Source organism: Falco peregrinus, chromosome 5 (assembly GCF_023634155.1).
Source record: "Falco peregrinus isolate bFalPer1 chromosome 5, bFalPer1.pri, whole genome shotgun sequence".
Classification (NCBI taxonomy): Eukaryota; Metazoa; Chordata; class Aves; order Falconiformes; family Falconidae; genus Falco; species Falco peregrinus.
In genome coordinates, this window is record NC_073725.1 from 102,776,022 (window position 1) to 102,847,640 (window position 71,619).

Genomic DNA, 71,619 nt, shown 5'->3' on the forward strand with positions numbered 1-71,619 from the left:
AGAGATGCGCACACCCACACCGGTGCTGAGTGCTCTGCTATTGCAGTTCAGGAGAAGGCACTGTGCCTCTATCAGCCCAGACCTGCTGCAGACCTGCTCCTCTCTCCCTCTCTTCAGAGCATTTTGCATGTCAGCTGAAAGCATGTGGAAGGAGAGGAACAAAAAAAACCCTCCGGGCTTTGTCAGGGAGAAATATGTGGTCACAGTAACGCACCACAGCCTTCCCCAGCAATGGGGGACGGTGTGGGAAGCTGGGGGAGGATGGAGGAGAACAGGGCAAAAAGAAAAAGTGGGAGCGATTTTAAATGAAAGGAAAAACTTACATTAAATTATTGCTTTATTTCTGGTTCTATGCAAGTCTCTGACATGCTCCACCCTGCCCCCCCAAGATGCCATGTCCACCCTCGAACAGCCCAGTAAGGAGGAGAAAGACCTGAAGGGATCCTGCCCGAAAAAGGAGCCTTCCCAAGACTTGGATCTACAGAGGAGCCTCTTAGTTAAAGTCCCCAGCCAAGGTAAGCCCTCCTTCCAGTGTCTGGTCCCACCACCATCCCCTGTAGGTGTTGAAGGGTGAGAGGGAAAGGGAAGGAAAAGCTCCAGCCCCAGTGTTTTGAGAGATGTCCTCCCTCCAGACCACGCCCGAACAAGGCATCAGGATGTAGAGCAGACTGTAATGGCGAGAGCACGGGACAGAAGTCAACCAAGAGATGAGCACAGGGTGGGAGGAGAGGAACTGTGGCAAGGTGAGAGTTACCCAGCTCTCCCTCACCTCTCCCCCCAGCCCCTACCTCATCGGATGCGGAGGTACGAGGGGATGGAGTAATTGAAGAGCAAGTAGTCCATTTTGTATAAATTAAAGAGTCTCCTTTGGTAGAAAGGGCTAATGTCGTGGAAGAACTGGGCCGTCATGTCATCTGTCGTCCTGGTGGTCTTGGATGAAGATGGGAACTTGATGCTCGTGTCGGCCCCAACCAGCTGAAGGATGTAGTTGGCATCTTCAGCCAAGGTCTCATACTTGCCCACCACATCGTAGTGGACGATGCAGGGATGGCAGAGGGAGTGCACCCGCTCCCAGTGCTCATTGAAGGGCTCCTCCCGCTGCGTCCGTGGATCCAGCAGGTAGTAGACAAACTCCTCAAAGCGCACATCGTCCCCGCGCTCCAGGGCCTTGTCGCTGGGCTCCTGCCGGTGCCGTCGGATGATCTTGGTCCCGTAGCGCTTGTGGAAAGCTGTGTTGTAGCTGCGGGTAAACTTATTGCGGTACGCCGAGACCAGGCGCTCAAAGGGCTCCCGCACGAAGATGAACTTGAGGTAGCTGCGCAGGCGGTGGTTGATCTCAGGGACGCTGTACTCGGAGAGGGTGCGCAGGTTGGACGAGACGTGGGCCTCATTGGCAGGGATTTCCAGTGGGTCCCGGTATTTGCCTTGCCCCGTCAAGACCATCATCACCCGCTTCCAGTTAGTGCAGGCCACTTTGGGCACGTAGCAGTAGAGCAGCCCATGCGTGTCATCCACCACCAAGTGCCGCAAGTCATCCGGCCGCAGGAGACGCCGCTTGCGGGTGTAACGGTTGCAGATGTTGCTCAACAGCTCCCGTCTCTGCTGGTGAACTGCCTGCAGCGATGACTGCTCAAACTGGGGAGGAAAAAAAGGAGATGGTCACCAGCTTGCCCAAGCTGATTGTGGCCAACACACAGCAATTGGCCCACAACTGTCCTCATTCCCTCCCCTTTCCCGGGTTCGGCAGTCACCCATATGGGATTTTTGAGGACAGTGTTGACTTTGAGCACAACTTGATTTGGTGCATTTAATCCTTGGACCTGCTGGGGGAAAAAAAAGAACAAAATGTGATGAGGGGACAAGTCAAAGGGGGTGAGGGAAGAGCAGGCGGTGCAGAGAGGGTCAATAATGGAGTACTTGGTACAGCACCCCCACACACACTGAGCTAAGGTGCTCTTCTTTGCACCGGTCTAGGGGGGCAGGCATGGTCTGACCCCTCCAGTGCCAAACAGTGCAGCCCCTTTGCTGGTGCAGGGCCTCGCACACCTCCCAGCTGTGACGGGCATCGCTGCATCGTGCTGATGCCTACAGCCATGGGCTTGCTGCAAACACTGCAGCCAAGAGGCGGAAATGTGGCACACAAGCATGGGCATGCTCGATGAAAACGGCATGGCTGTGCTGCCAAGGAAAGGCAAAGGGAGATGGGTGGAGGAAAACGGTCTCTAGCAATGATGGTTGGACCCTGGGGAGCAGCTGGGGAGCTGGAGGTGAGGTGGGGTGGCAGGGGCATGGTGGAGAGGAGCGAGGTGCTGCTGGAGGTGGTGGTGAGGCCCTTCCTGCGGGCTTTAGGTTCCTTGTCCTGAGGGACTTCTTCCACACGCGCCAGTCCAATGCCTCACCTCTGGTCACGGTCTCCTTTGTCCACAGGGATGAGGAGTCCGCACACATTCCTTCTTCTTTATCCCTTTTGACCCTTGCACCAACGCCTGCTGCATTGGCTTCCCAGGAGCTCAGGGCCCACCGCAACCCCTGCCCCAGCTGAACCCCCCTCCTCCAGATTTGGGGATGTGACCTTTCCTGTCACAGTTTTCACTGGAAATCCCAAAGTGTCATTAAAATGTCTGGGGAAGGAAACCATTTCCAGGAACTCAGAAGAGGAAGGTCCCTTCTTCCTCCTGCCCACTCCCTCCCTGCTTTGCTCACAGGGGTTGGAGGTTTTGCGTTCAGCCCCAGTGTCGTTGCTGGGAACCTCCAACAGCCTCATCCGGGCCGCGACCACTAACGGCTTCACTGCCTGTCTGCTGGCGCGGGCAGCTCTGGCCCCACGGAGCTGCTGCTCTAATGCAATGCAGGACTGCCATGTCGCAAGGCAGTGGTGGCTTCCCCTTTGGGGTTGTGAAGCCAGTCCTGCCGGCATCGCAGGGCTCCACAGCAAACATCTCTGCAGCCTGCAGCGACGTGGCAACCTCAAGATGAAGGACAAGGGCAGGACACCTCCTTGGTCCCTACCTCCTTGCTGCTGACAGCTGTCAGTGCTCAGGCATGCCGAAGGACACCCTTTGCCAAGCTTCAGATGCACCCTCACCCCTCCCCAGGGGGCCATAAGGGGTTTTGGGGGGCACCAGAGCCTGGGAGAGGCAATGTTGTGGAGATGAGGGTTTGTGAAGCTCCTGCCAGGAGCTGGGATACTGAGACAAACTGCCCATCCCATGGGTGATCCAGCAGACTCATCACCTTCAGAGAGGTGTTAACATCTGGACAAAAAGCTCCTCCTGCAAGGGATGAACCACACTCAGACCCTTTTGGATCTCATTTCCACAAAATGAAATAACCTTGTCTAGGTCACGTTAGTCACCACTTTCTCCAGGAACCTAAATGGGCAGTAACCTGAGACAAGGGCAGGAGAAAGCATCCCATCCTTGCTCCTTCCAAGAGGGAGATGAGAAGGGAAAATGTTCAAATGGAGGAAATGCAGGTCAACAGGCTCCTAACTGCCACCCAGATATGACTTTGATGTTGTTGGCTACTTGGATATGAAGACAACATAGCACCTAGGCAGGCGATAATCCCAGCTGAAGAGGCATTCTCATGGTACACCTCCCTGCGACACAGCCAAACCTTTCAGCAGAAATTTCTTTAGTTCAGAGGCTCCCCATCACCTTTTAAAACGGGAAACCCTTTTTGCAAGTGCTTAAAAAACCAAAAGAGGCATTTTAATAATGTGATTTTTTTTCAGGTGTTTTTCATTGCACTTGCATAATTCAAAACTATTGGACCAGAAAGACAGACAGACAGACACTGTCTGCAGGCATGGCAACAAATAAATGTGACTACTTTTCAACAGCCGCCCACTGGAATAAGTGCAGTTATTTCAGAGCAAAATTGCTCCCTTAATTTCCTTCTCTTTAAAAGCTAGAGAAATTAAGTAGCTCCTTTAAGGAAATAACACCATGACATTCCAGCAGCATTAGGGTTTGCCGGCATCGTGGCCAAGGAAGTCCACATTTGCAATTTTTCCCAGAGCAAATGTAATTTGGCTGCTTATAGACATAAAAGCATCAACCTAGACAGTAAAAAAAGAGCGTTGTGTGTGGAAAGGAGATGTGGCTCTGGCTGCAGTGGGTGCTGCCGACAGGCCGTGGGGAGGCAGCGGGGCTGGCAGCCAGCTGCAGAGACCACCAGCATTGCCCTCTGCTTCTTGGGGGCTGCAGAAGATGACTGCCTTATGGACATGGGGAGATGCAAGGCACATTTGGTGGCTGGGGCATGTGGCTGTGGCCCAGTCCATTGCACCAGTTGGAGGGTGGCTTCCTGCAGGGAAATTGTGGGCGAGGATCCCTCTGCAAAGACACGTCTGTCTGCACAGGTCCCACCCAGGGGGGAAACGCAGTAGAAGGAAACAAAACACACCTTTGGCAGCTTCAACTGCAAACCCTTAAGCTCCCATTCAGCTGCTAAGAGCAAGTGGGACACCTTCCCTGATGCCAGGTCACTGATGCTGGCGGGGCTCAAAGCCCTGGGGGCTGGTGAGGGCGAGAGCTCCCTGCCTCAAGCAGTGACTGTGGCTTGTCCTCCAGCAGACCCCTGCATGGGTCATGAACCCACCAAGCCCACCTGGAGGCAAGCGTTTCCTTGCCCGGACTGTGCCTGGCTGCCCCTTTTTCAGCAGGTGTAGCTGGCACAGCCCAGGGTGATGGAGAGGACTGAGATGTCCCAGGATTATAAACTCCTCGTGGCTGGGTCCAGCTTTATATATGCATATATATATATATATATGCACATACATATGTGTGTGTGCGTAGCACCCAGCATAGAAGCATCTATCAATTATTAGCTCAGAAAGTGCAGCAATGATGCTCTTGCCCTGCTATGATGGCCCAAGCTGGCTTGGAAATCCTCAGAGAGTGAAATCTCCTGGGTTTCCCAGCTATGGCTCAGCCCCCCAGCAATGAAACCATTTGTCCAAGTACCAGCAAGGGCCATAAGCAGTTTTTTTATCAGCAATTGCTCCCCAAAGCAGCGTGGTCTCTTCTTTTGGACATGGCCAGAAGTTCAGGCACAGAGACCTTGGGGGTGGTTGGAGACAGCATGGAGCCCCACACGCTGGAGGTGTGGAAAGTCAGCCCCCAGCGCCCCGCTCCCTCTTCACCCCCTCCATCTCCCTCTCCCTGTCCCCTTACCTGGTCACTCTCATACAAGGCCTGGAGCGGGCTGCGACCGGCCTTCCCCTGCCAGGTGGATCTCATAACCCCATCTTCTGTGGCTGGAAAAGGAGCAAGAAAGATCAGAGGGGCTGGGAGGGGCTGCTTCCCTCACCCTCTCTGGAGATGCTCAAGTTGGGATGAGGCAACATTCCCCCAAGAAGAGACAAATCTGTTTGGCTCTGGGAGAAGATGCTCACGCAATGTGTGTCCCTCTCTCTCATTTTTTACCAAAACCTGCAGTTAGAGTTTGAAAGGTCCAGAATTAACCTTTAAACAAATAAAAGACCATAAACAAAGATAACAGCTTGTTGCAATTTCAAGAGCAACTGGAAACAGTTTGATCCATGTGCATTTGGGAAATGCCACTGTGTGCAGGCTGCATTGGTGGGGTAATGACCCAGGAGGCAACAGGACCCTGACCAGCATCGCTGCAGCCCCGTGAGGGGTGAGACAGCATCTGTGCTTGGCAGAGATAAGGGGCAGATCCAGCACGGGCAGCTCTGTGCTGAGCCCCCGCAGGCTCAGAGTTCGCATTTCCAGGCTCAGAGACACATAATAGACAAATTGGTCAGATGCTTCGTCTGACTGGTAAGTTGGTTAAGTTCTTATCTTCTATTTACTTTTCCCCTTCCCTTTTATACCAGCAACATGTCCTCAAGTGTTTGAAGCTGAAGACACCCACCCAAGTGGTCCATGCAGATCAGCTGGTTTGCTTTCAGAAGTCTATTTGCAGCAGCAGCATCAGACCTGAGGCTGGATCTGGCCAGCCACAAACGTGATGCCAGATAACCAGTCAGTGACAGATGCTCAAGTTCTCATGCTCCTAAATTATGTAGGGATGCAACCACCGTGCAGGCTATGAAGCGTCTGCTTCGGCTGCCATCCCCCAGCCCCAGGGACCTGTCTGCAGCACTGCATGGGCAGAGCCATGCAGCCTGGATATCCCAAACCTAGCGCATGGAGCAACCACGACAGGGGCGCGGGCTCTCGTCTGCAGTAACAGCTCCAAGCAGCTGTCCCACCTCTCACCCACCCTTCACTGCTTGTATCTGACCCTCTCTGTTGGTAGAGGATGCCACAACAGTTTTCATATGAGAAGAAGATTTCTAACCATGGGAGTTGTGCAGCCCTGCAGATGATTCCACAGGAGAAATTACACTGAGTTTTAAAATGGAAGATGAAGCTTTTTTCTGAAGGGCATGGTGGGACACCTTGTTGGGGAGATCATGGCTTGGGAGGGTCTTCCAGTCCTCCAAGTTCCTGCTACTACAGGGACCTTCTCAAATCTCAGAGGGATGTATGCGGTGGAGGGAAAACATCTCTCACAAACCTTTTCTGGCAACACGAAGGTTTCCAACATAAAGGCTTTTCACATGACAGTCTGGGGGTCTGAATCTTTTCATTTACTGACCATCACCAAACAGAACCGTATTTTGTTACACAAGCACTGGATGGCATCTTTTTAACCAAAATAACCAGAATGAAAAATCCAAATCCTACCTTCATTTCCATGTGCCTATGTTTTGCTTAAATGAAAAGTGCTCCAAAGCACAGTCACCAGAGTCTAAGCTAAACATTCTTCATTCCTGGAGCTGTAATTAGGGGGAAATGACTGCCTGACCTCACCAGATTTCATCAGCAGTGCATGTACGCTTGCGCGTTCGTGGGAAATGACACTTCCTGGAGCACTGGAGTGATCGAGATGTGACTCTGAGGGAAGGCAGTTCCTTCCTTAATCCCATTTCAGTTACCCCACAGGAGGGTGAAACTTCATCTGTGCTAATGACAGAGAAGCAGAAGATCCAACCTACACAGTGCTGGGCTGAGATGCTCGTCCCAGAGGAGCCCCATTTCATATCTCCAGGCTCAGCCCTCTGCAAGTGAGAGGAAAAGTGATTGACCTTGAAAACTCAACACACAGCAGCTCAAATCTGTAAGCAAAAAGCATTAAACCCAAGTCCCTTTCCTGGCCGGGGCTGATAAACTCCTGTTCAATGTGAGAGCGTGACCTGTCGTGGGCTGCCTGCAAGCGCCCTGCACCGCAGCAGACACTTGTCCTATATTTAGTAAAAGCAATGTGGAGGCGTTTGTTTTCGAGATTAACATGTGCATCCACCAGAACCTTTCTTACGAGGGACATAAGCAAACCCTGGGTGGTTCAGGCTGACCTGAAGCTGCTAAAAATGCAAATTGCTGGTGCCAGCGCTGTGCCAGGGCACATGGAAACGCCACCCCAGGGAAAGGCTTCAGTGCCTGGTGCAGGTCAGGTCATGGCCCAGGAGGAGTGGGCTGGCTCGGCAGGAGGCTCTTCAGGGTGAGCAAAAAACAAATCTGCAGTAAAGTGGGGAGCAAGCAGAGGTCAGGCAGGTCAGATCCGTGCTCTGACTGCCCAGGGCTGTGCCTTTCAAGAACAAGCCTGGCCAAGGACTGATGCACCTCGCATGACTCTTGCCGGCAGCCCCAGCAGAACCATTGCAAAATGGATTTCCTCCAGCCTTCCCCCAGCACAAGATCTGGCAGAGAACAAGGAGCCTTCTCTGGACAGCAGCAACCCCCCTGGGATCTCCACTATGCTCATGCTGTACAGGATTCCAGAAGAAAAAGGGAAAGAGAAAAAAAGAAAGAAAAAAAAGCTGCCAGGCTGCTCCCGTACAGCTGGAGGAGCCTGGGAGCGCTGAGCTGGCAGGGGGAAGACGCCAGCGCTCCACACTTGATGCATCTTGACACTTTTGCTCTCCAAAGCGATGACACCATCCCCTGCCTGGGGCGCTCGCCAAACCCTTCAGAGCGAACGTCTGGCCCAGTGGCAGGTTTTTACAAAGCTCCAAGTGCAGGGAGGCTCCCTCCTCGGAAACCGTCTGCTCACGCTACACGCGGCGTCCCAAAGAGAAAAGCAAACAGGCTGCCGGCTGGGCCACCAGGATGACTCCTGACGACAGCCTCAAACCCTGCGGCAGAGGGGGAGATGCTGCAGTTGCAGCCGTGTGCGGCTCAGCACAGCACCGCACAGGCACCGGTGCTTGCGGAGGGCAGCAGCCACTCAGCGTGTCCCGTGGGACCACAGCATCCATCCTCGGCAGCGCTGGGGTCAGGGCAGCTGCAAATGCCTGCGGCTGGCAGGGTGCGGTCCAGGCTGCCTGTGCCCAAAGCATCCCCAGAACATCTGGGATCGCCTGGCAGAGCAACGTTGGCCATCACAGCACTAGGCAGGCCAGGGCTGCTGCAACCTGCCTCACCCAGCAGAAGGCTGTAGACAGTGATTTAACAGAGTCGAGCCCCCTTAAGACCAGGCTTCGCCACCTAACACAGCTCTGCCTCATGACCCCAAGCGTGGCCATCCCCTGTTCACCATCCCTCAGCCCCAGCACCTGCAATATCTCTGCTGACACATTCCTCTCCCATCCCTCCTGCCACTGCCAGACTCTGAGTCCTCATCATGCATCTCTATGGACACAGCTCAGCCCCAGTTTGAACACAAAACCGCTCTTCCCCAGCTACTCCATCCTAACCACCTCATCATGCAATCCCACAGTGTGCTCCCATCCTGAGATCTCCCCCCATCCTGTCCCTTGCTTTCACCGCCTACCCAAGCAGGCAATCGCCCACCTTGGAAAGGCTGAGCTCAAGAGGCTCCACAGCTGGCTGAACCACACAGCTGGAGAGGAAATCAAGACATGGGGGGGGGGGGGCGGGGAGCTGGGGAAAGGCTCGATGCTTGATCTGTGCCTGTTTCTTAGATCAGATCTGGGATACAGCCTGGACTGCAAGGAGGAGGTGGGAGGAAGGGGGCAGATAGGCAACGGCATTTACACACCCTTCTTCTGCCAGTTGTTCATGCTGAAAGCAAGACAATAACCCCATCCCCTGTACTGTTGGTTTACTCATCCCTGAGATGCTCCTGGGACTCCAAGAAGTCTGGGAAATCCAGGGAATACTGAAATATATGACAGTGTTGAGGAGAGAGTGTCATCTGAGTAAATTAATGGTTTGTGCTGCATTTTGGAACCATGGCCCTGAGTACAGCAGGATCTTCCATCACGGGAAGCTGCCAAGATCTTCACATCCTGGCTTTCCTCCTGACTTTATAACTTGTTACTGAGGTTCCTGGATTCCACTACATGCAGTGGTAATCCTCAGAAATTTAGCATTGCCACAATTGCATCTGAAAGCAGGGATGACACTTAGCCAAGGTGTATAGAGTTTCTAAAACACCAGCCCTTGGCAACTGCTGGATCACCATTTGGATAACATGTATCAAGATGGTGCACATCCCTGATCAAAATCCAAAATGTTTTTCACTGAGATGGGCAGAAGGAAATAGCACGTTTCTCCTTTTGCATCTTCAAAGGATGAGGCAAGGAGTGATGCAGAGCAAGAGACCGAAAGCCCCACCTAAGGCAGTAACATTGACACAAAATCACTGAACGAGATGAGCCTGAAAGGATGCTCAGGCACATTTTGAAGTCTCCTGTGCTCCAAGCACTTTCAGCTTTTCCTTCAGAGCTTAAAAAGGCAACGCGTTCCCTCCCTCCTTTCCCCCTACAGCCCAGATTTTAGTGCTGTCCCATCAAACCCAAAGTTACTCTCTTGCAGCGGGTTGACATCAATACCGCAGCAGGATCTGGGGTTTCAATGTCTTGCCAGCTCTCTTTGGAAAAGGGAATAGATTTTAAAGCTGTGAATATTTAGGTGTACTAGCTGATTGCAAAGACAGCCAGACACGTGTGAGGTGAGGGTAAGGCTGGATCATGCCCATCCTGGACTTCAGGAAGCACCAGTGAAAAGAATTTGCTGTTTTGGCTGCAGAGTCTTAATTACGGAGGGAGGTTCTCTGCAACCACAACAGCAAATCCAGTGCCTCAGTTGAAGAGTTTGGCTAGGAGACAGGATTCAGGCAGCGACAAGCCTGCTAGGCTGACATCAGCATTACCAAGGCTTTAGAAAACAGTCTGGAGGAAAGAAAACAATGAAAAGACATGGGTGCAACTCATTAGGGAAATCAAATCAACATGCCATTTACTAAGCGCAGCTTATACCCATGCAACTTCATCTGTGAATAAAATAAGCCACTTCTGTAGATCAAGCATATGTGGTAGATCTTTACCCAGATATATGTAAACATGAGATATAACACAGGAAATAAGCACTTCAGTCAGAGAAGATGAAGTTTAAAAGGTGAACTGTAAAGGACACAAGAAACTGGAAAAGCAGACGGTGTTTAAATGAGAAGTGCTGGGCAGAAGGCAGATTTCTAGTAAAATATCTCCAAGATTGGCTTTGGGTTAGATACTTTGTGAATGAGTTGGCATAAAAATAGAAAGATACTGATGATGGACAAAGCATTGAGAAAGGCTGCCATGGCAGGGAGAGACTGAAACTCCAAACAGGGAAACGAAAGCTTCTTCCTGGACCAGGAGAGTGGAAATTCAACAGAATTTAATTTCACAGTGTTGGAATTCAGCAGTTTCTGCTACTTTGCCACTGGAAGTGGCAGGAGGTCCCAGGTGCATTAGTTCTGGGCTATCAGCAGCCAGTGGGACAGTCATAAAAAAAGGCAAATGATGTCCTGAAACATACCAGGTGAGGTATTTGCCATAGCAGCAAAAAAAGCGTGAATACTATTATCCATAGCATTGGTGACCCTCTCATAAAGCACTGACAGTTCTGCTCTCCTGGGACCAAGGCAGACCCAGAGCTGCTGAGAAGGGCTGCGAGGTGACCAGGCAATCCCAGGATTTGCTGCCCCATGGAAGGCTGCAAGGGCTGGATGTGTGTATGAGCTGAGCTGGGACATGATTGCTCCCTGGAACGGGCCAGCAGAGAGGGACAGGAGGTGTTTCACACGCAGGGCATCTTCATGCCCATTTGGTCAGGTACCAGACAGGAAGAGGTTTGGAAACCCCAGATCAGTGGAGTCTGGGCTGAGGGTCAGCAGGAGGAATCCCAACACCTTTTGGGCTGGAGGACGGAGCTTTCAGGCATTTTCCAGGCTGGACCTGGGGGCCACGAGGAGCCAAACGGTCCACTAGTGGTCTCCAAGATGAAACACTGGAGAGGATTAAAAACTGGCGATTCAGTGGTCTCCAGCCAAGGGAAGCGATGAGGCAGCACGCATGCTTGGACATGCATAGGCACCCCAGACGCCCCAGGGAGCTGAACCTGACCCCACCGCTGTCTCCTGCTGCTGTCTCACAGCCCCAGCTTTGCTTCCTGTTGTGTCTGCACAAAACCTAAAAAAAGAGGAAAAATAATTGTGGTGCCTGGCCACCCGACATGATCAGTCTGGGTGTTAATTACAGCGTGCAGCTCCCCGCGGGTGAGTGGGATAGGTGCTTGTTTGTACTGTGGGAAGACTCAGATCTCAGGGCAGCCCCTCCTGGGAAGGGGTGCTTGCTCTCGGACCAAAACCAAAGCTCTGAACTTGCGGGAGGTGGGGTGTGAATCCGTCACATTTGTGGTGCATTTGTGATGGTTTCACATTTGTGATGGATTCTGGATCTGAATACAGGAAAAGGTGTTGGTGGCACAAACTGACCACCTGGCACACATGGCACGTGTGCGGCTGACCTGTGTTCACAGGAGAAAGAAGTTTACAGTGGGAAACAGCTCAGAACAATACGATGCCTTTTTATCAAAAGGGGAAGCAACACCCAGAGCTCTGTAGCGTAAAGGGATCAGCACTTGCTTTAAGACAGTCACTGGAAGAGCCAGAAATTAGGGCCCAGATCTCTTTGTGGGCACAATCTCTGGCACCTGTCGTGGGTGATGAGTGAGTGCTTCACTCACAGCAGTGATGGCTCACACATCCCTGACTGCAGAAACGCAGCCTCACTTCGTGAAGACAGGCTCCTTGCTATTAAAATAACTGCACCCAAGAGACATGGAGAAGGATCCTGCTATCTAACTGAAGGGAGGATATTGAGACTGCATTATTCCAAGCCAGACCCTAGCTGCAGCCCCTGGCTGCTGCATCTGTCCAATTTTTGATTTTAACATCCAAGACAAAAAAAAGAGAAAGAGAGAGAGAGAAAGAAAACAGAGCTTGAAAGTGAAAGAGAACAGCAGCAGTGATAGATCCAGACAGTTCCTGCAGTCTGAGCTCAGTTTTCCCTCCTGGTTTGATAGCAAAGCCTGGGACGCGCCGCCTGCTTGGCGGCTGCACGCTTTGACTGTGTGAGGATGCTCCAGGGCACGGAGGCCAAGAAATGACACGTGGAAGCAGCAGTCGAACCCCTGGGCAGTGGCCAGTGGTCTATGTGAGGAGCAGCCCTGCTTGGAAGGATCTGAGCTATTGGGTCTAACAGTGCTGGTCTCAAGGAAGCAGTTTAATTCTAGGAAGCTCTGGCTTTTATGCTTGAGCTCGTACTGGTGGAGAACACATTTACTTCATTTCCACCTAAGCACAAGGGCTGATTGTTTTTAAAGATAGATACTTTTCAAAACAAGGGTGATATGGGAATGCAAACACCAAAATCCCACAGCAAACCCCAGACCCCACTGACTTAATGCTGATGACCGCATTAAGTGACTGTTTGCTTTCTTGCATGCTGCATTCGGCTACGAAAACGTGTAGCAATTCTGGCATTCATGCATCTTTAGAGCTAAAGGAGCACCTCTGGGAATTAAAACCAAAACCCATTCCTATTTTTATTCTTACTGGAAGGTTTTTATTTGGGAACACACATTTTTGGCTTCAGTGAAGAGGCAATCCAATCTACTTATATTCATGTGACTGCTCATTTTTACTGCATCTAAAAAGCCGGGGATATCGACAACAGAAGTTGAATTAAAATGCTAGAGAAGAAGGAAATCTAACAGAGCCACATGCCTGATTTGCTTAAATGCATCCATCAGCTTTGTGAATACAGACACAACCACCTCCACTGGGGAGCTGCAAGTGAAACAAGAAGCAGGAGGTGTAATCATCTGGGCTTCATCCAGGAGTCTGCACCCAAACCAGCTCAGTGGCTCACCCCAAAAACGCAAGTCTGCTTGGGCATCTTCTCTGCTAAGGCTGAAGATCCTCCACCTGAACGGTGAGGTGGGGAGGGGAGCGGATGACACGGCTGCTGTGTGAGGCCACAGGCTGAGGGCCGACCGCAACACCAGAGCGCAGTGAGATGTGTCCTCTAGCACAGCCCCGCAGCGTCTCGCAGTCTGCTCAGCTGGCAGCACTGCCTGATTTGCTGTTCTTAAATACGGTAAACAGCAGCCCTCATCCCCCCCCCCCCCCCCCCCCCCCTCCCCGTCACACTGCTGTGTCACAGCAGCAGCCACCTCCCGCAGGTTAGGTGGGACCCTGCCTCTCACCACCTGGCAGCACCACTGGGAAAACATGTATCCCCATGGCTCACAAGGGAAAAGGGAACATCCCAAATACCTTGGATGCGGGGTACCAGGACTTGAGGCCATAGGGTGGGAAATCTGAGGTGGGTGGCAAACGCCAGAGACATGGCTTAGGATGCCAGGAGAGCGGCAGTATGAACACGGGAGCTGTACCTTTCGCTGGGGGAGAGCCAAGAGCATCAGTCACAGCTAAGAACATTGATCCCTGAATCTGCAGGACATGATAGGCCCCGTTCTGCCCCCAAAAGTGAAACAATAACACGATGACTGCATACAAAGACCTCAAGCAAGTCCTTGTTCTCTGGTGCAGCCTCAGCCGTTGCCTCTCTGGGCATGCAGGGGGTGGGCAAGAGAACCAGGGTATGCACAAGGCGTTGCAGACTTGCCTGGCAGCTTGGGACCTCTGCTGAGGGCCTGCGGGAGCCACCGGGGCTGGGAGGGAGAATTCGGAAGGAGCTCTCTCAGGTAGCAGACCAAGCTTTATCCTACATCTACAGAGCTGAGGTTTGTCCCCCCGAGAGCTGATGGGCACCTCCGCACCCCGGCGGTAGGAGACTGTGTCCCTTGGGCACGCTCAGAGGTAGCGGGCAGCATCTGTGCCCCATCCCACCAGGCACACCTGGCAGCAGAGCACACACGGGACTGAGCATTCGGGGGAGACTGAGCATTTCAAGGTGAACAGCAATGTTCAGATGGGCACAAGCAAGGGTAAAAAGTCCAGCCCTGTGCAGAACAACCAGAGGAGATGTTTTCTGATCTTTTCCCCAGGCCTCCCCCATGCACAGCACTACTCCCCAAGCAGCTGCGTTACAGAGAAGGGAAGAGCCCAGATACCGACCTGCGATAGCCCCCACCTTGCACAGCTTCCACAGAGCAGCTAACGGATCCCTTTGGAGCAAACGCTGTATTTGATCTCTTTTGTTCATCCTGGGGCTATGCCAGTGAGTGGTGAGCAGGAGGATTGATGGAGGGGGGCTGGCATCAACTCACAAAACTCTGTAACTCTAATATTTACAACACAAACATACGTTTCTTGTTCCAGACCAACACCCTCCATAGCCCAGGAAATGCTCCTGTGGCCCTTTCCATCTTTGCTTCTCGTTGTGTGGTGTTTTTCTCCCCGTTACGGCTTGTTCAGCTTGTTCTGCTTCACGACAATGTCCTCTTGCAGAGGCTCAGAACAGACACAGGTGAACATTCATCCCCACCAGCAGGCAAGCAGCCAGTGCCTCTCCTGTACCAGGGGTCAGGTGGACATGGGCAACAGGTTGCTACCTAGACAGCCCACGCAGCGTGGTCACAGCTGGAGCCACCACCACCCGACTCTGATATTTCCCCTGCTGATGAACAAGCTGGCAATACATAACCCGGCCATTCCTGACAGCCTGCCCTCTGCGCTGCGGGCCAAGCTGCAGCGAAGGCTGGCTGGCTCTGCATTTCTTTCTGCTGAGGTAGAGTCGGCTTAGAGTCTGTTGGAGTTGTCCGTCCCAGCTCACTTGTTAGGGAAAGGGAATAATCCTCCGTTCTCCGTCAGACCTCCCCCCCCATGGCCCGCAGCAGTGACAACCCAGAGCACCCTGGGGAGCAGAAGGCCCCTCGTTTGCTTCAGAGCATTTTCAGACATCACGGCAGAGCCATGGGGCAGGATGCTGCTGAGCTGACTCGCTAGGGATGACTGAAAGAACTGCACAGGGTGCACACACGTCTGCACCAGGACCCAACTAACGCCCCAGTTCTATAGATCTCTCCCTGGCAGGATGGGCAATAGGAGTATTAAGAACAGGACATCCGAGCAGAGCCCAAGCTCACTGTACCCCAGCAAGGGTCCTGGAGCAAGTCCTTCCCGGGTAACCCACCCAAGTTAATGTAGCATATCAGAAGGGCAGGATCAGAGTCACCGTTGTGTTCCTGCTTCCTTGAGCAGGTCAATAGGCAGGCACACACCTGTCCCCGGCAACACCATCACGTAGTCACGTGTCATCCCTCCATGTCATCTGCTGAGCACAATGCTCAAGCATGGGACCTGGAAGCTCAGCTGTCCCTCTGAAACTGCTGGGTAAGTGTCTTCTCTCACCAGCACTGCATCCTAACTCTCAGGCTCAGAAACTGCCTCCAGGTAGGCTGGTTTGGAGCCACACAACACTAGTTTCAAGCACAGCCACCACCTGGATGTTGTCAGCCCAGTCATCCCCCATGGCAAAGCCCCATCTCCAGCCAGGCACCATCCCTCACAAGAAGCATCACAGCAGCTTGGCAGCTGTTACTAATGTCACACCCCTCCAGAAGCACGAACAACCAAAATATGTCTATTCTTACAGGGATGGGCAGTAAAACACAGACATGAGTCTGAAGCCCAGCTGCTTGTCCGTCAGAGGGCTTAATGAAGGATATTTAATTTCTCTCACCATTACAAGACTGCTGCTATGGGTTTGTGTAAGGCACTTCCCCAATGGCACCCACACAACACGGTGGGCTGGAAAACATGTACCTGCTCACTTTGGGGCTGAGCAACAGATCACTGGAAGTTTTGGCTCAGGTGGTGCAACACACCCTTGTTTAGAGGTGCTGCTGAATCAGCCAAGTACAGGATCGTGCCCAGAGACACCCCGGTACCAGCAGCCCAGCCTGCCAGGACTGCTCCCCACGGGAAAGGTGAATGCTCCAGTCGGCAGTTCACGTGGTCCTGACTTAACACTGTTTCATTCAGCAGACATTAAACCAACCAAGTGACTTGAACTTGGCTGGATCAGACAGAACCAAGTCCCAGCAGCACAGGGATGCTTGAAAGCTTAGCTCAGGCTTTTTTTTCCACCGGTAGACATTTTCTACACCACCCCCACCCCCAGCTCTTTTCAAACAGCCAAACCAAATAATTAACCCCCCTGCCTGCCCTCACCTCCCAGCACTTAGAAACTGCGGAGGGCTGAACAGAGATGCGTTGCAAGAAGGTTGCCCACAAAGCTAAGGGAAAAACCACAAATAAAAGCAGCTTGGAAGCAAACCTGCGTGGGGCAAGGCAGGACATGCAGAGGAGGTTTACACTGAGAACTGCCCACATACAACAGGCACAATCAGCTGCAGCAGCAGAAGACAAATTTCTCCCATCAGCTCCAAGGGAGGAACCCCCACATATTTGCATATGAAAGAAGGTGGTGTGCAGCACCGCAGGCACCAGGGTCACCCACCTAGAAGTGATGTTTTCACTGCCACGATAAAGTACCATTTCAGGGCAAGTTGAGGGATGAAGGCTGCACAATGGTCCACCCTCTTCTCCAGTACCTGGCTAAAACATGTCCCATTTCTGTGGAGCTGACGGAGGGGTCCTACTAGTTCCTATCATGCAGACCGCCCTCCCCTGGAAGTCTCTCCCTTTTTCCCAAATGACTCTTCTGGTTTTCTGGGAAGCTACTTTGGGCCAACTCCAAGGAGCTACAGATGGCTCTTGAAGGCTGTTGGGGCACCCCATCCCCAGCAGCCATTTTCAGCCCACATTTCTGCTGCTGAAGCACCCCCAGTACCTCCTTCCCAGCCACATTCCTCAGAAGATCCACCATGAGCAGTGACCTGAGGTGACACTTCTCACTTCTGAGGAGGCCCAGCTGTACAAACCTCTTAGACAAGTTGGAAAGGAGTGTTTTCCAACCTCCTTCTATCAAATGCACACACGCCACAGCTACTACTGCCTGGGACAAACCCTTCTGCAGAATTTCCAGCCCCAAAGCACACAGTTCCTACACACAGAGATCTGAAGGTGTTGGGGATCCCCTGAGCACGCCATTACAAGGTGTTCATGGGCAAGATGTCCAAGATGACTTCCTCTGGGAAAGGGATGAAAGGAGGTGTCACCCTCTAAAAATAATACCCTCGTTTGCAGCAATCACCACCTTGCAGCTTCTCCAGAGTCCCAGGGCTGTGTGGTACAACTGGGTGGTAACAGCAACCAGGCTCCCTGGCACTGACGACAGTCTCCCTCTAGCCAAGAGACACACTCGAAAGAGGGTACAATGAGTCAGTGTTCTATATGGGATAATTCGACGGACCGCACCACCTTTAACAGGAAAAATCATTCATTCGTCTCGGGATGTGCCCTGCTGGCTGGAAGGCAGCTGTCCATGGGTGAGAGAGAGGGACAAGGGGGTGTGATGCCTTCAGGAAATGTTAATTCAGGGTGTGGACGAAGGTCCTGTTCTCTATGGAAAGTGATGGATGGGAAGAGCTACGCAGGAGGATGAGTACGCAGGAGGATGAGTACGCAGGAGGATGAGTACGCAGGAGGATGAGTACGCAGGAGGATGAGTACACATCGTGCTCTTGTTCCAGCCAGACAGGGAACAGCCAAGCCTGCCAGAGCCAGCAGCGGTTGTGGTGAATATCTGGGGGTGGAAATGCATGGCCTCAGGGAACTGAAGTGGGACCAAAAATCCAAGCACACCTGCTTCCACCTGGGCTTGAGATCCCTGATGCCTGTACACAATTTGCTGTCTGGGACCCCGTGCCCAGGGCTCAGGGGACAGCAGTGTCACTGGCATGCTGCGCTGGGGGACGGAGTGGCAGCAGAGCTGCATCACCTCTCTGATACTGGGCCACTTACACCACCCACAAAATGCAAATGACTCACAGCACAGGCCCCCCCAGAACCCTGGGGACAGACAGGTGCACGGGGAGCCCAGGTGCATTAAACGCACACACACGGTTTCCCACCTGCTGGCAGACGGATGCTCCCTGCTTCCTCGGTGCGGGGTTGCAATGCCCCTTGTTCATGACATGTCACCTACCCATAAACACTTCCATGCTCAACGGCTCATGACAGATGCAGTAAATCTGCAGACAGCAAACGTGTGCCACTGGCACCAAGTGCCACCAGACTTCGGGTTTCTCCATCCGGATCTAGCTCAACACAGACACATTGACTTTCATAGGAAAATGCCTCAGCCCAGCCTCTCAAATGCTGTGGCAACCTTTGTAGGACAGGCAATGCCACTGTGCCAAGGAACAACACAGGCACCTCCTGAACGGCTGGCGAGATGGAGGCAGCAGCCTTGCAGCTGACCTGACCCCCTTCCCAACCGCAGGCTCCTGCTGACCGTCCCCCTCGTCACCGACTCCTCAGTGTCTTCTCTTCATATCCTGACCAAGATCCTAACCAAGAGTCGCACCTGAAGAGGGCCTTCTGACAGGTCACACGTGGGGCTGGCACTGCCACTGCTACAGAAATGTGACGACAGTAAGACCAATGTCACATCACCATCCCGTCCCTCCACTGAAAGGATGCAGAAAATACCTCTCCAACGGGCAGGCAGCTCCTTCATTCTCACTGCTCAGGTTCTGCTGTGCCTTTGGCACAGGCCACGGCTCAAAACAGGATGCTGGGCGACATCAGCCACTGCCACACCACGGCTCACGTGCTTCGTTCAACACCATGCGGGACGTGGGGCGGGAGGGGGGCAGCAGTCCAATATTCAGAGCTATCTGGACTGGATTTTTCTCCAAACCACTAAAAAAGAGGAATCTCTGCTGAAAGTGCTCCAAAGAAACGTGGCAAGCACTGCTGACAACGTAATCTCTGTTGTCCATTTCTGCTAATCCTCTTACAGATTTAGCAGGAACTGGAAGGCACGGTGCTGACTTTTCACCCTCCCAAGCGTGCAAGTGCTCCCCGACACTGCAAAACCAGCGCAGCCCCCCCGTGCCTGGCGGCAGGCGCTTCCCGTCAGGCTGCTGGAGCACTTGTGTCAAGAGAGACAATGGACTTGTGTGTGCATTTTGCTTCTCGTGCCTGGATGACAAACCCAGCCCACAGAGCGTCGTGTTTGCAGTGCCAGCTCAGCATTCTGCAGTTAACACTGGAGCTGCGAGACGATTTAGCATTGATGGGTTTGCGGCCAACTCTGTCTTCCGTATGCTGTACACAACCGCTCAGAGAGCAGCCACAAAGGCGGCTGGGAGGTTTGAGGGGGTGTCGTCAGACATATGTATTTTTTTAAGCTTCTACAAACTGAACATTAAACTCCTGATGTGAGACTGGGTCTGAACATCCTGCACTAGTTTAGATTTCTACTGCATGTCACACGCACTGGGCAGGAGAATAAATAATTATCTTTCTGTCTTTAGTTTTTTGCCCCTTTCCCCCCCTAACAGGAGACTACCCAGCCTTTAACAGCTGCCTGCAGGAGACTCCTGAAGCCTGAAATCCCTGGTCTGTCCAGGCTTCAGCCAGATGACTCCTGTTTGGGGAGTGCTGGCCATACCCAAGCCAGCGCAGGGACTGGCAGTTGCTCTTTCCAGAAATGACTGTGATTCAGAGATCTGGCTGCTGGACACGCTGTAAAACCACTTAGGCATTACTCTTGATGCTCAAGATGCTGGGAGGTTTACTTAGGAAGAAGTTATTGCCATTAGGAAGACATTAAAATTACATAAGGAAGCTCCTTGTTTTCTAGAAAGCCTCATGAAAGCTCTTTTCTCTTTTGACTCCTGCTTTCTCACACAGCTTACTTTATGTTTCTGAAGGTAATTTCTCTTCATTACTCACTAATGGCACTTGTTGGACCATCACAGTCTCACCAGCCATACCCAGGCACAGGGGCTGGCACAGCTGTTGGCTGCGTGGCTCCCTCCTCACCAGAGACAGGGATCGCTTGGGCTCTGTTTTTGAAAGAAGGCTTTCTTACTCCAATTTAGTCAACCTGAGTCAAAGATCAGCCAGGAGAACTCTAATCAAGTGATGGAAAAGGGTGACTGCTATAGGATTAGCTCACAATAAATCATCCAGAAAAGGAAAGAAAGAATCCAGCTGCTTCAAGTCACCTGCCAAATGCCACAGCATCATCTGTGGGGATCAGAGCAGGAACAGAGCCAACAGCAGCTGGTCTGGACACTCTGTCCCATTCAGTGGTTCTCATGTCTGCTCGGTGGCAGGAGGCTCTGGTCACCTGGTACCAGCCTGAGACAGATGTCAGGAAGGTTTAACAGAAGGATCACAGGCATTTGAGGTAGGGGGATGTAGTTCTCTGTGGCAATGTGCCTAACTCTCTGCTGACACAAGGATTGTGACGAAGATCTTTATAGGAGACAGAAAATTAACAGTATCCAGCAGGAATACAGCCTCTGTGAGCAAATAAAATATCTGTGCATAAGCACCATGCACCCTTCTGTTTTCAAATGGTTAATTCCTCCTACAAAGCAAGTTAGAAGCTTTCCAAGAGCAATTTCTCTTCCCCATTACGCCTGTCGCTCTCCTGGCCCCAGCTGGCTGGTTGCATATATAACGCAAGCCTGAACTGCCAGCATTTCCATTCCTTGTCAATAAACTCCTCTTTTCCAGTCTGCTGCTCGACAGGAATTGCAGCAGAAGGGCTTGCGCTGGCAGTGCCAAGGCAGAGATCCCTGCCGGGATGCACAGGGGCTGATTTTCCACTGGCGAGGCTGCCCCAGAGACCCACCCGCCCCCTGCCCACCGCACAGTGCCAGGGTGTCCGCACCCCCGCAGGCTCCCATCACGGGCAGGCTCAGGCAAGCTGCAGCTGCAGAAGGCTCTTGGGCTCAGACAGCAGCCTGGGTCTAACCAAGCCAAGAGCCCATCTGCAGCAGCCTGCCACCTTCTGCTCAGCTGCTGAGGCCACGGCATGCCAGGGTGCCAGGGGATCAGGCTGGACTTGCTCAAAACCTGCCCACACACAGGTCTGGTTCAGGCAGATGCTGTTTGTGCCCTCTGCACATATGCCACGTGCACACATACAAGAAAAAGATGTCTCTCACAACGTATGGCTCAACAACTTGCCTGCTGAATACGTTTCAAGCCATCTTGTCAGCTCTGCGCATCTGGAATTGATGAAAGCCTCAACAAGCAGATCTTGGAAAAAATGCACACTCAGCAAACCCTTCCCGTGCACCACCTTGCACACAGCTGCTCCCTCCCCGGCTTTGCTTCAGGGCTCTTGCCCCTCTGCTCTCAGTGGAGACAGCTGAGGGTCTGTGTCCTGCCTTTCTAAATGACAGCAGGTCATAAACCTGTGAGACTCACTGCCACGAGACACAGAGCAAAGGGCTTTACAATGCTTTGAAGAGATGCATGAGCTCACAGAGGAGGACAGGAGCTAATTACACCCTGCTGGAGACTAGGAAGAACCATCTCCAGCACATCTCATCACACAGCTGCTTGTGCCTGCTTCTGCTGCTTTAGTAGTGGGCATTGCCTGAGGCCACCAAAGAGCCCTATCTCCCCAGCCAGCACGTTTAAGATGCAAACATCTTCAGTGTTGTTGCAGCACTGAGACACAACCGATCCAACGTCATTGGTAGCAACGTGTCTGAGTGGTTTTGGATTTGCCTCCCTGTTGCTGCTCAAACCCCGAGAATGGCTGTTAGCAGCAGGTACTCTGAAAACATCTCTTTCCTTTTCACAGGGAATGCGTAAGGTCTAATGGAAACTTGGGAAGAAGGGAACTGGGAATCTTGCACCTACACCCGCCCAGCGGCGGCCGTTTGTGGACAACTAAAGCAAAACACCAGTGTCAAGCCAGCCTTGTTTGAGTCTCGGCGCCTGCATCTGCTGATCCTATTAAGCTAAAGGGAAATCAACCTCTCTGATACTGCCAGGAGTAAACTTGGAAAAGACCCAGCTGTGAATATGCTAGCTCTGCACCCTGGCCAAAAGGAACAGCCTGGCTCTGCAGATGCGTGCAGGAGCGAACTCACCACCTTCTCGTGCCATAGAGAAACACGATGGCGCAGATGCCCCAGGGGAGCAGATCTGCACGTTTGCATGGCATCAACAACAAGAACGGGGAATTTCTGAGGAGCTTCTGACCTCCAAGTAATTTGTGCTAATTTCCCAGGTCCCTGGCCTTGAAGAAAGCCCTCTGGAGCCGGGGAGCCAGCCGCAGAGACACCCACAGCCGGCGGCTCCAAACAAACATCACCTTTGAACCTCATGTCAACATTGCCCACCTTCCTGCAAGGTCAGTGAAGCAACATCTGGCCAGAACGCAGGCTTGGGTCAGGTTTCAGGTTAGTGGTGAGGCTGCAAATCCACAGGGAGAGCAGTGCTCCCAGAGAGACCACTCCGAGGGACGGCTCAAACCCGCTGGCTGCTGCTGCTTCCTCCCCGAAAGGCTGGGAGAGCGGCCAGGAGATGGAGGGCCATTAATCAAGTGACATTTACATGGAGAAGAATAAGCTGTGAGCACTGTTATGACAAGAGGCCACAAATCGTGACCTCAGCGTCCCTCCACACCACAGGTGACACGGCGATGGGAAGGGACCCATGGGCCATGCCATGAGTGAAGGTCCAAAACATTCAGTGGCACACCTCCACGCACATGTACCATGGGCTGAGTTGCCAGCACCTGCCCATCTGCTGTGCCCAGGCCAGAGGCTTGCCAATCTGCCACCTAAGCTGCTGCAGAGACAGTGCCGCCTTCAGAAAAGACTTTTGGGGGAGAAAGCAGCTTCAGGTCCAGCTGGATAATGCTCTGAGGGAGTCTGTGAAAATTCAGTCCCATTATGAAAAACCTGGGTCTCGCCAGCATTGGGTGCTTCTGCAGCACAGCAGGTCTCAGCACCCCCACTCAGCCGCGGTTTGCTTCCACGGCCACGTAACAGACTCATCCCAGCACGACAGCAGATTTGGATCCAGGGCAGTGTGATCTGCAGCATCTCCCAGCTGTGGAAACAGCTTTGCAATGTGACAGACCACCACGACGGTTCAGTGACAGCCACGAGGCAGAGCAGCACCGCTGGGAACACTGAATGCATTTGCCTTTCATTGCTCCAGTGCATTAGGGAGGATCATTGATAAGGCAGAAGGAAACCAGGACATGCCACCAGAGAGGGAGGCAAACGCAGCTTGCAGGAGCCAGGCTGGACTTTCCTCAGGGCTGGGGATGGCTGGGGCTTGGGGAGCCTGGCTGGAGGTCAGGAAGCTCTCACCGCGGCATGGGGAAGGACCGGAGAGACTGCACGAGGCGGTGTGTGCAACGGAGGCAGCCAAAGTAGGCAGACACTGAATCCACATGCACCCACAGCCTCAAAACGCAGTTCTCAACCATTCTTAATAGCAAATAGTGATTTTCAACTCGGCATAGAGCTGCCAAAGGATGTGGGTTATGTGGCCAGGCCTTCCTGCACAGGTAGAAGGTGATGAACCACCTTGGCTACAGACGCAGCTGCCAAACCCAAGGGTGACAGAGCTGCTGCAGTACTAACCAGCTTTCTTCTCCCAGGAAAGACCAACTCCCAGCTCTTCCTAGCCAAATTCCCATCAGTCTGCCTGCCATAAATTTACACCTGTTTATCTAATCAAAGCTCATCCAAATATTAAGAGCTACGGGGCACTATGGGGAAAACAGGAGCAGGCAGGCCAGCGCGCCTGTTCCTCTGCCAGGCTGCAGGAACTCCCCACTGGCTGGCTCAGGGCTGGACCTGAGCTAAACCTGCTCAGGACCACCCCAGCAAGCTAACAGGTTGCACAGATTTTGAATTCCTTCTCCGAGGCAAGGATCTGGTCTGCCTAGAAACAAAATTCAGGCAGACCTTCACCTCTGAGCCTGCAAAAGGTGGGAGCTGGAAAGGGTTACAATGCAAGGATCTTCAGAAAGCATATTCACCCCAGCCACCCCAGTAAGGGCTGCCACAAAGGGCCTGGGAAAAATGAAACCTGCTTGATGGCATTCAAAAGAAATGCTGGGGGAGATTTTAGCTTCCCTCACATTAACCTGTCCACTACAAGCCAGCAGAGATGTCCCCACATCCACCAGTCCTGCTGGGCTGGGTGGGTCAGCAGGACAGCACCAGGTTCAAGGTAGATCTCCGACGGCATGGCTGGGGTCCAGATCCCACACAGTGCTCTTGCACAGCCGTTCACCCGCTCTTCATACAGAAAGGACGTTTTTTAGGCAGCTGCCTGAGGCGAGCCACAGCGATGCCTGGGGCTGACAGAGACATTTGCCAGCGGCAGGGGAGCGTGTGTGCATGGGACAGTGCATAGTGTGTTTGCTTTTTTGCAACTGCTGTCCTGTCTCCAGGTTCAGCCTAGAAGCACACTTCAGGGCAATGCTGTACTCTGCCAGATTCAGCCCAGGGAGAAGGCAACAGAAATTTCAGGACTGTTACATGGTAGGATTACAGCTGAGGCTATTAGCCACAGCAGGTTCCTCCAGCTACTAGGTTTCCTTGGCTTGCTTGGCTCCATGCAGAGGGGAACAGGCACTGGTGGCTGCTGAAATGAACCGTGCTGCCTCCTACGAAGTCTGTAGATGTCCCAGAGCCTTACTGGTGCTGCTGCAGCCCCCGTTTGCTACCCAGCCAGTACACTGCATCTCCTGACAGTAGAGTATAGCTTCTTGCACAGGACCCAAGTCACACAGAGCCACTTTTACACTGTGTCCTTTGGCTCCCCTTCCCTTCCCTGTTCTCATGCATGCTGCGTGCTCCCTCGAAGCATCACGTTCTCCTTCCAACACGACAAACAAAGCCTTTGCTCCCCGGCTCATTAAAACTATATGAGAAACAAACTCAAACCACACGTCCCGGTGCTACCTCCTACACTGGGTGATCTCCTGTGAAGGATATGCAGAAAGAGTTTATCTGAGCAGCAGCCACGCAGCTCCTGGGGGTACAGAGCAACTCTTTCTTCCCACCTTTGCCCACGTAGGGCTTTGACTTAGACTAAGATCTTGGCTTCCCAGTGGAAGCCACAGGCAACTGGGAAACGGAGAACAGAGCAAGTCCAGGCTGCAAAGGAGACATTTGGGGATTGAACCCTATTTATCAGAGCTCTACAACTGATTTTACTGGATAATTTACCGGAATTACGTGGGGTGCAAACCTGCAACAGAGCAAAAACTGGGCTAACTAGAATAAACCACAACAGCCAGCCATGAAGCAAGGATCCCGGCATCTGGAGATGAGCATCAGGGAAGGGGGACATCCACATAGGCCAGCCGCAGCACGCATTTAGCAACACCTCCCACCACCCAGCCCTGCTGGAAGGATTTTACTGCCAAGGGGGCACTTGTATTTGAAGAAGGGGGAAAATTAAAAGATCCATGTGAAACAGGGGGGAAATAGCAGAGGGCTTGTAGCTGAATATAGACCTGTCCCAAAGCTGCAGATCCAGACAGGAGACAGAGCCAGGGTGTCCCAGTTTACAGCACTGCAAGCTCCGCAGGTGCAGGTACATGGATGGGAGAGAGCAGACTGGTCTGAACTGGACAGCAGAGGTTGGGAATATAAGGCTTTAACTCTCCACTGACACCAGTCACTTCCCTCTACCCATGAATCATTTTACTGGTGGCAGGGGAATACCCCCAGCTCTAGGATAGCTCCATTTATCCCTGTTCTGTTCCCAGCACCAGTGCAAGCTGTGCACTGAAGGCAGGAAACACGGTGATGTCCATCCAAGGCCCTTCAGTCCACCAGAGCTACTCAGTGAGATGTTCCCTCCCTGTCTGACTGCTAATAGTCTTTAACTGCCTTTTAACAAGGAGAGTTTGGGGCTTTTGCCCAGCTGTGCCTCAAAGCCTCAAAGTGAAACATCCCCTCCTTGGCCCCATGGAGGTACCTGGGGAGTTAAGCTCTTCTTTGGGTACTCAGCTCCGAGGGGGAGTAACGGATTTAAGCACCTAATGCCTTTGTAGTTTCTTGGCTTCTGATAGCAAGTCCTGGGAAAGACAGCTGTGTTTGCACTGGGATTAAGATGGAGGGTTTGTCATGCTCTCCGTTCAGATGCTTGCAGGAAGCAAGGACCAAGAAAGAAAATGCAGCACGTCATAAACCCCAGCACGCCCAGGAGTGTCCTGGCCACTGCCTGAGCATTCGTCTCCCTGCCTCAGACCTGACTGATGATCACCAGAAGGTCCTTCCTGCACAAACACAAGCAAAGATCCTGCTGCTCTCAGAAGATGTTTTGTGGAGTCCTTTTTGCGGGATAAATAGGAGTGTTGGGGTTTGGGGAGTGGGAACAAAGCAGAAAGCGCAGGTGCTGCAGTGTGCTGCTGGAGAGGAGCAGCCGGGTGGGATGCCAGAGGGACACGGGGCCAGCGAAGGCTAGATGCACCTGGCAGAGCCACCTAGACGTGCATCTCTCCTGCAGGCACAGAGTTAACTCCCAGTGTGCTAAGCCCCCTCCTAAACCTCTCGCACGCACGTATCAGAGATTATCAGGAAACCGTAGAAAGCCAAGAAGGACTAAAGAAAGCATTCCTCATGAAAAGCCTGGCCCTTGGGAGCAGATGGGCTTTATTACTGCCCTGCTCTTAGCACTGGACTGGACAGATTTTTTTTACCACAACAAGTCATGACTACAGCATTTCACGTCTTCTTCAGACATGGCAGATCTGAGGGCTTTCTAGCACACACTGCCCAGTGCCTCGGCTAACAAGCATTGCTGTACTTTGAGAACTGGCTCCTTGAAGGGCAGCGGCTGTATCCTGGGTGTCACAGGACTGTGACTGAGAATCTGAGGCTGGGCAAAAACCGCCCTATGACAAAAGCGAACAAAACAAAACAGAAAAACCAACACCATCTCAGAGGGCATCTTAGATTTCACATCCCTGCCTGTGCCTGCAGCATTAGCCAGGGTGAAGGCAGCATAGCCCTCGCTATCTGGAATGCTGAGGACATGTGTCAGCCAGCTGCAAACATGACCCAGTCTCAGGAAAGCTTTGCTGGCTGAACCACACTCATGTCCCAAGGCAGCTCCTGAATTTCAGCCTGAAAATACCTTTAAACAATGGGGAGGAACTGAGGTCTAAAATAGGTTCTTTCCTGTTCTGGAAACAAATCCTGGCTTGTAAGGGTCTGCTAGTATCTAAGTGTGTAAGTATCTCCATTTGGGCAAGGTGTAGGTGCACTTTAGGTTCAGAGACTATAGCTCTGTTGGGATCTCAGTCAAATTGCTTATAAACTCTATAATCTCTGTCACTCTATAATCTCTACTATAACTTCTGTCCCCCCCCAAAGGGACAAATCTTTAGGCACAAGGATGACACTGACTGGGAGTTCACACAAACCACCACAGACTTTGGATGCATAGCTCAGGAAAGTTGAAAGGCCAGATTTGCAACTCTCAGAAGCAAGAGCTTCTCCAGGACCTGCTGGTGCTGGGAGATGCTGGGCTGGGCAACAGAAACCATCCCGAAGCTGGCAGAGCACGGGGGCAATGGGTACATTCCATATCCACCTTGGCACATCAGGAGGCTGCTAACCGCACCACAACGATGAGGCAGGTCCTGCCTCTGATGTGTGGTGGTGTGGTGGCTCCTGGCATTGCTGCTCATCCTCCTGCAACACCCCATTCCTCCTCCTCTCAGGCTGGAGAAGTGGTACTTCCACTCCAGGAGGGGCTGGAGGGGGCTTTGCTCTATCACTGCCCAGAGGAGAACCAACTGGTCTATACAGGAGCAGGTAAGAATGGAGAGAGGGATCTTGCTGCTTCCCTGCCCGCAACCTTTCTGGAGCAGTATCACAACCTCGGCCCTACTACGGTCCTGGTTCTGGTATCTCTCATTGTGAGAGAGTCAGATCGAAGGCTGAGGACACCCAGCCTGCAAAGCCCATGGAAGTCCAACAACCCAGGCTGACAGCAAGTTGTGACAGAACACAGGGAGTGCAGAAGCCAGCGTTAAGCAAGTGCTGCTAAAAAGACGCAGGAAGCAACAGCTGGATGCTGCAGTCGGACAGAACCAGAGCAGAAATAAAGCAGCATTTTGAGATTGAGGTTTTTTTCCATCTTTCTTACTGGACAAGGTGATTCAGTGCTGGAACAAACTAGAAACAACAGGAAGCGGAGCACTCCCCATCCCGCAGGCTGTCTCTGTGCAAGGTCTGCTTGTGTGCCATCCGTCCCTGGCATTCGTGTGTGTGTGTGTCTCCCGTCACCTCCAGCACGCACAAGTCACTGGACTGGACACAGGAAGGATGGGGCAAGAACAGAATAGCCTGGCTCTTACGCAAGGGTCTATTGGAATGAGATAGAATGACCTCACCCTCCCTCCTTGCCTCAGGCTTCCAAAGGTGCCTCTTCCTCCAAACACTTCTGAGACTGCAAAGGGAATTTTTCCTCAAACAACACCGGTCAGAGATAGAAGCCTTGAGGCGGGGAAGGTTATGTAAAATGCTTTGTGTAGCACCCAATTGGCTCTTATTACGAAACAGGTTCTTTTGGGATGGAAGAGCTGCTTATTAACTGCTTAGCAGACTGAAAGTTCATGCACACATCCTCTGGTCCCTCACTAGCGGCCTGAAAACTGCCAGAGTACAGTTTGCCTATGCAGTTTCCCCCAGAGACCTACCATTGTGTTGGCCTCACAGCACTTTTAATTAAGGTCTGCTGAAATTGCAGATGCAGGTGAACGCAGGGCCCTACCACCGGCCACTCACCTTCGTCTACCTCCTTCAGATGTTCTCCTTTACCCTACATCTGTACTAGCACAGTCATCCCCACGTCCCCCGCTGCTGCTAAAACCAGCGCAGTTCCCCTGAGAACAGCAGTGACCAAAGCTTTGATGTAGTCAAGGACCAGCAGCCTCCAGCAGTTACCGCTGTGCCAGCCTAGACATGCTGCAACTGGAGTGAGGTGAAACATCGGTCTGAGAGCCCCACTGCTTATTCCCACCTTCTCTACACAAAAAACATACAGTGTGCAGAAGTCAGCACAGCCATTGCCAATGCTGCTCCCGAAGGAAACAGCAGAGGAAGATCAACTCAGAAGGTAGATGACAGCAGGATCTCCTAGACGGCTGTGTGTTGACAGCAGCACAGCCAAGGCCCCCGATAGACCACATCACTCCCAAGTGCCCAGCTGAGATCACATGGGGTTTCCCCAGCTGAGCACACCTGCCCACATCCGCAGTCCAGATGCAGGAGGGCCCGGAGATGCTGAAAGATAACTGCTCCAGCCAAACCCCTGTAACTACCCACCGTGGCAGTCTTTGTAAACCCCACCAGCCAGCGTGCTCGGCACCACTTCAAGACGTTCCTGCGGTGCAGACATTCTGCCCTTGCCCACGTGTCTGAGCCTGGAGTGAGACAGCTGAAGGTCAACAGGACAGACAGGGCATCGCTGGCTGGAAGCGAGCAGGGACAGTCCATGGGTGCAGCTGCACCCCACGGCCAGGGCAGGACAGGGACTACAGCCCCTGCATCTGCTCACTGGTACAACCAGCAACAAGGAAAACCAACACAGAATGACCAGGGATATGAAGTCAGCGCACGCTCAAGCACACAAACCCACGTGTGGATGCTCTCCCTGGGGATCACTGAGACTTCTCTCACCTCTCCTGGGCACCTTGGCAAACACACCTGAGCCCATGTCTGCCTCTGTGAGGTACAACGGGGGACTCCACCGCTGACTTCAGTGCAAATGAATTCAGCCCAGCACCAAAATAACCAACTCAGCGGCATTTAGGAGCAGAGTTATTTCAGCACACGCTGGCGTGTGGGTGTTCCTGAGGCAGAACAAGAAAGCCTTATTTCAGCACAGCCACAGAGTTCAGTGCAAACCGCTCCAACACACATCTGCCCAGGTGGAATTAAAAGTGGGAAAACGTAAATGGAGGAGCTCATTCCGGCTCCCTGAGCTGAGCAAGCCCTTAACACTCTCAAACTTAAAGGTTTCTGGTTATATCACCTTTCTTCTGTCAACATCTTCATGTTGCATTCCTTGCCCTGGTCGCCGGGTGGTTTGGTCTCTATGAGCTATTAGCAAGGATTATTCAGCACGCTACACGTAATGGACTGTGGGTGGCCCAGGAAAGGCAACCTGCTGTATCCTGCTAAAGATGCAGAAAAGGAGCAGACTGCTCCAGGGAAAACTCATAGCACTGATGCTTTTTCTAGCAGTTTTCTTCATTATTATATAGAAACCAAATGACACCAGACAATTGCAACTCCAAATAACCTCAAGGCAACCATCACTTTAAAGATGACATTTTTGTCTGCAAATTGTTTGCCTATTATTGTAACTTCTAAAATTCATGTAATTGGCCTCAGTTTGCTTTCCTTTGGGATAAAAAAAGGGCAATTTTTAGCTTGCTCCTTTTCTGTATATGGTAATGACCTTTCCTCTGCGAGTGTGAGTTTTTCACAGAACTAAAGAGGAAAGGGAAAAATGCGAACTGAAAAATAATAAGGGAAATAAATGGCACAAAAACAAAGGCTGGACCCAGGGAGACAACTGTGTAGCTAGAAGATAACCATATTTTCGACAACATAATTATCACTCTAATTCACCTCTTCTGTGAACCTTACTGGGCAAGTCTGCAGAGGGTGTTCACCGCCCTCGCAAACAGGCTTCCACTGAGTGACAAACGCCACTGGGTTTCCACCAGCTGAGGATCCCAATCCCACCCAGACCTACCACCATCTGCAGGACCTTTCATAAATCCCAGGTGTCCCATACAAAGGAAACCGATTTGCAGCCTATTAAGGGTGTTGCATTTCCCAAACCCTCAGCTGGCCAGCACCTCTCAACAGAGCCTTCCAGACCCAGAATCCCCCAAATCCCTTGTGAGATGCCATCACCACTACTGCCACCTGGTTTGCTCTGACCTGACGGGAACTCTGTGTGAAACTGTTGAGATCACACAAGGGATTAAAGTCAAGTAAGCACAGAAAGTTCTGCTGACTCAGACACGCAAGAGTCTCTCTTTGAAAGCCAGAGCCCTGGAAAGAGCCACATTTTCCAGTCAAATACTAGAAAGTAAATGCAATGTTAAACGCAATCGTCTCTCTCAGGAGCCCTGGAGATCAGCGTCCATTCAGCGCTGCATGTTTTACTGAACAGTCCCATTACTAAAATAAGATGCATATATAGTTTCTTAAAAAAAAAAAAAAAAAAAAGAAGTTACTACAGAATACACTACTGATTGTGGTCTTCTGGGATTACTGAATTCATTTGACAAACTTCACGTGCTCCTCTAGAAATAACAAATGCTTGCCGAAACCTAACTCCTTTTCACTCTTAAGTCAGCCAACAAGTTAAGCCTTTTTTTTATTTTTAGGAAAAAACACATTAAAGAGATAGAGCAGCCCCTATAAAAGGAAAAATCGCATTTCATTTAGTTCACGCTGATAAAACTCCACTAACATTTCAGTCAAATCAGCCTTTCCCGTTTTAAGATATAACTTTGAAGGCCCCATTGATGGATTGCTGCTGTAATGAGAAAACATTAGTACATTGTTACAGCCACAGGAATGACCCAGGGAAGTCTCTTAGGGAAGAGGAGCTGGTTTCCCCCAAAGAACAGAAAGCAGGCAGGGAAATAAAAAAACCCCTGCGGTACAAAACTGTTTATATTTTAGTTCTGAATTGTTTCCCGACGTGGAAGGTACTTCTAAAGGCACGCAGCGAAACAGCCCCTTGAGCAACTCGACCAGGCTCCCCAGAACCGCAGCGGCCGCGGGCGTGCAGCGGGCACCGGTGGAGCGGAGCGGGTCCCCTCGCCCGACCCAGCCCCGGCGCGGGCACCGAGCAGGACGCGGCTTCGCGCTGGGGAGGCCGAGCGGGACGGTCCCCCGGCGCCGGCCGGCTCCCGAGCCCCAGACGGGAGGCTCCCGGCACGGCGGCCGCGCACCGCCGGCGAACGGCGCGGCGAAGTTGAGCGCGCCCAGCCGAGCCATGTGCCGCCGCCGGCCCCGACTTAAACTCCCCCGGCCCCCGCCGCCTCCCCAGGGACTTCGGGAGCCGGCAAGGGGCTGCCCGCAGTGCCCGGCACCCCGCCCCCGCCGCCCGTCCCGCCGAGCCGCGGCGGACCCACCTGGGCTGAGGCTGCTCTGGAAGTAGAAGACGACCAGCAGGAACGAGCCGAGGCCAGCGGCCAGCGCTAGCCGCGGCGCCCGGCTCCGCCGCATCCTCCGCCGCGGCTGGGGGCGCAGCGCAGCGCCCCGCGGCCAGGGCCCGCCGAGCGCCCGCCGGCCCCGCGCCGCCCCGGGCGCCGCTCCGCTCCGCGCCCCGCCCCGCTCCGCGCCCGCGGCCGGGGCCGCCCCCCGCAGGAAGTGACCGCGGCGGCTCAGCCGCGGGAACGGGAACTTCGCCCCCCGGGTGCCGCGCGGCGCCGGGGCTGCCGCGCCGCCGATCGCTCCATGCAGCCCCGCCGAGCGGCGGCCGGAGCGGGGTCTGCCCGGCCCCGGGGGTCTGCCCGGCCCGGGGGCCACGCACCCCCCTGCCGAACTCCCGCGGTGGCTTTGGAACTCCGCGCAGGGGACGGGAGAGTTCCTGGTGTGCTGGCAGGGCTCGGCAGCTTCCTGAGGACTTTTCTCCGCACGTTCAGTGCTTCGTAAGCATCGCTAAGTTTCGTGGCCTTAAAATGCACCTCTTCTCTCTCTCTCTTTTTTTTTTTTTTTTTTTGGCTAACCCCCTGGCCCTGCGGACTTTAACTGAAAGCAATAATACTTCTGACTAATCCTAACTTAAGCAATACAGTTACATAGGAGGAGGACATAATTTTCTACTCCTCTCTGCGTGGTTTTGGAAAGCCGGAGTGCAAAGCTCCCTTACCACGTCCTCTAACCCCCAGGCTCTGTAATTGCAGGCAAAACAAGCTCTGAGCTTCTGTTGCCCCAGTTTTGAAATAGCAGCAATGCTGTTGACCCACCTCTGTAAAACACTTGAGATCTACGCAAAGGCCACTTGCCAAATTAGAAAGCCGGGCTGAGAGCTGGGCTCCCACTGACCGTGGGCAATCACTGCTGCTGCCTTCAGCCCCGAAATACTTTGCTTCAAGAAAAAGAAGACGGCTCAAAGAGGAGCCACTGAGAATGACAAAGAAAGCCTGGCTGTGTGCACATGCCAGGCTTCGTTCTGCCCTCAATTAGGGCAGAGTAAACCAGGAGGAGGAATTCATTGCAGTGAAGGAAGCTGGAATGAAATAACCTGAGCAGCGTCTTGCAGGCCAAGTCAAGCTATGACCATGAACTGACACAGCTTTTTAGAGTCCCTGTTGGATGGTCTAGAGAGGGGCAATAGAAATGAGACCACATCTGAGACCCTAATAAACTTACACCTCCTTGCAAGGACACACTGGTGCCTGCAGTAACCAGCTGGAAAGATAACCTGAGCTCCTGAGCCCTGTGCCAGTCCCGGGTGTGCATGGAGGGACTGTAACCCCTGCCATGGGGGAGCAAGACAGGTAGTGCTGGCGGGGAGTGGATGTCTGCTGGCTGGGAATGGCTTTGCAGATTGCTCTCTGTTGCAAGTGGTGCACCAATTTTCGCCCCCTTGGTGAGCATACAAAGAGCTGGGATCTGCCTTACATGCAAAGCTGGGCTGAGAGACCCCAGGGGCAAAGGGGCTGCCTGAGTCTAGGGGAGGAGGGGGGACTGGAGTGTGTGAACACAGTTTGGTATCTGCTTACAGTCATTACCCTCATAATCGGGACGCACTACAAAGTTTCCCTGGGTTCAGCAGGAGAAATAAAAACAGTAGAAGTCACCAAACTTCACCCATAGCTGGATGTTCCCTTAAAAGAAAACACAGTAAAACGCCCTGGTTGAAACTCGGGCACTGACCTGTTGGGTCCTGCTGTCTGTATTGCACACCTGGAGGGCAGGGCCAGGGCCATCTCTGATCACATCAGATATCCAAGGCTGGTCTTCCAACAGAGGTGAAAGTGCTGCTCAGATCCTGGGGGCTAGAAGGGGAAGCACACCATGAAAATCCCGTAGGATTCCTATGTGGACTGAGCTGCAAATATGATCAGCTCCGATGCTAAAGCCCGTTTTCAGGACAAACACATTTGCAAGGGAGAAAAGGTACATTATGGTAAGAGCTTTCTGGTGGCAATGGCCTTTGCTGTTGCCCATTTCTGTGCATCTGAGAAACCCCCCTTGTGCCATCCCCCTTCCCCCGCAGCCTCACCACAGGGAACAAAGAGCGACCCCAGCCCCTAAGGCAGACAGTGGCTGGTGCAATTACCTGAGAAGAAGGGTCACACCAGAAGCCTAGAAGGGCAGAGGACTGAACTCAAGCTCTCAGACTCCCAAATTCTTATTTCAAGCCTATTTTGAAGGGAATCACCAGACTCAGTCCACACTGGAGAAGCTCCTCTCTCCCTCCCCAGGGTGACTGGGGAACAACCGAGGCACAAAGCACACATGAAAGTATGACCCCTCAGCAGCACATGGGGAATGAGTGTAGCAGTTTTCCATGGGTGAGCACTGAGCCTGGCTCTCTTAATCTGCTGCTCTGCCAGGTTAATTGGAAGAATTGAGAAGTATTTGCTAGAGAATGGCAACATTGGGCTCTTGAACTCCCGCTGGAAGAGTTGCCCTGCTCCCTGTCTGCGCGGTGCCTCACAGCATGGGGTTCAGACCACGGTGGGAGCTATTTATGATTGTAAAGGCAATATTGATAATCAAGAGTAATGGTCAAAAGGTGCTGACGACACAGCGTGGAGGAAAATTATTTGTTACTGCTGAGGCCTGGAACTGCATCCGACTTGTAGTTGAAGACAAGTGGGTTTTGCCTACAGGAAGATGCAGTGCCTTTGATGCAGTGCATGCTTGATTCCCTCCCTGCTCATTAGTAGTGCTCGTTACTGTCTTCTCAGCAGGTTTCTCCCAGTGCCTTGCAGTTTCCCAGGACCTTGGTGCCACTGAGTGAGATTAACCCCAAGCTTTGGTCTGATGACCATGCTGAATGGAAATTAAACAGCAGCTACTTTCAGCTGGAAACTGAGGAATCTGTTGAACTCCTCCCCAGGTCCTGGCTTTCCAGCTACTCTGAAAAGGAGCCTTTCTAGGGGATATTGTGATTTTGCACCCAGTTACTTAATTCTGGAACCGGAATGCCACCAGGGAAGTTTACCCTGGCCTGATGCTGGTGAGACCTCCATCTGCTGGTGGCCAGGCACCAGTGCGCGCTGCCTTTGCTGCCAGAGCCCCGGAATTTGACCAAGCTAGCAAGGGCTTGGGCACATACCTAGGGAATCACACTGATGCAGTACAGACTTTCTTCGGAGACCAGCAGCTGGGGAGCTACTCGCAGAGATGCCCGTGGGTAATCTCCTCTCTGTTTTCCAAGAACTGCGTTTAGGCATCATGCTGCTTCCAGGATTCTAAGGGCCCCAGCATATCCCGATACTCCATGCTTTATTTTAAATTTTATGGCATTAATTTAATGTGCCAGCTGAGAGGGACCTTGCAAAGCCCCAGCTCATTCCCTGCTTAAGCAGATGTGGTGTGCAGCTTGTTCTGAAAGTTTCCCCGAGATGGACACCTTATCATCTTAGCAAGCAATCACTTCCAGTTCTGCAAACCCTCAAAAAATTTCCCTACTGCCTTATCTGAACCATCCCTTTCATAACTGGGACTTATGACATTTTGCCCTGAAAGACAAGCAGGGTGCCTGTTTCTGTCACGTTTCTGTATTAACTGGGAAAGGTCAGTTCTGCTAATAGCACCAAGCTGGAATACCTGCTTTCTCAATCAGTGCATTGATTTCCCACCATCTCCTGTAGTCCTTTTCGCCTGCAGAATGTGAATTTTCAAATATTATTTCATCAAAACACTAGTGTTTCTGCCCACTTTGCACTGATACAGAATCATAGAATTGTTTACGCTGGAAAAGACCTTGAAATCATTGAGTCCAACTTCAACTTCGCACTGCCAAGCGAACCACTAACCATGTCCCTAAGTGCCACATCTATAAGTATTTTAAATACCTCCAAGGATGGTGACTCAGCCACTTCCCTAGGAAGCCCGTTTCGATGCTTGACAATCCTTTCGGTGAAATTTTTTTTTCCTAATATCCAATCTAAACCTCCCCTAGTGCAACTTGAGGCTGTTTCCTCTTGTTATCCGGGAAAAGAGGTGGACCCCACCTCACCCCAGCCTCCTTTCAGGCAGTTGTAGAGAGCGATAAGGTCCCCCCTGAGCCTCCTTTTCTCCAGGCTGAACTCCCCCAGTTCTCTCAGCTGCTCCTCATACGACATGTGTTCAGCCCCTTCCCAGCTTTGTTGCCCTTCTTTGCCGTAGTTCAAAGCAGCAGAGAATCATGCTGGGGTGGACTTTTCACCATTAAGTGCTGGAGTAAATATTTGCAGGCTTAGTATATAAGAGAAACAGGTTGGGTAAAAGGTAGAATTTACATTAAATACCTCTGGAGAGACAACTGGAGGGCGAAAAGTACATATAATAAAACAAGACACTTGATGGATCTTTTAAATCTATGGCCAGATTTTGCCAGTTGTTCATACAAAGTGGCACTGATACCTTGAGAAATCTCCTTGGCCTCAGGGGGACAGGGCAGGGACTAAACAGCCGATCCCAAAGACCCTTCAGACCCTGGGGAATCCCAGTGATTTGTTGGGTATGACGGCTTCTGTTGCCTAAAGTTAAGCAGGTTCGTATGCCTTGCCAGGAACAAAAGTACTAAGGGTTAGGACAGTGCACATAGCATCTAGTCCTGAGTAGTTAGTATTGTAACCTGGCTAATTCCATAGCTTGCCAACCTTTCTGTTCCCAGATAAAACGCTAATCACTTCCCAGAGATCCTGTTGCCATTATCTTCTGATCTCCTGGGAAATCTCCTTAGAGACCAAGAAACTAAAAACTGGGCTCTCCCTTTTCATCATCAAATGCTGGCCTCTGTCAAAATAGATTTCAAGAGATCTTTCCTTTAACTTTCCTGCTGTCACAATTAAAAAGAAAAAAAAAAAAAAAAAAAAGCAGCTCTTTTCTTTTAAAAGCACCAGTGGTGATGGGAACAAATGAAATTACAGGCTCTGAGGACTACTCTCTGCCTGCAATGCTTGCATCTACTGGAAATGCCGTTGGTATGGTGGAAACTCCCATCACCCATTTTGTTCAGTGGTGGCAACCAGGGACCATGTTTGCCTTTTATACCAGGCATTTATATTTAATTTATATACTGTTACCAGCTGGGAGGTTGTTCTCTGCTGATGTCTGAGTTAGAGGCTCGCATGAGGAAGGGATATGATTTATGGATACACACTGGAAGCCAATTGCCCTTGATCTTAGCACAGCATTGGGAACCGCAGTTACTTCCAACAGCAAGAGCAGCAAACCTGTCAAGCCTCCCACTAGGGGTGCAAGACTCACTCCTACAGTTGGTGTTTGTTATTGTGCTCTGCTGTTTCTTGCACATTGACAGCAGAAAGCCACAGCCTTTCTCCTTGCTGTCCAAAGCACTGCCTGCAACTGGTCAGCTCTATCTGCCATCCCAGTAACAGCTATGTGCTGGGTAATGCAAAGAGAAGGGTGTGCTGTGGTGTTGCTGCATGGCTGAGGTCGGAGCCAGCTAATGACCTTTCTGCTCAAGGGAACCCTGGAAAGCCCTGGAACAAGCTACCGCTACTGTCCTGCCCATCACACACCAGTGCACAGCAGACTCCTCAAAGCACAGCTTCTGCTGCATTGGAAGGAAACACAACTCACAGGGAGGAGATTCAGAGAAGTAATTTTTTTTTCTGTGTCACATAGATCTCCTGTGAGCAAGGCTTTGTACAGAGCAGGGACACATATACTCGGTGCTCTTTTTTACAGTCTGATTATGGTAGCCAGGAAAGAGGACTCTGAGCATTTCAGGCACAAATAGGTCTTAAAGAAAAACATGTGTTTCACGTTCCTCTCTGGAGGTAGGAATTTCTCCCTCTCATTCCTTAAAATGTTGCCTCCTTCAAGGAAGAACTGTGGCTGCAACATCGTGAGGGTTCTGAAGGGAAGGGTAAAAACTCCTAAAACAGGACCTATAGGGTTATACCTGGCTCATGAACACCTAACTCAGAGCAGGTACATTGCCAGACTTTTCACAGGACCCAAATTACCTTCTCTTGCACGTTTCTTAGGATTAGTGGCCACTGAGTACTCACTATTTAGTAAAAGTACCTCCTATCTTGTTCTTACCTTGTGCTGCAAATCCTGTTGTGGGGAAAAAAAATACAAATACTCCTGCAGTTATATACCCAAATCCCTCAGGGCAGGATGAGTTCTCAGGGGCCCAAGCCTCTAATTTTTGGAACAGATGGAAAAGTCTGACTGCATCCTACGGCTTGCTGCATCACCTTACAGTGCAGCACAGCAATATTTAAGTCCCTGGGGGATTACGAGCACTGCCCTGCCGCCTGAGTTTGGAATTAAAAACAAGTCATGGCCAGTCTTCCCCAAAGAAAACAGGCCCTTCTCATGATGGCCAGATCCATGCCAGGAGTGGGACAGCCCTCTCTGGGGACATGGTGCTTCCCCTGGTAGAAACAGCTGGGCTCAGGCTGGTGCATAGAGATGCCACATGCGTGCTGGCACGTTTTCACCGGGCAGTCTTGTAGCCCCAACGCTGGAGAGCACCCACGTAAACAACAGACAGGCAGGCAGCCTGCTTCTGGGAGATGCTGTTAGCTTTTAGGAAAATAGAGCATGCACACGAATCTCTCTGTTTCGAGTATCATAGCATCACAAACAAGATACCAATGGTAGGGAAGGCAAGTAACCAGCAGTAGAGGAGCTGCCAGCTTTTGTTATGCTGATGAACGTCTTCTAAAACCAGCAAAAGCCACCTGAGCCCCCTTTCACTGCGCTCAGAAGCGTAACATCAGACATATTCCAGCTGTGCGCCATGAGCTGACTAACAACTATCCAAAGTTTGTTTTGAACCCCTCCATGAAACAAACCCTCACTGTACACACGTTGCGTGGTGGTGGTAAGAGCGGTTTTCATGCACGCTGATGCAGAGACACCTGTTTTGCAGGCATGCTATCAGGAGCACCGTTTGCATTTGGAGTGGAGGATGGTAGAGGCTTGTGACAGCCCTCCTCTCCCTGGGGGGACGGTGGGGTGGGGGTCCTGCCTCGGTCCCCACCAAAGCCTTTTCCCAGACAGAAATCCCTTGGGCAAAGGCTAAGGAAGGGAAGAGGTTTGTTTGGTGTAGTGGCTAACGCCTAAATATTTTGCAAAGTATGAGTGGAGTTTTGTCACCTGCTCCCCTGAAGCTCTTCCAGAACAGGAGAAACTATCCTGCATTTTCATTTCCTACCGTCTACAACTGGGGGGGAACACAGTGGGGAGTCTGCTTTACTGGGTAACACCAAACCTCACAGGAATTTATTATGACCTTGCTGGGTGTTTGAGAGTCCAGTGCTTGCAGTCCTTGAACTAAGCTCCTTTCTGATTCAGGTCCGATTGGACCTCCTCAGCAGTGGCAGGTGAGATGGGCACAAGACCTGCACCATGTGCTGACCTTGCTACCACAGTTCCAAGGTGTCAGAACAAGAAAGTCTCTCTTTGGAGCCAGGCACAGTTTGCATTCGAAAGATTCCAAAATGGGCAAACAGGGACTTGGAGATTCCATCAGGAGATCTCTCCACATCTCAGGGTGATTTGAGCACTGTGCTCTTTAAACCATTTGGCTGAAACTGGTGATAACTAAGAGGGAGGGAGTGTTTGCCCACGCAGGCACAGTGCCTTTGCTGCACAGTGCCTCTGCTGATGTATTTGCAAGCCCAGAATTGTTAGTTTGAAGCCTGTAATGAAAAGGCCAGATCTTTGGCTGCTGTAAGCATTTGCTCAGAGACTGTATTCATTTTTATCCCAGCCGAGAGACCACGTCCAGGAAGTCTGTACATACATTTGATAGAAAGAAATTTGTTAACAGCATGCTTTTATACCTTCACAAAAGGAATAAAACAGATTATTCTAAGCTGGGCTTTGTTTGCTTGGAAGCATGTTTCAATAGCACAGAGAAACCTGGTATCTTAGGAGCAGAGCAGGTAGCAAAGTCTGCTCAAAAATTTCTGTGAAAAGTCCCGTTCCCTGGACTCTGATCTATTTACATTGACTGATTCATGACCAGAACCCCAAGACCAAATGATCTGGTCTTACGATCTTCTATATCCAACCAGCCAGCAGCCAAGACACAGCACGAGAGAGAGACCCTAGTGCAAGTACCTTGTCTGGGAAGACCCCTTTCTTAGCACAGCAGCAATGAGCACAAGGTTGTGATCTGGGGTATTTAATTCTCCAACTCCCTAGGTCTGAGCAAAGGCAGGTTTGTCCCCAAGAGCAGAATGAGGGGGTGTACTGCGGCAAAAAGTGATCACTGCCAACGAAGCAGCTTCTCAGTGTGGCGGGACATTGCATGCTGGAGAGAGCTCTCTTCCCTGCAGCGTTAACTTTGCGGCTATTATGCACACATCCATCTGCAGTGGCTCTAAAATACAAAGGGAAGGGAAAAACCCCACGCTGTAAATAACAACATAAATTGCAGTCAGTGGTCAGAGCAATGCTATAAAAGTCTCCTTGACCACAGAATGGACACGCTGAGAAACTTTCCTTTCTCCTTAAAACCATGTGTTACAGGCAGGGACAGAAGTTCCATATGTTCTTGTCCCTCTTGCATGAGGGAAGCTTGGGCAGGTCTGTCGCTTCTCCCCTCAGCACCCCATATCCTGACAGCATCACCAGACCATCCAGAAATACTGACACTGCTGAAACTCCCCACGTGAGGCAGTCTGACCCTGGAGGAAGAGGACAGTGAAAGAAGGCAACAGTATGGAGTGATGTTTTCAAAGAAACCTGTGTGACTTAGGTACCACACTCACTGACCATGTTTAGATGAGTCTTTAGGTTCCTAAATCCCTTTCATACCCTGAAACGTTCCCTCATGACTAAAACCGCAGTTCCTTGTTTACTGAGAGGGGTACAATTAAAATCATCATCATCATCATCTAAATACCATTTGTGAGGCTGTACCCTGCATGTACTGCCACAGAGTCAAATCCAGGTTTGTTACTGCAATTTTAAGCATAGAGAACTAATTACATATGCCTAGACATGACACGGCTGGTCAAATCCAATCTAAACAGCTTCTATTTCATGGAAACCCTGGCTGAAAAGGCATATAAATATACTTTGTCCCGCAATCGTGCATGACACTCTGTGTTTTTACTATTCTGGGAAGCCTGAGATACTATTTTTATTTAGACTAAAAATAATAAAGGCTTTTCTCCAATCCTCTGGGTGCCCTAATTGAATTATGCCTGCATTAGTAAACTCCAGCACTGCTAAAATCAGACAGCCACCTACCCATAATGTCTAGGAGGCATATCTAGTAGGCTTGGTGTCTGCCTCCTGCAGAAACTCTATCCAGAGGTGTCTTTTGCAACAAGTTTAGTCCTGGAAAGTTACCAAATCAGCTTAGCATGGAGCGGAGAAAGCACATTCCAAGTTTCTGAGCCACCGCAGAGAAAGCCCAGCTGGCTGACTCCTCTCTTTTATAAAGAAATCTTTCAAACAAGGACTTCGGTCCAGCATTTGCACAGTCCATTGTAGACAGAAAGGGACAGGGCATTGGACTGGCAGCTGGAGCTCTTATTACTACCACAATTAATTCAGGAGGAACAGCCTAAGTAGCCCTGCAGACTGCAGCCCAAACAGCTTAGATCAAAGGTCTGCAGGTAATGCCTTAGCCTCTTCTTGCAGATGTTAACCATGGCGTGGTGATTCATGACTTTCTGCATCATGTGCTCCCAGAAGCTTAAACTTGTGAGTCCCAGCCTTAGTTTCCAACTGCTTTTAGTTGCAAGCCCAGTGAGAATATGCCTGTTGCCCTACCATGGGTGACCCTGGAGGAGGTACCAGGATGACCTACAAGTGCAGACGATCCGGTTGGCAGTTACTGGTGCTCTGCACTGCTCAGGGGATGGCCAGACTTTGTCTCAGAGCACTTGGCTTGTAATGTTAGCACTGCTGAAAATGTTAAAGAACAGTCTGGCTGCCACCAAATCTATATATTGAAGGCAGCTAAATCCTGTACTTCTTAAGCAGTTGCTGTATTTCCAGCTGGTCACAATGAGACAGGCTTTACTCTTTTCAGTGTGGCTAAAATAATCCACAGAAACACCCATGAGCCTGACCTTCCCTGGAGTTTGCTGTCAGTGAGTGGGGGAGAGAAAAAGCTAGTTCTTTTCTACAGATGTTCTCAGCAATACTGTGATTTCAGCAAAGCCAGAAAGAATTCAAATGCTTTTCTCAGCTGAGGAAGAAAGCACATTCATATGCCTTCCCCAAAACTTCTTTCCAACTAACAGTGTAGCCAGTGTCATTGAAAAAAAAAATTAGAAAAAAAATGAAGCAAATAGTAGGGTGGGTTTTTTGGGGGCTGTTATTTCTGCGGTTAAAACTACAGCTAAAAGCAGCAGTAGCAGGTTACAGCAGAAACTGAATATACTACTGTGCAGATGTTCAATTTAGTCAATGGGGCAGTCTTAAAAAGAAATTCATTTTCAGACTTCAAAAATGAATTCTAAAAAAACCATTATTATCCCTTTCAATGGGAGCATGTTCAGAAAACACCAGCTGGACACAGTACAAGATAGCTCAAGCGTATGTTGCAGTGTTTAAAACCTGAAGCAATGAGAGCTACACTGAAGATTGCCCTGTTTTACTTCCATTTGGCATCCTGGAGCTAACGGAGTGGAGGAACTTGGAGAAAGTGTTTCAGTCAGCCTCTCTGTGGCTTATGCCCTGAAATGCCCCTGCCCAACAGCTTGGTACTGCAGTCCTCCAGTCCTTCAGAGGGTTCTCCCAAACGTGAGACGGGAGTAAAGTCACCCCCAGCCTCCTGTTTTTATCAAAGCAAGACTAGGAATACCTTATAACTGATGAGGAAGTACAAAACTGCTGCTCAGATTGCAGGACTGGCAGAGAAGGACATGCTCTGAGCAAAATATAAATCAGAACAGTATTGCAGCGTGGCCTTTATCCAAGCTTGCATGAGGCGTGCAGGCTGAAGCTCCTCATCCCCCGCCCCCCACACCACTGAAACTGCACCACTGGATGGCTGCCGCTGGGCATCAGCCCTGTACTGAAGGGGGATCAAATCCCTCTAAGCTGAGAGCACCAAGCTCATGCCACTTTTTAATGATGCCCACAGACCATGTGGGAAAGCTTTGTGCTGCCCAGCAAAGCAGCTGTAACTGAGCAGTAAGATAATCAATGAGAGGGAATGATGATTATACATTATCTAGAAATATGGCTGGCCCAGAATATAAACTCTGGCTCCGTGCAAGGAAAAGATTAGGAATTGGAGAAAAAATGTAATAAAGCTGTGTTATTCTGACAGTTAATTCTCATCCACACTGCGGTGCAGTATATATGGCTTTACTGCCCTCTCTTATTCTGCTCTCCTAGCTATATTTTCTCTGGTAGTTCGTTTGTAGCCAGCCAAACTATTCCCACAGAGCCCAACAGAGATTCATGGTGCTAAACCTGCCAAGCATGCAGTCAAGGCTAATGCTGGCTTTCCAGGACCTCCTCTCAAGACTTCCAAGGCTTGACAAAGTGGGCATAGCTCCATGGATCTTGTGAGCCACTGACTACACAGGAATGTATAGTTATGTCGTCGCTACAGCTGTAGCTGAAGAAGGAATATACTTCACTAGTTAATATTTTCCAATGAAATCTTAATTGGACTGTGCAGAAGCCAAGAAAAGAAAACCATTCTCAGCTGAAGTCTCTGAAATGTATTCTGCAATCACTCAGGACAAGTGCACAGTAGAGAGAAACCTAATCTGAAATCCCAGCCTTTGTGGCCAAGGCTGGGAATGGCAACGAATGACACAAAGCAAGATCTCATTCTGCACGCAGCATCTCAAGCACCTGTCCTCAGCTCAAAGAAGTCTGATCTGCAACAGCACGTTGACATTTGCGAATGCGAGCGCAACTTAAAAAATTACTATGAGAAGACTATAGAGGAAAAGGTATCAATCAATAGCAACATGAAACCATTTCATGTTCCTCCTTAATGTGCTAAATAATGGCTGAATAAAATAAGAATATGTAACAGCTGAGTGAAATATTACACTGTGCAGAAACACATGGCAGCGCTGAAAGTATCAGCTTTTCCTGCACAGAGTAGTGCTATTTCTATATGGACTTTGCCAATAAAACTTTCCATCCACTCCAGCTTTTGAAACAATTAATCTTACGGAAACCAGAGTGGGAAATCCTGCTGGGGAACCAAATGCTTTAAAACCATTACTTTGGTGAAAGATCCAGCAGCAGCGAAAGCAAATGCACCTGACTTTCTGGGCTGCGCTCAGAGAAAGCCCCCTTTAGTTGCAGTGACAGATACGAATATCTCTGTCCTCCTATACCAAGCCTTTCTTGCCAACTTTAAATCATAATAAGTGCAAAAAAGGGTGAGGTGGGGTGGGTGGGGGTGCAGGAGGAGATCTTTCCTTAACTAGTTTCAGAGATCTGTTTTTCTCCTAGGCCAAAAAGCCCTTCCACCCACCTGCCTGCCCTCAAGAATAGTGTCTGCAAGATCAATCATCAGTCTGAAGAAACCCACTTAGCGCAAGGATTTTCCAGGAGATCAGTGTCCAAACCCTCCCCGGACGCAGAAGGTGCCATTTCTGACTACACAGGACTTGGTACCAAATCAGCATCTGAATTACCCCGGTTCCCAGGGGGGACCCCAGGCAGAGGCAGGGGCCAGAACGATACTTTGAGACAAGAATGAACCTGGCAGCCAGGGAAGATTTTGAAAAAGTGGGAAAGCCAATGACATCTCCCAGCTTTGGTGGCTGACTCCAGAGGGGTTGTAACAACTGGGAGATGTTCAAAATGTGATTGTCCAGGCTTATACAATCAACTAAAATCAGCCCATTTGCAGACTTCAGGGAGGTCTGACCCCATGAGATGCTCTCCTGTCACCACCCCCCAGTTCAGGGGCCAAGGGCAGATTTGCAGGAGTTCAGCCCTGCCACACAGAGCAGAAGGGGAGATGAGACCCCAAGTGGATTTGCTGAAGAGAGGGGACAGCAGCGAGCTACTTGCCTTGGATGGTGGGAGAGAGGACAGGAGCAGTGCAAGAAAGTTAGCCAGGAGACAGACTGTAACAGGAGGCAACAAAATGGGCTGTGATTTTACCATTTGTTTCATGCAGGCTCTCAGGACAGCCCTGTCTGGCACCAGAAAGCACATCCAAGTCACGACAACCTTAGAGTCCAACACATGTGGGTGACAGAATTTCTTTTACAAAAGGGAGAAAAACCTCCACCACAACCCACTAAGCAGTAAGAAAAACATTCAATAATACAGCTCCTTAATCATGGTTAAGGAACAGCTGAAACATTTTTTCTGAAATGTGAAGCAAATTAATCAGTATGAAGCAGACACTCTCTGGTTGGGAGGTTTCAACCTAAATAGTTGCAGTCTGGCAAAACTATAAGCAGCTGAAATTAATTATTGTTGCTGGAAGAGCTGGTCTATTTTAACAATAGGTGGTGTACCTGCTTCACTTGCCATATGCACAAAATCTAGTATTGCAATGACCGAGACAGAAATGAAGGCTGATGCTAACACCTAAAGCATTGTAAGGAAGTCAGGGAAAGCAGCTTTTTCCTTGGAGTCCAGAGGTGGTAATTTCACCCTCTCTTGCATAGGGAACACCAGCTGCTGAATTCAGATTTTCACAGATCAAAAAAAAAGCCCTCCAGGTGGTTTCTAATCCATGTGGTTAACTGAGCCTATGAATTTTGAGACTCCCTCAGATAGAGAGCATCTCATTTTCCAAGCCTTTTGAAAAGCCTAATAAAGATGAAACTAACAGCATTTTTATTACCCATTCCAACACAGAGGCCGGGAGTGGAAACATCAGAGAACACCGCTGGGTCAGTAGACAGGTGCTGGTGGCTTCTCTGCATTAGCAACTTGAGGATGAAGGCGTGGGTAGAGTTTGTGTAAAGATGTAGGCAGAACTGTGTAGGGGACTAAGGTTAGAGAAGATGGTGGAAAGCAGCGGTGCACAGAAGGAGCACACAGTGGTTGTACCAGCCTACAAGTTGGGCTGACAGGTGCCTAAAAAGAGATTAGTATACTGACAGCATCCTGAGTTTTGAATTTAAATTCTTGAACCACATTCTAGGCGAGTATTATAGCTATTACCTAAGCAAGACAGGTGAATTTTCAAAGTAACTTCAAACATGAAGAACCCTGAAGAGTCACCGCGATGGACGTTTGCAGGGCGATACCCTTCGGGATCAGACTTGTATTGAAGCACACCAAAAAAATGTGCAAAAGAGAGTTCCCCCAAACATCCCGTCAAAGTAAGAGCAGTGCCCCAAAGCCACGCTCCCCCACAGGCTCTGTTCCCAGTCCGCCACACTGCACGAGTCCTAGGCAGAACCACGGGGGAAGCAGCTGTGAATGCAGAGCTCTGCTCACGCGCTCAGCAGAACTTCCCAAAGCCAGCACAGCCAGGAGGAAAACCCACTGGCCCAGCAGTATCAGCAGTTTCCCCTCTGCTTTGGAATTTTTTTCTTTCCAATTCTGCTTTGGAAAGGGGTATTCAGTGCTTCATGGCAAGTTCCAAAGGGGTTTTACTGATGCTACTATAAAAATATTTGATTCAGAAGAGGCCACGTTGCCAGACAAATTAATGCCAGGGGGAACACTATGTATTTATGGCCCTTTATGGCAAAAGGTACGCAGTCAAGCATACAATGGATCTTGAAAGCTTTGTAGGAGCCCCGTAAACACTTCTGTGTGCTGATGAGGTGAGAACATGGAGCTCTGTGACAGGTTCCTTTCCATTTAACTCACTCTTTAACCAATGGCACATTCACTACCATTTAAAACCCTCTGTTGCACGTTTGGCTCCTGTAACGTGGACTTCTAATCCACACTCGCATCTTCCAGACATGAAAGCCGTAACCCCACAACAACTGAATATGGGCAAAGTAGAGAGTAAACAGAGTCGTTACTAGAAAGGCATGATAGACTTTTCTCCTGGAGGCATGTTCTCACTACTCCTTGCATCAATGTCAAGTGACTTGCCCGTGATGGAAGAATGAGTCAGTGGCAGAGCAAACACAGAGGATCGAGGTAACTTGATTTCTAGCAGTTTACACCAAAAAGTTAATTTGTGCTCCCTTCTAATCCCCATCTAGAGAACCTTCTCCGTGGGACATCCAGGTTTATTAGCAAACTACTGTCTCCCTAGTCTCTCTCCCCCCTCCCTGGAAGGCCAAGTGGTGCAGTGCAGCCCCATGCTCAGTGCTGAACATCAGTCTCTGAGGATGAGCAGACACTTCTCTGAGGGTGCCGGTGTTGGCAGTGTTAGGGCAGCAGGGGCCACATGTGCAGGAAGACAAATGGTTTCAAACACAGGCTCCAAAAGGCACCTCATGTTGTGAGAAGATCCCTCCAAAATGAAACCCATGGGGAAACCCCCGTGCTGCCAGCTTGCATGCTGCCGTCAAAAGCAGCCTGCTCTTGGCTTGTACTGAACTCCCATCCCGTGTGAGTACCATGGACCTGGAGGGGTTTTCTGGCTGTTTTACTGACCTGCAAAAGAGCCTGGAGAGGGTGAGGAGTCCTCCTGCAGTACAGCGCGTGGGTGGGAAGGGATGAGGACTGCCTGGGGCAGCCAGGCAGGCTGCAGCTGCCATCTCTGGGGTGTTTTCAGAAGACAGCAGGTTTTGCTCTGAAGGGAAAGGAGAGAAAGAGAGCTGCAGAGGAGTCAGGCATCTGGCTGAGCCTACACAAGTACACGGGCATGTGAAGGTAACGCTGATCTCCATGTCTCTGAGGGGAACGGGAAACATTCAGCCTTCTGCTAAATTCTTTTTATTTGCAGTTTTATTTTATTTACTGAGGGTCTCTCTTCAGGAGTATACAGAAGAGTTAATTTAATTTACTAGGAAGCACCACACTGTGGTATGAAGTGCTTCATACACAGGGAGGATTAAAAGGTTTCACGGAATTGGAAAGCTAAGTTACATTTGATTACATTCAAAGGGGGCAGAAAACAGAAGAATGAAAGGAAAATAATTTTCCATAGGTTGAAAGGAGGTGGAAGTTAATGATCTTTCATGGTTAACTTACAGCCTCTTATGCTTTCTGGATGTTAATGTTAAATCAGCTAGCCTCCTGCCAGCTTATCTCCTGCAAGATACCTTTAACTACTAATCCAATTCTTTTTGTTCCATTCAAGTTCTTTTACCTACATATCTCAGAGCGTAAGTTCACCTTAAGTTCACTTCCAGAGTAAAGGGCAAACCTGTCACTTTGCTTCAACTTGCCCCAGGAAATATTGTTGTTGGTGCAACAAAATACGAGCATGAGTATGTAGCCTCGGGTTTTATAATTTTAGCAGGTTCTCCCTTGTGTGCACGTACAGTTCAATACAAACAAGTTCTCACAATGGTTTTGTTCTCTGTGGTAGCACATAGGCCAGCCTGCCTGGATATGCATTTGGACATTACAAATGAAAAGTTGCAGAGAAACTGGCTGAATTTCAGGAAAAATGAGGCACTCTTCCCAGGGAGCACACCTTCACCACGAGAGCAGGAGAATTTTGCAGAGATGCACTGAACTTGTTCCCCACACTGGGAACAGTCACCCTGAAAGCCGTGCTTTCCCAATGCCCACTGCAGCAGGAGGCCAATTCCAGATCAAGCTCAGGCTGGTGTACCAGGGTGTTTATGCCCAAACCTGCTCAGGATGCTGCTGACTGACATAGGAAATAATGTCATTTCTGGTACAAAGACAACCTCTATCTGCGGAGAGGTTATGCTGCTCTTTAAAGAGCAGCCAAGAGCACAGTGTGCTCTCCGGTCCCCCCAGCTGCCCATGAACAGCGGGAGCCTCTCTGCCGAGCGCCTGCATGCATCCAGAGGGACCGAGCCCCCAGCAGCTGTACCGATGCCACACTAAGCTGCCGAGTCTGCTTAGATCCACAAAGGTGCTGCCTACGCCCAAAAACATGCCCTGTGTGTGCCTGTAATTCTGTCTAAATTCACCCTTGAACTTTGCGGGCATTGTAGGCTCCCCCTCTCCCCTCCAAAACGCAGTGCAGACAAACCCCCACTTCATTTCATTTAAGGGAAGGAATACATACAAAAGCCTTAATACAGAAGAGCACACTTCCCTCTTTGTGCATGGGGAGCACCAACTGGAAAGAAGCCAAGCAATTACCGAGCCCTAGAACAAAAAACCAGCAAACTTATCCTGAAGAATTACAAACCAAGGCTGAAAGAGCTTTAATAAAAATAATAATAATAATAATAATAATAATAATAATAATAATAACAACAATAATAATACACCCAAAAACAAATCCAAAGAGGAGCAACACAGCTACAGCAAAGCACCCTGCCCTTGGGAGAAAGAGCGTTTATCCCCCGCAGCGCCGGGAGCCTCTCCCAGCCATCCCCTCGGCAGCACCACTGCCACCATGAATTCCCCTGAATGTCCTGCATAACACGTGCTGGCCCGTCGATCACAGCAAGCTCTGAGGAGCCGCATCCAAGGATGCATGGCTGAAACCAGTCACAAGCAAATCGTCAGTGGGGGGATGCTTCTCTGGAGGTCATTAGTCTGCCGATTGCAAAGCCTGCTGACTGCCAGCCACACCGAGTGGACTGGCCTGGCTCTTGCAGAGTGCTTTCTGTTGGCTTTTGACCCGACTGAACATTTACCCAACCTAAATATTTCTGGTATTTATTTCACAACGCTCTTTTGAATCTTAGGAAGCGTGTGGTGTCCTGGGTTGGGCTGTCCTGCTGCCGCTGCAGGGAAGCGGATGGCTCCCTGGCAGGCACCGACTGGGTGCACAGATCCTCCATTTCAGCTTGAGCAATTGTTACGAGCAGGCTGTGGTTTTCCCAAGTATATCTGTTGCTCAAGCTGGCCTTACACTTTCTGCTGGCATTTTGCTTTTTGGCTGTTTTGTCCCCTCTCTAGACTTGTTACAAGGAGTTCACTGACAGAGCAGGCGATTGCACAGCCTTCAGGCTGTGATTGACCATGTAAGATCACAAGACCTTTTTGTTATAACCCCTATAAGGGAGGGAAAGGCATGGCTTTGAAGTAAAGAAGGTTGGTTTTTTTTTTTCTTGAGAACATCAAATCTTCTGGATCAGACAGGCCTCGCCGAGGGCACTGTTCCTAGAAAAAGGGTTGTTTTAGCTTTAACCTCAAACTGCACCCTGAACAGTAACGGGCCCTGGGTGCAGATGGATATAAATTCCTCCGGCTAAATTTTTAGCTGGCCAGATGCAAGCCGGCTCCAGGCCAGAAGCCGCTGGGCTGCGTGAGCGTGGCGCTGAGCCCGGCGCCGCGGGTTGGAGCCCTCCGCACACAAACGCAGGGCTGGGAGTCACCTCCCTCCTCCCCATCCGAGGCGCTCTCGGCGTGGAAGGGTGCCAACATCTGGACGGGGCATGTCTGCTGGGCACAGCCTGCAGGCTAACACAGCTCGGCCCCTGGCTGGCCCCAGCGGATACTGGCAAGAGGGTCACGCCTGCCTGTGCACTCAGCACGATGCATTTTTATCAGGTTTTTTCCCCTTTTAATTTAACCGCAGATGTCTTGCAATGTTGCTCGCAAATCCTTGGCTACCACGTGAGTTGTGATTTTTATTGAATTACTTGCAACAGCATCCATTCAGGGAAAACACCAAAAAGTAAGCTGGCAAAATTTGCAGGGTCACTTGAAGGATCTGCCACGTGATCCCAGCTGTGGAGGAGGTGGCTTGCTCCTTTGCCACCGTGCCTTGATGCCAGGGATCTAACAAGGCTGCTGAGAAACTCCAAATGCTTTGTGAAGCGGGGCTTCATTAAAATAAAAATATATTGAGCACATTGCATGTATTGATTTGTAATTCTCACCAGTGGTTGTTTTCATAAAGTAATTGCAGATGCTTGCTCTTGTTGCTTGCAAAGAGAGCAGTCAAATCTCATGAGAGGTTTGGACACTTTAAAAGGATCAGCAGTTATCTGTGGTGCTGGCTTTGCGTTGACTTGCCTTGCATATTCATGCCAGCAATATTTTAGCATGCATCTAACAGGAGGAAGTGAAGACTGACAGTGGGGGATACAGCTGAAGTGAAGCAGATGTCTTTTAAATTCAGAACACATACAGCACAGAAACACTTGAGTGATCGAACACAAACTAGATGCGAACCCAGAAAAAACAGATTTTATACTTAAAACCGAGCACTGCAGAAAGAACAAAGAACCTAAGTGGTGCAAAACAAACCTATTTTAATAAAACCCTCTTCACTCTAAATACCCCAGTGCATTGCCAAGTAGCACAGGTAAGGAATTTAAAAAAAATTAGTTTTATTTCGACCATGTCCCTTTAATTATTACTTCTTGGCACAGCAGGTAGGACACCTTCAGGCCAAAACACAAGTGATGTTGAAAGTACAACTGTTTGTTCCCCTTGGGAATGAAGGTTTTCTGACTGTTATATAAACATATTTGGATCTCTTTTTTAGAGAATCATCCCATTAGCAATTATACTATTAACAGTGAGTCAGAGAACATTTTGCTGATGTTTTAAAACGTGTAACTTAAGGTCAGAACCTACTAAACTTCACCAAGCAAGCAAACCTGATGTTAAACACCCTTATTTGCCCTGGTGGGATGGCTCTAATGAGCAAGGGTTGCAGCGTGTGATCTTACATTGTGAACTATATAGAGCTGCTTTGTTTTAATTGCAAGGCACTGGGTGCATCCAGGCAAGAGCAAAAACATAACGATAAAAGAGCAACTCTAGAGAAACAGCAGATAATTATAAAATGAAAAAGAACCAAGGGTGGAGGGTTTTTCTTTTTCCTGGTTAGTCTGGGAAACTTGTTCAACTGAGGCAGCAACCAGTGGTCATTAGAAAAGTGCTGTGACACGCAGGCAGGAAAAAAAAGCTCAGATCCAGGCTTTTACAATAATCACAGACCTGAAGGCAGACAGACAGCTTCTCTTGGAACAGGTCTCTTCCAAAAGCAGACCTGAAATGTAACCCACATGCCAGAGGCTATCTTTGGTACAGAAGCCCTTCTGGATAAACCAACACGATGAGTTTCTTGGCCGCAGAGTTACTTATAACTCTGATTTGGCTTCTGCACAATGCAGATGAGGCCACAGGAAGAGGCAGGCAGGCTGGTGAGACTCAGCTGCTTCGTTTTGCTGTAGCTCACTTAGTATTTTATGAAATTTTGATCCATACGGATTAGACAACTGCCTCCTCTCCCACAGTTTAATTCCACTTGGGTTTCACAGAAAGTTAGGGAAAAAAAAAAAAGAGGATATAAAACTCGGATTAAAACACAGCTTCTGTTTTGTGTGTGTGCCCGTTGGCTCAAACCACATGAAATGGTCGGCTTTACCCGGTTTTGACAGCATACTGAAATATCAGCTTGCACTTTTCTCAAAAAGTTTGTGATTCCCCCGGCCGCTTGCAGGGCTGTGGCCTGGCCAGGCAGAACCACACGGGCTTTACACAGTTTTGCTTTTTGCCTGGGTATGTTTCTATTAAAGCTATTTCCCTGCCAAAACCACAAAGGATGAGGCAAAGAGAAAAAAACTCCAAGGCTGTCAGTGAAACTGTTCCTGAATAAGGTGACATAAGCCTCGCATACAGGAGATTAAGCTTAATCTCTGAAAAGGGACAGCAGAAAGGCTGGAAGACTTCAAAATGAGCTACAACAGCTGTGTTTTGGTTGGCCAACGACTGTTCTCTGCTTTGGCTGTGTCTGGCTCAGCTCATGTGAACAAGGCAGATTATTAAAATACAGCGTTCAGCAATCCCGTCCTCGAGCACTTGACAGAGCAGCCTTCTCCTTTGTATTTCACTGCAAAGCGGAGTGATAATGTGATGTGCCCATGACAACAGAGTCAATGATAATTGTATGGTGCTGCCCTGAGTTCAAAGCAAAAGATACCATTTACTGGTTTAAAGCATGTATTTTTGTTTCAAAAATACCTTTTGGGTAGGGAAACGCATGCCCTTCTCTCTGTCTGGTTTAACTGCTGGGTTTAATTGGCCTTATTTTAGAGCATAATAGATAAATCAGCAAGACATGGCACAAGTCAGAATAAATCAAGCTAAAAAGCTTTTCATAACTTACTAGTCACCACAGAAGGAAACTGCCCATTTTCCACAGTAATAAGCTATGCTACCAACCTGAAGAGTAGCTTAAAATAATTAACAGTACCAAAAAAGAAAGGGTGTGTATATGAGTGGATCTGCAGACCCACTCCACCCAGTAAAACGGGAAAAAATTATCTGGGTGGACCTGCATTCCCGTGGCAGCTCACAACGACTGCGCTTTATATTTCTGTGCCTGGAGATATACATTTCTTACGTGATCACAAGCAATGAGGCACAATAAGAGCTTGAAAAGCAAAGCAAGACAAAACAGAGCACTAAAGGAAAAAAAATGGAAATAATTTGTTCGACAGGATGAAAAGCAACTCGTGTGTTTTCAGGAGTGCTGGTTTTCATCTTTGCAGTAATTATATCATTTATTAGGTGATGTTTCCTGTATGATATTTAGAGTTATTGTGGGAGGATGTCATAACATCCATGTTATTAGATAACTTTCGGGACCTTGCTGTGGGAGACTATAAGAGAAAAGAATGAGAGAGATAAATCGTCTAAGGAAGATCAAGTGCTCTGTTTGAATACGAAGGGCACAACATACTTAACGGAGACAGGGGAAATAACCACGCAGCACCCTTTTTCCTGCAAATGTGGGATGTCTGTATTCAGATCTAACCTGGTATCTACGACATCTCTCATACTGACAAGAATAAAGGGATGCAAGCCCTGCTAGTTCCTGCTGGGAAGGAAGGAGTTCAAAGGAGAACAGCAGGAACAGAAAGGCTGGGAGATCTGGAAAAGACTGGAAGGAACCCTGGGGGGACAGAAAGGCTTGTGCCACACACCAAAAAAGCCCACAGTGCTGTTAAGCTGTACTTCTTACAAAGGAATTGCTCAAAATGAGTTTCTTTCCCATTGGAGGGTTTCAAGATGACTTTACTCTGGGGTCTGGACATTTGAGGTTGATCCATAACCCTGCTGTTGATGGCAGCCCAGGAACCACGGAGCTCTGTGCTGCTGCTTTGGTACAGGGCCTGGAGGCTAAGGTCAGAGACAAAATGTGGCCTAGGCTTTGATGTAGGTTCAGACAACGTGTTGTACCTTATTAGAGCTTTGTTAGTCCAGCTCTGGTCACCATCACCTCCTTGTTGATAAGTTTGTTTCCTCAGGGAAGTCTAAGAATTGAAGTCAGCACCATTCACTCCACCTTTGTGACCAAGATATTGAATTAATACCTTTAAAAAAAAAGAAAATTGAAATGTAGCTTTTGTTTGGAAAAATAAAAAAAACACGTTCCATCAGCTGTACAGAAAGGAATATTCAAAGTATTTAATTTTTATTTCTGGAGTCAAATCAACTTGATTTCCTCTCTCTCAATAGGATGTCCTTTTGGTATTTGATTTCTTTTCGTATTTCAAAATGCCAATTTAGTTGTTGTTGCTAGTGAAAAAGATGTTAAGAATCCTCCCAGAGTGCACTCATGAATAAATGTTAAATTCATTCATTTCCTAATATCCATCGTCTTGGCTGCGCGATGTGACTTGAGGCAACACTGCGGCAAGTTTGTCGTGGGGCCCACTCCAGGTCTCCTTTCAGCCGGCACCGCTGCACAGAGCTAAGGCATCGCTGCTGTCAGCTTTGCCCACACATCTCAAACAAGCAACATCGCTGATCACTTGGCAGAAGCAGGATCTCCCTGGCGGACCTCGAGGAGGAGGAGGAGGGGGAGTCAAATCTAAACTCCTGACAGTCCATAAAGAACGGGGGTACCAATTTGACAGTGGGCTCACCTGATCCCAAGGGCTTGGGTCTTTTCATCTCTTGCTCTGCTGTGCACTGCATTTCTTGTCAATGTTGTACGAACAAACCTGGTACTGTCTGATTCAAGCAGAGTGAACCTGGTGAGAAAAGTGCAGACTCGATGCACTCCTGTCCCCGGGAAGCTGAGCCTGTAGGTCAGACAGTGGGAGCAGGGGGTATGATACATCAGAGCACTCGGGATGCTTGGGAGGATAAAAGCTGCACACAGCTATGTCTTTAATGTGCAGTTGCTCTTCATAGCCGTGCCTAGTTTATGGAGCTGGGAAGCTTTTTCCTTATTTAAAAAGTAAGCTTTATGGATCAGCAAGAAAACGGTAAAGTGTGTCCTCACTGTAAGGTTTTTATTTACAGCAATGATGGAGCAGAGAAAGAAAAACTTGAGTTTTAGCTTTTCAGAGTTTGGAGTGACTGCAGTTAGAAATATTACCTTTTGACTTGTAGAAAGAGCACATTTGATCTGGGAATTGCTCAGACAAAAATAAATCAATATGGACTGGTATAATTTGTTATTTACACAAAGTCATTCTACTCTTGACTGCTAAAGGCTTTACACCTTTTAGTAATAGACATTTTTCAAATAGATTGCACTGGAAATGCTAAACCCCACACAGCTCTTCTCTCCCTCTTGACTGCTGGTTAAAGTTTTAGGTTCAAGTTGGATGTAAAGCAGCCAAGCAGATGAGGCAGAACTCTGCAAGGAAGAAGTCGAATGTGGGCGCTGGGGACATTAACTTCAGTCTGGGAAAAGGTTTAAGCTCCACATGAGTGGTCTGTGAACAGCTGTCAGACTCTTCTGTCAAGGTGAGTTTTTCCATGGCAGCATCATGTCCTATCCCAAAGAGCCACACTGGGCAAAAGAGAATAGCATCAAGTTCTGCTGTGCAGCAGCATTTTAGAGCTGAAGGCAACCACATAACCATCCAGCTTTGTTCATCTTGAGAGAAGAACTTGCACTTTGCCTTTTGAATGATGGCTTTGTTCTCCACTGCTGCTGAGCCTGGGGGGGTGTTGTTGTTTTTTGTGGGTTTTTTTACTTTGTCATCTCAGGAAATCCATATCAAGAGTAAAACTAGCAAATTCACTTTACACAATAAATGCAAATGAAAGCAGTCATCTAAGCTGTCTCTGTCTTAATGCAGAATTTGATTATTTCCTTTTCTCCCACCTCCATCTGCTGTCTGCTTATAGCTACTCAGGTTTACCATTTTCAATGTCCCTGATTACTGCTTTCTACTGGAGCAATGCCTTCTGTCTTATCACCACACTGTCTTCAACATCTGATCTGCAGAACAAGGGTGGCATCCCAGTAGTGCATCCATATGGTCTGTAGCTCTTTTGCTGCTGTACAGAATTGTGGCTCTCTGAAACTGCAAGTGTCACGTGGTCTGAGATGTTTTGGTTTTGAGATGGAGAACTGCACATGCAGATCTGAAGTCTCTTGGAGCAACACTTTCATAATAAAAATGAGACTGGTGGTGACGGTTTCCATTATGGTAAAGCAGATGAGTTCTTATAACTCCTTTTGACAAAATTAAACTCTTCTGCTTGGACCAAAAAGATAATTTCTTTGTTTGAAACATTGATCTGATATTTTGCTATTCAATTAAATTTCTCTGCCTCCTTAAATAAGCTGCAATTGTTACTCGGTTTCCTCAATATGGCCCTATGAGGGATGGAGGGACTTGTTTGCCGCTCTTCTTGTATTTAGGATCTGTAAAATCAATCTATAAGAATGTCTTATGGTGCAGCTCCCTTGTATTTGCTGTGCCACCTCCCCTGTAAATACATTCCCTTCGTTAATATAAGCCTATTAACCTCCATCAGTTCACTGTTACTTCCATGACCTAGGGAGGTCAGTCCTCCTTGATAACAACATTCCTGTTTGTTTTCAGCTGGTTTCTCACACGCTCCTAGGAGAGACCCCAAACGGTGGAACATGGGAACACATACATGCCCATCACTCAAAAAAGTGCACAACGTTTCATTTTAGGTCAATCAGCCTTGCCAGAAGCCTTTTAAGAAGAGACCTTACCTTGGTGGGTAGGTAGGAGCCTGTGGACGCTGACCATAAAGGTCCTTCTGATTCACTTCCTTCACTACCCACCCCAGGACACATTTTTTCCCTAGGGAGATTCCCCACAGTCAGGAGGTGATTCTGTAGGTAGCAGCCTGCACAGCGCCATCTGACCTTACCACGCACAATATTTAATCAGTGTTGAGCAACTAACGGTGTCAGGGATGCCAAAGCTTGAAGTAGTGCAGAGTTACATGGGAGATACAGCAGGGCCGAGGGATTAGTTACAAAATCAAAATGGAAAGGAGTGATTTGGAAACTTTACCCCTTCCCATAACTACTGATTCAGTGAAGCATTTTTTTCTGCACTGCAGTCATAGCCAGCAGCATATACAGAATAAGGATTGAAATATTTTGAAGTGCTGTCACAGTGTGAATGATTTTCTTTAGAGCATAAAATCAGACTGCAAAGTTATTTTCTGTCTGCAGCGACACAAGAAGAATATGAATGTGATCATATCTGGCCCTGGGCATACAGGAAAGCAGAACTGGCCTTAACCAGATTCTCTTTTTTTTATTCAGAGTTCTTCTAAGAAATATAAAATCCAAAAAATTCTGAATCTGGCTAGAAGTCTCATAAGAGGAACAGGATTTCTGCATAGCTGAAACAGCATGACTTTGATTATTTGAAAACGCATGATTTAATCATTTCATTATGCATACCTTTTCTCAGCAGGCACCACAGCCTAAAACAGACAGAGACAAGCATTAGATAAAACAACATGCTTTCTAGCTAAAGAGATTGGAATCAAAGAGTTTAATCTTGCAGGCACTGATATCCTCCGTGCCTTTAGACTTGGCTGCAAACAGCAGGTGTGCGCCATGCCACCGAATTGAGCCTTAGCAGAGTCCTCCGCTCAGAAGTGACATCCTGCGGGATGACTTTGATTTCTCCCTTCTGTAGTGCACAGCTGCCCGTGTCCCACCTTCCTCCCCCTCTTCTTCTTCACACCCATCGTATGCGGAGTGCTGTCAGTGCCCTGACATCCACTGTCAATGAAGGTTGCTCTGACCACCCCCACCTCCCTGCCACACACCCATCCAACATCTGTCCAGGCTGCAAAATCATCACAGAAGAGGCCTGGATCTCTAATCTACCCCCGAAGGACTTAAGCAGCTTTTTGCACCGTATAGTCAATAAATGCCCTCATCACAGCATCTTTGTCATGAGTCACAGAGAGCTACTCAGTAACAAAGTACAACACGGTACTTCTGCTAGCTGTGGGCAGTCCGTCGTGTGTGGTTAGCATGCAGATGCTCTATTTTCCTGCACAGAATACGTGGTCCGTCCCTTTCTACAACACCAGATCCTTTTCCTCTAGTAGAGAGTGGAAACAACCAAGGCCAATGCTCTGCCCTATCCCACAAGCAAAGCCTGCACCCTACGTCTCCCTTGGTACAGCCAAGAGCAGTTTGGCTTTGCTGTCTGCAGCATGATGTGTGCTGTGCAGCAACCCAACACAGACACGCTTGTAGTGCTGTATTATTTAGTAAAGGGGGAATGGTGTCTGGAAGAGCCTGCTTTGATTGCAGAACAGAGCTTGCCTTCACATCCCAACTCTCCAATTCTACACTTGTTTTGGCAGACAGCTGAAAAAAATGGCTTCTGTTTCTAATGAAAATAAATGGAAAGTGCACCAAAATCCCCTGGGAAGAAGCCCCCAAATGTGAACTCATGGAACAGGCTGGTTTTACAGGCTGGAAATGAAAAGTGTTGCAGTTAGTTGTTGGGGTGGACTGACAGCCACCACCAGTCGTCCCCATTGTCCAAGCTGGATGGAAGGGCAGTCCCCCGCGCTAGTGAGGCACTGAAACCCATCTCTTAGCCTGGGCTCAGCACTAAGCTCAGGAGGCCATTAGGCTCTGGATCGGAGAGAGATCTGGCCCAGCTGGCACCAGTGCCAGCAGGAGCTGTGTCCATGACCAGTCCGTGCCTCTTTATTAGTGCAAACGGGGCTTCCACAACAGGACCAGCACGAGGCTGGTTGGCAAAAGGCTGCTAGATAATTTCCTCCTTCTGCCATGGGAAGGGGTGGGTGAGGAGTGGCTGCCGAGGCCCGCTTTGTCTGTTCACCCCAAATCCCAGCTTTATACCCCGGCTAGGCACCCATCACTCTTAAGCTACTCTCTGCCCCCCCCAGGGAATTGGATTTTTGAAGAGTTTGGCACAAGCCTTGTAAGGTCGGGAAGGCAGCCAGACCTGCCTGAAATCTTCCCTGCAGAGGACAGCTGGGCTATCCCCACCTGACAACCCATGCTAATGTGCTTCAACCAACCTGCAGAAATCTCCCATAAGGAAGAGCAGGGACTGCAAGCTCAGCATCTTCACCATGGCTCTCTGCAGGCCGGAGAGCCGGAGCAGTGGGAACACCGACACAGCACTCTCTCCCCTAGAAAGGAGGCTGGGAACACTGAGCAGTTTTCTACAGACCTAAATGGATTCGCTCAGTGACCCAAGGTGGCAGACCTCAGTCCCAGGTCCCAAAATGTGGTCTCATGGCCAATTAAATGCTGTTCAAAGGGCAGCAGAACATTAGAGAGTGCTTTGATCTCAGAGATGCCAGCCAGATGTGTAATATCTGCTCAGGTATCAGTAACAGTCCATGCACATCAGACAGACAGGTTTCTTCCTGGGTTTGCTAACAGAAGCAGCGGTTGCTCACAAATCACAGAGAACAGAAATAATCCCTACCTTTTTAAACATCAAAAATTGTAAAGCTTCACAGCTGCACAGTTCTGAAATTGAATTGAATGACTTGACTTGCTAAAACCAGAGATCAGAGTTCTAGGTCTTTCATGCCACAGCTGAAAGCATCAATAGCACTCAAAGAAGAGCACAGAGCTGCCTTTCAAACCCCAGTTGTGACTTTAGAAGCATTATTGGGTCTCACCCTTCAAACACAGTAGTCTCAATTCAAAATGGATGTGGGAGTAGAGAAAACTGATTTTCAACACGAGCATTTTTATTATTTAAAGGACAGGTTTTTCTTTCTGAAGTTAAAGCTAAAACTAGCCAAGGAATCTGGATTTCAATTAGGTTTTGAATATGAAATAAAAACCATTTAGTTCATCTTTAAGTAGGAGGACAGCAGTGTGAGTGTTTTCTCTGCAAGCAATGCATCAACAATTCAAAAGCAATATCCGTGCAAGCACAGACTTGATCACACAGGGATCCAGGGGAAAAGGCACTTGGCATGAAGCTTTCAATTCCCAGAAACTGCTTTCCTCACTGATCCAAAAGAATCCCAGGTCTGTTGACTTCTCCTGATGCTATAGGATCTCATTGCTCAAGCAGAATATCTCTCTGCTTAGGTACAAATCTCTTGGCTTCATATATTGTCCCTGTACCTGAAGTACCTGAGCAGCTCGATGTAAACCATGCGTTTATCCTCCAAATGCCCCTTTGAGTTCTGGCACTGTTACTGTCTACCTTTTCCAGCAGGGAAAACCAAGGTATAGGGAATCTAAATATCTTGCCAACAACAGCTCTTTTCACTCGTTGGTCACTACATTATTTGCTTAGGTTATTAAAGGTAAACAAAATGTTATGAACAATTCAATAACTGATTCCAGCATTTAGATCAGAGATATTTTTCTTGCAAACACAAGGAAGGGGATCAATCAGCTTTTTACTCACCACAGTATCTCCTTTGACAGGCCGGTTTGGGGAGCTCAGCAACACTCAAAAGAGGCATGTCCAGTCTCTCATCATCTGGGGAAACAACATGTGGGGACTCTTAACAGCAAACACTAGATTTATACATATGTGTGTACATGCACACACAGATACATACATATATATGTAAAGCACACCTGTATTTTTATGTTTTTATACATAGACACACATCCCCCCCCTACACATACAAACATATATTTAGGTAGATATATAGGCAGAAAGATATAAAATACAAAAATACATAATGGCTATAAAATTAATTACCTTCAAAGCATAATATTCCTGTCCTGAAAACCTGGAAACCTATTTCAAATGTCAAATACATTCTTTCCTGCCTGTTTGTCACATACCTCAGCTGCGAAATCCAGAACCATTTTGTGTCGTGGCAGAGAAAAGAAGCAGGAAAACAAACCAAAACCAAGACAACAAAAATTTTTAAATCTGCTGCTGCTACTCTGGTGTGTCTGTGCCCCATCTAATGCTCACCTAAAAAGCAGTGCTGATAACACAAAAACTCAGGGCCTGCTTAAAACGCTGAGTGGGGAATCCACGGAAGAGCATGAGCTGGTTGTGCTGGCACCAAATCAGAAACATCCCAAAGCCCTGAGCGGTGATCTTCTTGAACCAAAGCCTTGTACCAATTTTGTTGGTATCTGGTCCTTGTATTCATAAAGCCCCAGGTAAGATGCTGCATCCAAGCTTCCCTGCATCTTTGAAACACATGATCCAAATTTTGCATCTTGAGACCACATAAACAGTGAATGATTAAAAAACAAACAAAGAGAAAAAAAAACCCAAACCCAAACCTGCTGCCTATTTTACATTCTTAAGCTTTTTGAATCTGTACAAATGCTAGGAACCAGCCAGACAACAGATGCATCAGGAAATTAGCTCGTCTCTTCCAAGAACACACATGAAAATGAAGAGAGAGATGAAGATCAGGGGACCTGATGCCCTTCAGGGACTACTGCTGGAAGCTTTGCCTCCAGGTGAAAAAGGGGGAGGTGGTTAATCCAGGGTAGACGGAGGTAGATAACATTTCTGTACTTGTACAATTCTGTACAACATTAGTCCAGACGGGAGTCTATTAACAGTGTCTGATGGAAGCAATTGTATTATTTATTAAACTGACAAGATCAATTGGCTGCTTTGTACCCATATAAAGGGAACTATTGTACTTTCATGTCCTTTTAAACACAGAGAATAAAGCGCTCCCCGGGGTGCTTTCATGGGCTGCCTTCGATTAAGAGTTCTGAGAACATTTGATATTGTCAGAGATCAGCTCGCCAGGTCCCCAACTGGATTCGCAGCCCTCACAAAGAAAGGAAGATGGTAGCAATTATAATTAAAAGTGAGCTGAGAAGGAAGGACCTTACCTGACTTAGAGGAGTGCTTTTACTTACTCTTCCCAAAGACTAGGCTCTCAGACTGAGGGAGACTGACCTGCTTTTATAGCACCAGCAGCAATGTCAGGACTAGCGTCGTGACACTGATAACTGAAAATGGGATGTTTATTCTCTCCTTCACCTGAAAAGTGTGGGGGGTAAGAAGAAGATGACAGTTTCTAGGGCATAAATAATTTTTAATAGGGCCCAATCCTGACAGGCAAAAGTGTCATGTAAGTTACCAGCAAGCTGTAAGATGAGTTGTGCAACGTAGCTGTATACTAGCCCCACACAATGCTACAGGCTTGGGGAAGAGTATCTGAGAAGCTGCCTGGCGGAAAAGGACCTGGGGGTGCTGGCTGACAGCAGCTGAACACGAGCCAGCAGTGGGCCCAGGTGGCCAACAGCGTCCTGGCTTGTACCTGAAACAGTGTGGCCAGCAGGGCCAGGGCAGTGACCGTCCCCCTGTGCTCAGCACTGGTGTGGCCGCACCTCGGACCCTGGGTTCAGGTTTGGGCCCCTCACTCCCAGACAGACACGGAGGGGCTGGAGCGTGTCCAGAGCCGGGCAGGGGCTGGGGAAGGGGCTGGGGCACAGGTCTGATGAGGAGCGGCTGAGGGAGCTGGGGTTGTTGAGCCGGGAGAGGAAGAGACTCAGGGGGGACCTTGTTGCTCTCTGCAGCTGCCTGAAAGGAGGCTGGGGTGGGGTGGGGGTCGGTCTCCCAGATAAGAGGCAATAGGACCAGAGGAAACGGCCTTGAGTTGCACCAGGGGAGGTTTAGATTGGATATTAGGGAAATATTTCTTCACCAAAAGGGTTGTCAAGCACTGGAACAGGCTGCCCAGGGAGGTGGTGGAGTCACCACCCCTGGAGGTATTTAAAAGATGTATAGATGTGGCACTTAGGGGCAAAGTTTAGTGGTGGGCTTGGCAGTGCAAGGTTAATGGTTGGACTTGATGATCTTCAAGGTCTTTTAGAGCCGAAATGATTCTATGATTCTATATTCTTGGAGTATGGGAGGAGGGTAGAGGGGAAGGATTTCCGTGATGCCTCATTGACAAAGCCCTTGGCTACTGTAACAACCTCTTTATTAACTTTCATCCCAGTAGCTGAGAACAGCTCAGATGGAGCATGTAACACACTGGACACAAATATTTAGGAGTTGGTGCCATCATATAGTTAGTGAAAGACTCTACAGTTACTTTCTCTGGGGAAGAGCCCAAGTCCATTGTTATTTAGGACATGCTACTAACCCCGTGTGGCAGCACAGACCTTTAACTGCAGGGTATTCTAAGGAATTCATCCAGAGGATGCAATTTTATAAACTACAGAATAACCAACTTCTGTTCATTTGGAGTGGATAAATATGCTAACCTAGTAGCACACTTAATAAATTAATACTAATGCTGTCCCAGAGCAGATATTTCTGGGCAGTTATGGAATTTTCCAAACATCTGAATGTCCCTTTCACTATATGCTCCTAAACAGAGACGTGCACTGACTGCACCAAAGCCAGGCACCAGCTGAGGGAAGGAAAAAATTGTTTGTGGGTACCAACACAGTGTTGTTCTGAGTTTTGTTCTGTCACTATTATCTATTTATCAAACTAGAACTAAAACCTCCTGCAAGCTGCAAGTACCACTGTGACTCCTGTACGCAATGAAGCTCAGACTGTCTCTTGCAGCTCATCCAGAGACTGGAGATGATTCTGCTCACATTCACACACCATGAGAATAAACTCACAGTAATTCCATTAGATGACTTCTGTGGTTTTGACTTTAATTTACCTAAAAGAGCTTCACTTTGTATTAAAACTCAGCTTTTCTATTGGATTTTGCCTGACCCTTACTGTGGGACAAGAAATAAAGAAAATATATCTATTTTAAGCCCAAATCTGTACAGCCTAGTGTTCTCAGTTAATTACTGCCCAAAACCAATTTCAGAAACAGCAGCAGATATAGCCACATGACGTTTGCATCAGTTCAATTCCCCGTTCTTCCATTTCCCCCTATTTCTTACCTCTGCCACCTGGGCGTGCAAGCCTTTGCCAGCAGTGCCAAGAGACCTACTTGCCCTACCAGCTTCGGTTTTGAATGAGGTCTTAAAAACTCCTCGAATTTGCTAGTATTTTTACTTTCACAACTTTAATCTGCAATCTGCTGCTTCTTCCTCTCCACTGAACCTAAAAACCCGAAGACTGGTGTTGAGCATCAGGCTTGTGCAGGCATCCGCCTACCAACCCAGAACAGCAAAGCCTGTGCCCCACCTTCCGGCTGCCGAGCCGCGCTGCAAGGAAATCGCCTGCCAAAGCCTTGCTCTTCCAGGAAAATCAGTACCCTTAGCTACGTCATGTCAGTCGCCACAGCCTCCAAAATACTGGTCTGTCTTGGCTGGCGAAGTAAAAAGTGGCTAAAGACATATTAACAGCAGTATCCTCTGCACCCGCCTGTATTCCAGGACAATGCTGTTTACTAAATTTAACAAACCGGTGGCCCTATTTAATTTTACCTTTTTTTATAAGCTGGCTTCCAAGGTACTGCAATGTGATGCTGTGGTCAGTGATTGCCACAGATGTTAATGGAGAGGAAGCTCAAATTCTCCTGCTGTGGGGTACTTGGTGCTTTTGGGACCAAGCTACGTTAGAAAGAGCTCTATCATGGCAATACTGCTGTTGGATGATTCATTATGGGCAAGAGGACAACAGGGAAACTATCAGATAGTGGAAGGAGATGGCACGGAATTACCCGTAGAAACGAAAAGAAGAAAGAGCAAGTTAAATATTTGTGGCAGGGAAAGAGGACAAGGAACACAAGTGAAGCAATATACAGGCAAATATTCAGACTTGGCATCACACACCACTGGTCAGTGTCCATGTCCCCAGGTCTACAGCCTTGCTAAAGCTGAGGTCAGCCAGCGTAGACAGGCATTGTAGTGCAGTTAATTACAAAAGTTTTCTTGTTCACCTTTAAGATAGCTATCAAGAGGTGATTCATTAATTTTCTTACAAATTGCACTGAGAAAATGAATCCCTAAGTCTACTAATTGATGTGTAAATTTCACAGAAGTAGCTGACCTTGCCTGCAGGATAGCCAAATGTGCTCACAACAGTCTTGATGTCTCTAACAATCCTGTGATCCTAGCCTGCATGCACAGAAAAATAAACATATTTTAAATAAACAACTGTGCGAAAGTACAGCATAGTTTATCCTGCTATGGGTCGTTAGTCTCAGCACAGTGACAGACGTGTCATTCCCTATAAGTTATACCGTGTAGGTAACAGTTGTGGAAAATACCTACCCAAGGATGGAGTAGTCCATCTGGATCACAGGAACCTTCTGCTTATCGTGAGCATTTCTCAGGAGTTCCCTCTTTTCTGGACTCTGCTGGTACAGACAATTTCAGGAAATCTGTAGGACTTGCTTTTGAGATATTAAAAAAAATCATATACTAACACGATTCTTTTCAAGAGGTATAACATCAAAACTTTCAGTCCTTTCCAATGTGGCATCATTCCAAGAGACACATCCCAGCAAAGCAGCAGTTTAAGGTGAGTTTCTCTATTTTATCATCGTTCGTGAGTTTTCTTTAGCAATATCATTCTTTCATTGTCCAACTGTAGGCTAAGTGCATCAGGGTCTTTTTCACCTCTTAAGCGAGAGCAACGGTGGCAAACATTTCCATGGAAAAACACCTACATTTGCAACAGTAAGTACCTGCGTCACGGAGGAGACTTGTTTTGGCATTTGTGTCTTTCTGGGAACGAGTACTTCCTGGTTTAGCAAACTTCCTGGATATAATCTTCTAAGCCATAATTAAAAGACACGTTTAAGCATATATTGTATAATGAACTGACATTGTGAGCATAACAACGTCCTGCTTAACAGCTAGGAATATAGCTCTATAGTATATTTTTATCTAAACATATCTAAATTACCTGTTATTATAAATAAGACCAAACAGAATCTAGGAGGTCTTTACATCTCACGTGTCCTTGAAAATCCAAATCTGTGTGGAATTTTTACGTCTGCTTGTTACAAAGCCAAAAGTACAAACATAGGAAAACATACCAAACCCAAACTTTTTCTTGCAATCCTCAGTCTTCCAAGACTCCGTGATTCTTGTTTGATCCTGGTTTTCCCCCACAGGATCACTCCTTGCTCATGGCACTAAATCTACCTTACAGTATTGAGAGGTGTGCCTTAGCTCCAGTCCTCAGCAGGCCATCCATGTGCTTGACTATTTCAAATTTACCTCTGAACACAGAGAGCTTAAATTTCTTATCTCCCCTTCTGCTGTGTTTAGCAGTACTCTATCTCAGCTACCATCTTTAGGGCTCTTGTAGGAAACTTATTAAAAGCACAAACCACCGGGGACGTCTTGCCAACTCAATTCCTTACAATGATGGAGAATACCTCTTTTTTCCCCCCACTGAAGAGCTTTCTCTATTAGAAGCCTTTTTTGTTCTTTTTCCAGAGCTTCAGAACAGGATTGATAAGAACTTATCACACGGCTGGGCTCCCGTGGTTAATTGTGTGCATATTGATGCGTGTGTTCAGAAGAACTGAGCAAGCCTGAGTTCAGCTCTTGAGCACAGGAGGAATCATGTTTTGAATACGGCTCCAATTTCCCTCTGTCAGGGAGTATCCCCAGTGAGTTCAGGTCTTACAGGAGCAAGGCACAGAGAATTTGGACAATGTCCGTGCTGGGTCTTCAATCAAGTACTTTAATATCAACAGAAAAATGTTTTTCCATCCCCAAAAACCTCACAAACGCCAACTGAGCCATATAGTACCTTGTGCAAGTTTACACAGGGAAGATGACATGGACAAGGCGAAGACTTAACCACGGGTAAAGCCGAATCAGCTGCAGGCACATGAAGAGAATTCAAGCCCCCAGAGCCAAACCATTATAGCTACAGTGTATTTTGCTTCTGAATTCATGGACCAAAGTAAACGAATAATCGCTAATAATGAAGGCAGGGATATCATCCTTAAATACCTATTTTTATTTTTTGATGATGTCTGTGCCTTATCCAAAGAGAATTTTCTGGCTGACAAAAGGGCTAAAAAACCCCCTTTTTTGGCTCTTTCTCCACTTACAATTTCTTGCTCTTTGCTTGATGTATTCTGAAGGTGTCTCTATCAGGGGATTAATTTTCAGTGTCAGTAACCTAAAAAAAGAAAAAGGAAAGCACATAAGATGGGCCCTTAGCAGAAAGAAAAGCATGCCTTACCCTTTTTTCGTAAGCCAACAACCTGTGACATGCAGAAAGCACTGATTATAAACAAAAAGTACCACCTCAGATTCCCATAGTAAGCCTGGCTTTCAGTAACCTCTGATGGTGTGACACTTCCTACCAAAAGATCCTTTGTGCAGGGAAAGCAGAAAAAGCAAACTAAACAAAACCACAGAAAAGCCTTCGAGGCAACGATAGTGTAATCCCACTTATTCATAGCTCAGCTGAAGTGCTGCCTACAAAACCCGCTGCAGTGATTTATTCTGCTCTTATTTCAATATTGTCAAGAACCCTGCCTTCCTGCTACAAATCTACCTCCCTTCGCTCACAGAATAACCCGAACAAATATAGAAACGTTTACACTAATAAATTCTGCATTGCAGTTGGGTACATATATTAAACTTGATGTATATCTAAGATGCCTTCTGCAAACGCACAAGCTGAGATGGTTCTGCCAGTAGATGTCACCAGGAGCAAAGCAGGACGAAGCTCTGGCAGATCCCAGCTGTCCCACCTGGGTGTCGGGAGGCTCCCAGCCCTGACAAGAGGTTGGAGAGGGAACCCGAGCAGGAGGTTGCCAAAGCAAACAGGATTCATCAGCATTTCTGCTTTCTGCCCTGGTGGGTGCGGGGCTGGAGGAGGACACGCATGACACACTGCTGCACTTTGTACAGCAATACGGAATGGTTTCATACAAACCTGTTCCTCGGGCTGCGTCTCCAAACGTACGCTGACAAAGGAAGAAGGCAGGGAGATGCCAAACTTAGGAGTTTCCAAATCCCTGTCACCTGCAAGCTTTGGCCCCAGTGCTTATTCAAATTGCCTGTCACAGTGACTCCTTTGGATAAAAGTAATCCCTGAGCTGATTTTACTTTGCGCTGCTGCGAGCCGAGTCCAGGAACGTGATGATGAGAGTTTCTGACCGAGCACTAATCAGGTGGTGCGGCGGCGATACAGGATTTCAGGATGTTTAAAAATCAACACGCCTATAAGAAGGATGTTTGTAAAAAACCCAAATGCCTTGGCAATCCACCGCCACCTGGGGTCAGAAGCATGAGATTCCAGCTCACACATCCTCACCTGTACAGTGCACAGACTAAAAAATCACAGCAGTGAAAGTCTCGCTGGAAAAAATATTTTTCCTTCGATGAGTGAAATTCAAATATGACGTTTAGGTGAGACATAAATGGTACACAAGAGAGACCAGCAGCTGTACTAAACAGTCTAAGGAATATGCTTTTTTACATCAGAATGGGGCGGGGGGGGGGGGGGGCGGGGGGGGGGGGGGCAGGGGGAATATTTCACACTAAAAACACAAAGGAAAACCCAAGGCTTACAAGACATCTGCTTTCCAGGAGACATGCATATTTCACCTTGTGTACTGCTTTCATCCGCAGCATCCTTCTGAGAAAGTATTCTGAATCTTTTATTTTGCTGGATCTTAGTTATTAGTATCTGGTACTGTAAAAATACATGTAAGAATTTTCTCCCGTAATCCTTAGAAAAAAGATTAGAGAATGAATAAAGGATCTGTGATGAGTAAGTGAAACCTTGTAACTATAATCGATCAAAAGGCATTTTCTTCCATGAAAATTTCTATCATTATCTTCATAAAATTTTAAGTTACAATGAAAAACTTCAAATATGGATTCTTTTTGAAGAAACAAGACCTATGGCAAATACAGAAACAAGCAGAGAATTTTCACAAAGAAAGCATCATTTACTTTTCCAATTTAGTTTTGTGTGTTTAGTGAGTGGAATGCAGGAGCAGGGTACCAGCAAGCTAGCTGGAAGGAGAGTGGGGAAGAAAGACGTCAGTGCTACTGTGTCTAGTATTTGTAAAGAAATTCTCTTCAGAAGCCGAACCTGCATCACATAGAGCAAATTCCTATTCAGAAATCAGCTTGTTTGCACAGTCTAACTTGATAGGTGCATTTTATCTGTGTGTGAAATATAAAAGGTTCACTTTTCTTCAACAGGCAGCAATCTTTGCTTTGGAAGCAACTCTTCAGTAAAGCAGGATGTGAAATCTTCCAGTCTTTGGCCAGAATAATAGCTGTTCTTGCAAAACTTGTGCCCTGGCTCTGGATTCCACACAAATTTCCTTTCTTCTTTCTTTTCACTGTCTGCTATGCACTCCAGACATCTGCAGCAAAGGATTGTTTTTAAGTATATTTAGCACATGGTGGCAGGCTTAGCTGCTGGGATCAATTCTTCTTTACTCTGAACTGATTCTTATGTTTCTGAATGCAGCAGCTCATTCAGAATTCAATTCCTTGTATTTCACAGCAGTACAAGTTCAACTGAAATTTTTAAGGTTCAAAAAGCAATTAGACAAACCCGAGACAGAAAAATCCATGAGGTCCCAGTTAAAGCTCAAGTAGCAGACACACTACAGTGGACTGGATGCTATGAGGATGTGCCAGAGGACCGTCATGGCATGCTTTCTGTGTCCTTTCAATTTCCTCTATATTGGACTCTATAAGAGACTATACTGACCTCTGGGCTGTCTTACTATGGCTGTTCATATGGCACATTCTCATCCAGAGAAACCTTCCAAGTAGGAGTCAAAGCCAGTGACCCCAGCAACACCAGCTTTTCCTCCCTAGTGGTATTTTCAGATGGGTTTTCAAAGACGGATGAGTGTGGTAAAGATATAAGAAGAGTAATATTTTATGAACATAGTAAAATGGGACATTACTAAAAACTCCCTCACCTACATATGAATATGCTTGCAGAGTTGCAAATCAAGATTTCACACCATGAACCCCACCTCACTCCTCCTGCTTAATTTTTCCTCCAAACGATGCTGCTGTTTTCCTTTTTTTCAGCAGCTCATTCAGTGCAGAAGTGAATAGAGTGTGATTTATTCTGGGTTCTCCACACTAAATAGCCTGGTGCTATTGTGTATGGACAGCAACCACTTCAGAGGATGGTGGAAAGTAAAAAGAAAGATATTTTTGAAATAAAAGGAATGCAAGAAAACATTTAAATAGATATTAGAATTAGAATGGTATTTTTTTTCCAGCTCAGATTTGGATCTAAACGATGAGCCTTGCTTCTTTGCCTTTTACACAGAATTCGTTTTGCCTATTTATTTGTTTGGGCATTTATTCCAATTCACAGGTACTCTATAACATTGTGAAAAGGTCAGCATTAAATGATTCAAAAAGCTAGACCTGAATCTTGTTGAAATTCAGATTATCCCGATTTTCTACAACAGATACATTTTGCTTGAGTGCTGCTCACTGATGGCACAGTGCAGTATATTTTGAAGGTGATGGAAAACGACCAAAAAACAGCTGAAGAAAAGGGAAGATCCACTAACATATAATGGGAAGGGGTTTTTACACATTCCCATTTTCTAGCTTTTGCCAGTATCCAAGAAACATCTGTACATGCTAGCGAGAAACTTGGAGCTTTAACTGCACAGCAAGATATATTTTTTAAAAGCTGCTAGGATACCTTCAAAAGTAGTCAGGAAAGAAGCGCAGGAGTGTTATCAAGAAGGCTCTCAGCCAGCAAATTCTCCTAAATAGCCCAGAGCTTTATTGAACAGCTTGCACTGGAAGATCAAGGAATCATGACGATCTATGAAACGATCTTAATGGTGATTTAGTAATTGCCTGCGAATACAACTCATCCCAGACTAGATGAGGCTCAGGAGACCTAAGACCCGTCAGATCCTCAAAACAGGCCATGAATGGAGCTTTAAGTGATGCAGACAGTGCGTGTGGATTCCTCCCTGGGGAATAATTTTTTGCCACATTGCCAGGAAGAATCCATCACCTGGTAATTTTATTCCATTTGCAAGGCAGTGAGCACCTCCAGCAAGCAATAACTAAATTAACCTTAGAAAAGCAAAGCCACTCTCAGCTGAAGATGAGGCAGCATTTTACCATGGGGACTTAAACACTGCAGCTCCGTATACACAGGCAGCTGAGCCCACTGACCAACACCAGTATGTGGCATCTCGAGCCAGCACAAAGCCGACAGCCTGCCTAAAACTCAAATATCACAGGCTGAGCTCTGAC

At 48.6% G+C, this 71,619-nt stretch overlaps 1 protein-coding gene across 1 annotated transcript; it reads right to left on the reverse strand.

Annotated features, from left to right (window-relative positions):
* Positions 1-319: 319 nt before the first annotated feature.
* Positions 320-32,494, reverse strand: CHST13 (carbohydrate sulfotransferase 13). The gene is made up of 3 exons (XM_055804320.1): positions 32,309-32,494; positions 5,181-5,263; positions 320-1,635 (listed from the first exon to the last, which is right to left on the reverse strand). The coding sequence occupies exons 1-3, from the start codon at positions 32,400-32,402 to the stop codon at positions 790-792; spliced, it is 1,023 nt and encodes a 340-aa protein (XP_055660295.1). The 5' UTR covers positions 32,403-32,494; the 3' UTR covers positions 320-789.
* Between the last annotated feature and the right edge of the window lie 39,125 nt (positions 32,495-71,619).

Bases quoted from the DNA above. Each gene is read 5' to 3' on its own strand.
- CHST13 (XM_055804320.1), bottom strand. From the start codon at position 32,402: ATGCGGCGGAGCCGGGCGCCGCGGCTAGCGCTGGCCGCTGGCCTCGGC. The intron at 5,264-32,308 runs GTGGGTCCGCCG...CTCCTTTTCCAG, and splicing joins CCAGAGCAGCCTCAGCCCAG to CCACAGAAGATGGGGTTATG. The intron at 1,636-5,180 runs GTAAGGGGACAG...TTTCCTCCCCAG, and splicing joins CCTTGTATGAGAGTGACCAG to TTTGAGCAGTCATCGCTGCA.